We start from the raw sequence: 67,702 nt of genomic DNA, 5'->3' as shown, positions 1-67,702 counted from the left end.
AGAGGAAGGAAAAGACCATCTCTGGTGTCAAGGAGCTCACAGAAAAATGGGGGAGACAAGATGCAAACAATTCTATAGAAAATTCTATGTACTGGATAAATTATACAGGAGATAACACAGATAGGAGATAATCAGCAGCAGGAATGTAGGAACCTCCACAGGTAGGGCTGAGGCCTAGAACTGAGCAGTCACTCACCCCACCACCATAACCCCTGTCACATCTCATTCTATATCTATATATCTCACTTTTCTTGCTTTCCTCTCTCCCATAGGCCATCACACTCTTCCATTTTCTCCAGTTCCCCGGTTATCCAAGTACTAGGTGGGCTCATTGTGACCAAAAGCCTAGTCTTCACGGCTCTGATGGTTCATTTGGGCAGGTACAGGAGTGGAGGTGAGTAGGGACCCTCAATCTGACTTCATTTTGACTCCACCAGGAAGCACGGCTTTTTCAATTCCCAGATAAAAGCAGCTCCCTGAGCCCTAAGCTCTGAAGGAAAGATGCCCAGGCATTTCTAAAAGTCTCATTCTTAGGCTCAGACCCTGAGGTAGTGTAGTTAAGAATTCCTTGACAATGCAGGAGTGATGAACAAACAGGAGGAAATGTCATCCTGAATATAAGTAGGTGTTTTTGGCAATGGTCTGAAGGCTGTGAGCTAGAGGCCATGGGAGGGCTTGTCTGAGCTTGTGTCCCCAAAGGAGAGAAAGGATGTGGAGTAATGAGAAAGTGAAAATGGAGGCTTGTTCCTTTTTTGGTTTATTTGTTTGTTTTCCTTTCTGCCGTTGATTCTGCCTGCAGGGCTGGGGTCTCCACCTCCACCTCAGCCCTGGGTGGATTTGGGTGAGAATTGAAAACAAGAGGTGTCAGGCTTGGGGAAAAAAAGGGAATACTTTCAGTCCACAGGACAATGGGGAAGGATTTATTATCTGAACTTTCTCTTCTTTCCTCAGGGAAAGCAAGGAGTCACTCTGAGCTTTCTCAGGACCAAAATGACCTGAACTGACATGAATTCTTTTCAATGTACATCCCAACCTGAAGCATGTTCCCACCATCCTGAGTTTGGCCCAGGCCACAGGCAATATGCAGACATCCCTTCCAGGACAGGGAATGCAGCCACCATACCCATGCTGATTCCCTGCCCAGATCCTTGAAGCCCTTTGCCTGCCCTTTCAGCTTTGAGTGGACCTCAGATCTCACCTCTTTTTTTCTCTTATGATGAGAAGCCCCCCATGTCTATTCCTGTCATTCTCATTACTCTGTAGATGGGTCAATCTGTTTCTTTTAGGCCTTAGAATGGCTCCTCATTGCATTTGAAATGAAGTTCAAAATCCAAGTACTCAAGACCTTTCATGGTGTTGGCCCTCAAATATTGATCCAATCTTCTTTCTCACTATTTCCCTGCAGACACTCTCCCTTATGGCCAGGTCAGGCTCTTCATGTTTTCTAGAACATCATATAAAATTCAATATCAACGGGGGCCACTCATCTGTACATAACGATCCCTCTGTGCTATGTCTGACTTATAAAAGCCAGTTATTAATATCATCTGCATTATATTGTATTTTTATTTATATTGTTACCTATTTCCCAATTACATCTTAATCTGGGTCAGGGTGCACTTGGGAGCATTGTGGGCGGTGTGCAGCCCCCATGCTATGTTTGGACACATGTGCTCTAGAACAGGGTTATGTTCACCTGCCTATCCTGCTCCTTCCTATTCTGCCTATTTCTAAGGTCCTTCTGGGCCCCTATGCAGGACCTATTTATCCGTTAAAACACTTTAGCAATCCTAAATCCTTTAAGAAGATGTGTGTGATCCCACAACCAAATTTGAGGTTCCCCTCCTCTTAAAATCCATTGACATTCTATTTTTCCTTTCATAATATTTATCACTCCCCAACCTGTACTGTCCCAAAGTGGGATCTTACAGACCAAGGGATCCCAGCCTGGCATATGTGACCTTTTTCTATAAATATTTTGAAAAGAAGTTTTTCAGGCAGCTACGTGGCACAATGGATAAAGCACTGGGCTTGGAGCCAGGAAGATTCATCTTCCTTAGTTCAAGTCTGTCCTCAGACACTTAGTAGCTGTGGGACACTGGGCACTCATCCTTGTTTGCCTCAGTTCCTCATCTGTAACACAAACAAGTGAAGGAAATGGAAACTCACTCCTGTGTCCTGAACCCAAATGGGGTAACAGAGAGTCAGACATGATGGAAAAATGATTGAATAATATTTGTTCCAGGGGTATTATTTTTCTTCTTATCAAGAGGGTGAATTCAGGCATATGGAGAGAATGGAAAGTAGGCAGGAAGAAAAAGGCATAGATTTTGGTTACTTTAAAAAAAATCTTTTTTTGAATAAAAGAAAGAGAATAAGGACTTCTAAGAAAGAGAGATCTGACCGGGGAATGGGTGTCCCTCATGTACCTCGAGAGGGGCACTGAGAATTTATGGATCTCAACATGACTTAGTTACCTCCTGTTTGGTCAAGATATTATTCCCTGAATTGGGTAATGTTCTGAAATGTCTTTTGATAAAAAGAGGGGAAGACTCAGGACAAATAAAAAATAAACACAGAATTGTGGATCTCATACAACTGTTGACTAAGCAGAATCTATTAACTCGGAAAACTCCAGTAGTCCTAGTACCCAAACACACACACACACACACATACACACACACACACACACACACACACACAAACACAAACACACATGAACTTATGGATTTATTCATTTCCATAGTCCACTGCTACCTTACAGGAGAAATGCTCCCTCTGGGTACTCAGACTGGTATCCCCATAAAAAAAAACAAAAAACAAAAAAAACAAAAAAAATCAAAGCAATTCCTGAGCACTGGACTCTCTGGCACAAGGGCATTCACAAGACATTTTCCATTGAAGCCTTTTTGAGAAACTTCCCCATCTTTGGGGTGTTTCACCAAGGCTTTTTCCCCCCTTTCTCTAAAAGGAGGAGTGTCTCTATTATACATATTATTGGAGGGAATTTGGGTGTTAACATTACAGATGATAAAGAAGAGACTATCCCACTGAAGGGTAAAGGAGATAAAAATAAAAAAAAAATAGGAAAGGGAAAGATGGGTTTGGTTCCTTAGAGGGATCAATAAGTCTAGAGTATCAGTTTGCATTGGAGCATCCCTTACCAAGCAAGAGTAGGGATAGCTACATCCTAGCTCATGAAGGATGGGCTGAGCTCTCCTGGCAACTTCTGGGGAAACAGGCTGACAAAATAGAAGGGATAAACCTTTGGGGATGATACAGTCTCTGGGAGAGTCCTTTTCTCCCCTGCCCACCATCCCAAACATCACAGCTACAGCAGAATGGGGGGATATATCAAAGTTCTACCTGTCTGAGGGGCAATCTCACCACAGACTGCTGCCATTTCAGGCAGTAGGCAGATCTGAGACACTGAACAAGTAACCCTGGGCACAATCGGTTAGTTTGGGTGATGGACATTCAATCTACAGGACAGCAGGCTGTATTGAGTCAATGATATCACTGGGGAGTTAAGCCAGAAGAGGCATGCATTGCCTGTCAGTGTCTTTCACTGTTCGGCTGCCTGGTCTCTCTTGTCCCATAGAGATGAACATGATCAGGGCCCAGAGACATTGGGTTTCCATTTTGTGGGGCTTAATCAGGCTGAAGATCCTAACATATCGTCCCAGCCTAAGTTTTTATCACCATTAAAGGCAATGGAGCATGTGACTAGTCCCTAAATTCAGTTTCATACTTGCATATGTCTGTGTGCTGACAGGTTTCGAAGGTCAGGAGTCTGCATGTGCAGAGGCTTAGTTCTCATCACGGTCCCAAGACCTGATCTAGAAACAACTTAAAAATAGTTGGATTGCTAAATCACACAAGGGGTTCAAGCTTAGAGCATTCCCCTAGCTGAACTCCTATGCCAGAAGTTCTCAAACTTTTTGGTCATAAGACACATTTACAGTAATCAAAATCATTGAGCATGCCAAAGAACTTTTTTTTTTATGGGGGCTCTATTTATCATTATTTGTTATATTTATATTATTATAAATTATAACAAAGAAGTTATAAATATTATCATTATAAATAAATATATTTATTCCTATATTATATATATATATATAATTATTTATTTATTATTTGTTTACTGTATTATAAATAAGATCCAGTAAAATTTTAAAAATATTTATTAAATCATTTCAAATAAGAACAGCCCTATTACACGTTGACAACTTATTAAAAAATGAATAATAAATGTTTTCTTAAACAAAAGAAAATTAGTGAGAAGAGTGGCATTATTTTATATATTCCTGCAAAGCTCTTTAACATCCGAATGAATAAGAGACAGTTGGATTCTCCTATCTGATTGTGCATTCAGTCTGTTGTTTGTGTTGGAATATATGGAAAAAATTTGGCCTCATCCAAGGAAGGGAATGAGGATTTTAAGAGACAGAGTCTTGGCATTATGATGAAAATCATTTTAGCCTAGCAGATATTCTAGTTTTTTGAAGGCAATTGGGGTTAAGTGACTTGCCTAGGGTCACACAGCTCATAAGTGTCAAGTGTTTGGTCTGAGTCCGGATTTGAACTCAATTCTTCCTGACTTCAGGGCCAGTGCTTTATCCATTGTACCACCTAGCTGCCCCTCTAGCAGATATTCTGAAAGAGTCTCAGGGATCCTAAAGGGTTCTTCAACCATACTTTAAGAACCTCTGAATTAGATGGTCTCTGAGCTTTCCTTCAGCCCCTGGGTCTGTGACCTGAAGAAGTAGTTGATATGTCTGGCAATTGTTCTCTGAACCCCAGGGGACCGATGAGGGAAATAATTTCTGGTTAGATTGCAGGACTGTATGTTCAACATTCAACCTTCCCCTTGTTCCTAACCCTCCTTAGTCAAATCCCTTCTTAGAGATGGAAAAAGGACTGATAAGGCTGGGTGGGGAGAATCTAGTGTGAGCAGAAAGAAGAGAAGGGGCAGTCTCTCGTTTGCCAGCCATAAGGAGAAGTTAATGGAAGAGTTAGTGAGGAGATCCAGGAAACACAATCTGCTTCTGCCATAGTTGTCCTTCCTGAGTATATACCCCCATATCCCTAGCAGCTGCTGTCCACCTGAAGTGCTCCCTCTCAGACCAGACAACTCCATTTCCATTTGTCCAAGTCCTGATTGAATTCCAGCCTCAATTCAACATCTTTGTCCCCTCACTCTCTTCCCAAACCCCACACTCTTTGTGGTCCTAAACATAGGGTTCATGTGTGAGAACAGAAAACTGGTGCAAGAAGACAAGCTCCACTTGTAGTTCTGTCCTTCCACAGGCCCAGCCAGGAGCTCTAGGGCAGCCTCAGAGCTTAGGGAGGTACAGCCAAGAGGGCAGATTATCAGGAAGACAAGCTCACCACAAAACTCCTCCAAAAAGACCTAGAAAAGGCACCAGACTGAATCTTGATGGGGAAATACAGAACAAGTGCCATTGAGCCATTTGTCCAGTCCAAGCTAGCACAGAGAGACAGACAGAGAGGCCTGTGGACACTGGGAATGAGATTGAATCAGAACACTCCAGAGCCCAGGAAGAGAATGAGCCAGGTCAAGAGGATGTCTCATTCACACCAAAGCATGTGAGATCAGGACCAGGGCACTGTAGAGGAGACAGGTGCCAACTGTCCATTTACCCAGTTCTGGGTCATAGATCCAGGGCAGAGTGAGAAGGGCCCTGCCCATGAGGTTGGTGTCCCAGGGTAGGGAGGCCCTAGGTGATGTCCTGGCCTACTTAGAAAGAAGAAGTTCCAAAGCAAGGATCAGTATTGTGGCACAGACTCCAGGAACAGAGCGGGGTCTCAGTTCTAGCATCTAGCCCAGCCCACAGAGGAGCAAGCAGGGCATGGATACCAGACCAAAGGGCAGCCTACAGTGTTGTCCCTAGGAACCGACAATGCCTTCCAGATGACTGACTGTGGCAGAATCCAGCAGCGCTCCACTGTTGATCAGGCTGAAACTCAGATCAGGAACTTAGATTAGGGGGGCAGCAAGTACACTTGCCCTAGATCAGACTACATGGGGGGACCTGTCCCTGACTCTGAGATCCTAGAGTTACAGAGCACTCAATACTCAAGAAAGCAGCAATAGGATCAGCCCAGACTTTCTCTCCAGAAATGCCACAGAGTCCAGACCTAACAACAACACTAAAGACAAGAAGCGTGAGCAAAGAAAAAAATACTCCAACATCAAGAGTTATTTTGTTATCAGGGAAGCTCAAAACACAATTGGAGAAGACAAGAATGATCCCAAAACATGTATAATCAGTACCTCAGAGAAAAACACAGTTTGGGTACAAACTCAAATAGAAATCCTGGAAGAGATGAAATAAGAGTTAAAAACTGTTTTAAGAAACGAAATGAGTGTACTTGTGGAAAATAATTGGAAAAGAAATGAGAGTTATGCAAGAAAAAATCTAGAAAGGGGATTAACAGCTTTGAATAAGAAATAGAAAACCTTACCCAAGAAACAAATCCTCTGAATATTAGAAAGGACTAAGCAGAAGAGAATGACTCCATTGGACAATAAGAAATATTAAAATCAAGGCAAAAGATGAAAAAAAGAAGAAAATGTAAAATATCTCATGTTACAAATGGAGCTAGAAAAGATTGAGAAGATATAATTTATTAAATATTGGGATACCTGACAGCTATGTCACCTTGACATACCTAGGAATAATGAAAAATATTGCCCAGATCTCTTAGAACCAGAGCACAAAATGAAAACAGAAAGAATCTACCAAACACTTCCTAAAAGAATCCTCAAACTACAAACTTTCAGGAACTTGATAACACAAATCCAGCCCAAGTCAAAACAATAACAACCCCCCCCAAAAAATCCCCCAAAACTTGTAAGTACCCAAACAGAAAGATTTCAGATACCAAGGAAGCTACTACACTCAGGATCCCACAACCATCCTCTCAGTCACTCAGGTTGATAAGCTTGGTGGTATCTGGACTCCTCATTCTCACTCACCACTACCACCACCCCCATGTTCTTGTACCTAATCTGCTGCCATGGTCTGTTGCTTTTAAGCCCCTAATATCTCTCTCATTCACCCCTTCCTGCTGCAGACGCTCATCTCCTCATTCCTGTACTACTGTAATAGCCTTCTGGGTGCCTCAGGTCTCTGCCTCTTCTACCTTCCTCTGAGCTGTCAAAAGGGATCTTCCTAAAGCATAGGTCCCACCATGCCTAACCTCTAATCAGTATACTCTGGTAGCTGCCCATCACCTCCAGGAGCAAATACATAATACTCTGGCATTCAAAGGCAGAGAAAGAAGAAGCAAGAAATAAGAAGCAAGTTTCTCTAATAAAGACCTCATTTCTTTAAAACAAAAAAAAAAAGAACACATGCCCTTGTTTTATGTCTTGTCTCAGAGCATCATTGAATAGGGATATTTTGTGTTTGTGTGTGTGTGTGTGTGTGTGTGATCAAGGAATCCTGAATAATTTTGATTTATGGATGGGAGATACTTCTCATAAAAAAGCCCGTCTGAGGTCATTTTACTCTACTGAGTCAAATGCAATTCTATAATCAACAATCATTGCAGATGATATAAATCAAAGGACACCAACAAATAAATTGAGAAATGACAAAAAGAATCTGAATTTCCTAAAACACAGATCTGACCCATGTTGTCCTTCAGTTAACAAATTCTAGGAGCTCCCTCTCACCTTCAAGATCCAATACATAATCCTTTATTTGGCATTCAAAAACCTTCATAACCAACCTCCCTCACTCCATGTTTCTAGTCTTCTTACTCATTAAATCCTCCCAGTCCCCACCATGTCCTCTGGGTTCCAGTGACAATGGCATTTTCGTCAAACAAAGCATTGAACCTCCTGATGGTGCATTTTCACTCGCTCTCCCCCACACCTTGAACAATATCTCTCTTCATCTCAGCCTCCTGGCTCCCCTTCAGGTTTCACCTAACATACCACTTTCTACTGGAAGCCTTTCCCATTCTCAATTCTAGTTTATTCCCTTTGTTGATTATTTTAATTTCTCCTGTATGTAGCATGGTTGTTTAATTCTTTATGACTATGAGATTTAACTCTTTAGACTATGACCTCCTTGAGAGCAGAGACAGATTTCATCTTTCTCTGTAACTTAAGTGCCTTATATAGTGCCTTAATAATAACTTAACAACTTCCTTTTCCATCAGCAACTCTGTTCGACTTTGACTGCAGAGAATATCATGCCTTCCTCCCAGGAAAAGTTGATCACCTGAGATCTCAGGAAGATCACCATGAAGAAAGTTTCAGGTTTTGATAGTCTTCACCTTCACAACTCACCTTCAATTGCCTCTTCCCTATAATTGGTGGACTGGAGGGCTGTGCACTAAACTCCTCTCAATGACTTCTTTATAGAGACCTCCCAGTATTCCTACTAACTCTTTTCTGGTTTCTTTTCTGTGTGTTGTCTTCCCCCCCCCACCCCAAGATTGTAGGCTCCTTGAACATGAGCTTGCATCAGATGAACTGAGACCTGGGAAAGATCTAAGGATAAAAAGGGCCAAAGTGTCCCACTGCATCCTGAACCGTGGTCATCATCTTGACTTATGTCTTGCCACTGGATTCCTATGACTCTGGAGGAGACAGGGAGGCTGATAACTTTGAGCAGCTCTGCTTCACTTAAATCCAATCCACTCACAAGTTCAAGACATCATGGTCTAGATGTCACTGGTCCTCTTTGAAGACAAAGGATGAACAACAAAAAACAATTTCCTTGTTGACAAGAATTGTCTGTTTTTCTTATTTGTAGCTCCAGCACTTAGCATATTGCCCGGCATACAATAGGTATTTTATAAATGTTTATTGTGTTGAGTTGAAATTGAATAAGCACTTGACATAGCATGCACTTAATAAATGCTTACTGACTGACACAACATTCCTCATCTATTTCCTCACAAGGAGTCCCTCCTCCATTCTACAGGATCTACGCAGGCCTGGCTCTGCCCTTTATTCTGGAATAGAAACAACTACAGCTGATGTCTTCTATTAAAGGGATTCAACCCCATCCATGAATCACCAAAGGCCCCATTTATAAGGGACAAAAAAGTTACCCCTGTCTTTTCTTGAAGACCATAATCCTGACATGAGGAATGTGCCAGGAGCAGCCTCCTGTTGCATTGTCTTTGAATCCGGGAACTATGGTGTGTTAGAATGAGTATTGTCCTGGGAGCTGGGAGACCTCAGGTCTAAGCCCAGATCTGCTTCTAATTGGTTTGGCAATCTTATTTGTCTTCTCTGAACCACTATTTCTTCATATTTCAAAGGAAGAAGGTAAACTAGGTCAGTCATTTTCCACTTGTAGGATTGTATGGAACCAAGCAATTAGTGCAAGAGGTCCATCTCAATAAAGAATTCAGCAGGAAAAAATAAAAATACAAAAACCTCACATATTTTCTGTAGATCAAATCAGTAATATGTCTCCAACATACATATAGCTCTTGTATCAAACATGAACTGCTAACAGGAGGGAGTTCAAAGGTCTTCTGTATGATTTTCCCTTTTGTGCCTAATTGCACTCCCTCCCCTCCTCCACTAATGAATGGTAATCCCTGGGAATATCAGTATCGGGAATTCTGTCAAGGGTAACTATTAACTCCTCTTATAAGAATGTATGTTAGGTTAGCTCAAAACTTTGAAAAGAAAGCCAATAGACTCCTTCCTCACTCTTCCCAGAAGGCAATATCACCTTAGATTTCTCCCATTTCTGTTAGTGGGCATATCTGATATACTGAATAAGTCACCCTCGACACAATCCATTAGTTTATGTTACAATACATTAATCCATAGGACTGCAAGATGTATTAATTCAATGATAACACTAACAAGTTAGGCTAGCAGAGGCATTTGTGGAGCCTCATGGTGTCTGCTGCTATGCAAACCTCTGGTCTCTCTTGTCTCATGGAGATGAACTTGGCCAGGGCCCAGATTTCATTCTTCTACCACATGGGACTTGATATGACTGAGGTTCATGCTAGCTGGCCTGACTTCAGGTTTTTATTATCTTTAAGAGCAGTCAATGTTCTCACTGCTCTCTGAGCTCACTCTTAAACCTAGAGACCTCTGTGAGCTTCTCAGATTCCAAAGGTCAGGAGACTGCATATGCTGAGAGGTAGCTCTTACCACCTTGTCAGGAATTTTTCAGGAAAAGTTTTAAAAATATACAGGCTACCAAAAGAGTTTATATTCAGAACATTCTTCTACCTGAAATCTTAAATCAGAGATTATTGACATCGTTAGTTTCAGAATTCAAATGCATTCTGAAATATTAGTGAGAATCCCAATATTTCTCTGTATTATGGGATACTGGGATTCTCATGATATGTACTATATTAGAAATTAAAAGTCATAAATTTGAATCAAATATTCACTAATTGATTCAATGAAAATAATTACAATGAACCTGTTACCTGTTTATAAAATGTTTATAGTTAAAAACAACTATTTTTTTAAGTATCAGTGAGCAGTGTCATTGTTTTACATAACTATGGAAATCTCTTCACTCTGTGCCTTAATAGGACAAAGCTGGATCCTTATGACTGCTCTCCATTCAATACCTCCATTTTCCAACTATCTATCAGTGTGAGTCCAGTCACTTACCGTCTTTTTGCCTCAGTTTCCTCAACTGTAAAATGAGGGACCACAATAGTACCTACTTCCCTGAGTTATTGTGAGTACCAATGAGATAATATTTGCCAAAAGCACCTAGCATAGTGCCTGGCACATAGTAGGCACCATATAATGCTTATTCCCTCCCTCTCTTCTTCAAGAGATCCTTGGACCATTGAGAAATGCTTGATGACATGTTCCTGTGGTTTCTCTTGGCTGTGGATTTCTCCTCTATGGTCCCATGACAATAGCTTACCTGGATGGCAATCCTAGATATCTATCTCTCTCTCCCCGAGGAGAATAATGAACAATAATTTCTGATTAGTCCACAGGACTCTGTGTCCAGCAGTCACCCCTCCCCATTCTCCCAACTCCCTTTAGCCAAATAACTTCCTGAGGAAGGAGAAAGGACATTGAATTCTGGGTGGGAAGGACTTAGTGTGACCAGGAAAAAGAGGAAGAGTCTCTCCATGTACCACTGTTTCCTCCTGGCCACAGGGAGAAGACAAGGGAGGAGGCAGCGAGGAGATGGCATCTTCCTCTCCTGGAGGTTCTTCCTAAACAGACCCCCATGTCCCAAGCAGCTGCCATCCACCTGAAGTTGTCCTCTCAGACCAGACAGCTCCATTTCCATTTGCCTGGATGTTGATGAAGTGCTAGGCCCAGTTCTCCTTACCTTCACCCTCTCCCCCATGCCCAGGCTCATTGGATACCTAGACATAGGATAGATGCATGTGGGAACAGGAAGCCTATGGTGTAACACAAGCTCTCGTGGTAGTTCTAAGGGCCAAGGCTCTTCTTGAGGAGGGTCCCTAGGTCATCCTGGGGGTCAGAGACCTGGCCAGGGGAATCTCCCCCAAAATAAGTGCTCTCACCCTCTCCTCTGAAGTCAGCATTTCTGCTCCTTCCACTCCTCCCACTTCCCCAACCTTAACTTCTCCCACTCTCTCTTACTTCTTCTTTCCTCTCAGAGGCTCAGAATCAGGCAGGGGAGAATCAGGACCAACACCTTCTTGCCATCCATCAGCCCAAGGACAGCATGAAGAGATCACCTCCCATGTCCCCTGCCTCTGGACCCACAGAGGCATGATGGCCCAGGCAGCCCCACTGCTACTGCTGCTGCCTTTGCTGTTAATAGGTATCTGGGGGTAGGGGAGGTTAGGGAAGGGTAGAGGTGATGACTGACAGGGAGCAGAGAAGAGAGAGGAGAGTGGCAGGAGGGAGGGAGTATAATGTTGCGTTGGGATGAGGGACTGGGGAGGGATGGGATCAGTCATGTGGTGGAGCCAGCTCACACTGGCTTGGAAGAGCTGATTGTTAAATTTCCAGAGGGAGCATTTACAATTTAAAAATTGACAAACTGCATACAAATGACAAATTGATTTATTGTTTTATTGATTGGCTTGACTTTAAAAAAAGGGACAGTGAGAATGTTAATAATGCAAATTAAATTAAAATGTGTCAAGAGTATGTACACGGGTCTGTGGGAGAAGAAAAAAGGAAAGACAGAGGAAAGGGAAAGAAGAAGAGGACGAGGGGCAGAAGGAAGGAAAGAGAAAGATTGAGACAACTGGTGTTAATTGTTTACTAGCACACCACTGATTAGGAGGCTCCCTTGGGTGAGGGACTGTCTCTGAGGCATGGTTTCTTAGAAGAGGATGTTATTTAGGGAGACCAGCCCCCTTACCTTGTTCTTGTTCTTTGATTTTATGTATTTTTTTTCTTTTTAGGCAATTGGGGTTAAGTGACTTGCCCAGAGTCACACAGCTAGCAAGTGTCAAGTGTTTGGTCTGAGGCTGGATTTGAACTCAGGTCCTCCTGACTTCGAGCCAGTGCTCTATCCACTGTGCCACCTAGCTGCCCCTACCTTGTTCCTGTTCTTCAGTCAAGGGGGAGGGGACTGAAGGGAGGCCCAGCTGGGCTCCCCCTGACCTGATGATCTGCTTTTCAGGTTCACAGGGACAAGTGTTCCCAGTGAAGTACCAGGAGGGGCAGACACTCAGAGTGAACTGCAGCTACAATCTCCAGAGAGATGAAAAGAGCTGGAAATCCTGGTGTAAAGTGAAGGAAGATGGAACAGTGTGTAATACACTAATCATCAGGAAGTCAGGCTTCCCTGGGCTACTTTGGGACACCCGAGCCTCCCTGGCAGATGACACCTACACTGGTAGAATCACCATCACCATGTCTAACCTCAGGGTGAAGGACTCAGGCATCTATTGGTGTGGAATCCATGACTCTGTCAGGAACACTATTGATATTCTCAGGACAATCAGGCTGGAGGTTTCTCCAGGTAAGTCCCTGCCAACTCAATCCCCTTCAGTTCCAGCAGAGCTTAGGAAATACCTGGTGTGAACATGACCCTGAGCTAGGATGTGAGCTTGGGTCTCCTTGGGGTCTCCAGGGAGAAGCTGCTCCACCCCTGTCCAGTCCTTCAGCTTCCTGCCCCTCCCCATTCCTGTACTCTCCTCACTTCCTTCCAGACCACGGTTTTAATGGTAGCTCCTCTTCTGGTCCCTGGGGAAGGTGAGGCATTTTCTTCTCTGATCTCATTCCCATGTAGGGCCAACATTTGTCCTGGGGCTTCTAAGTCTTGGGTGTCCTGTGTCACACACTCACACTCGTCCATACAAATGTACCTGTGACTTAAACAGACACAGACACACATAGGGTCTTCCTAACACATACAATGACATGCAGAATTGTGCTTCACTGATTTAGGATAACTGCAGCTCTGGCCCCAGGAGACAAGGGAGAGTGGTGTGCTTCCACTAGAGGTATTGTTGGAGTAGATCCTGGCAGATTCCAATGGAAGAGCATAGACATAGGGTACAGTTTTAGTTGTGAAAATGATTATATTGTGACTCTGAGGGGTCATTCTATGTTTCTTAGAATTAGTTCCTCATTTGTAAAAGGGTGGTAGGGAGAGGGAGACGGGTGTGATTGTAACAATGAATGTAGGAAATACTCTTTGTGAATTATAAATGCTCTGTAACTGTGAATTTTTAGTATTCCCTTCATTCTGGACACCAACCACACCCTAGTCCTGGGGAAATAGAAAGTATCCCATGGAGATATCTTTGATCAGGACATCAGAGCCTCTGGGAGTGGCAAAGGAGTCTGACGATGACTTCAGTGGTAGGAACAACAGGCTGGAGTAATTGATAATACATATGACATGACATAGGATATACTATAATAGATTTGCTCACAGCATGCATGCATATGATGCCTAAAGGTTTTTCAAGGCCCAATACCTCATTGGGGCCAGCAGTCCAGTGTTCTGGACCCTCCAGGGAAGAGGAGCCATGTGAGGGTGTGGGGTCCAGAGCCAAGTTTTTCATTCCTCTCTTCTTCTTTCAGCCACAACATCGAAGATCACCAAACATTCTCAAACTACCACTGAGACATCTCTCACCACCTCTGCCATCTTCTTGGCCACCAGCAGGTACAACTCATTTTTGGAAATCCATTGTGTCTCAGGAGCTCTCAGCCTCAGCAGTTTATGTGGGGCTCACTTGTGCTGCCCCAAACTATTAGTCTAAAGTGACCTCTTTCAAGCTTTTTATTCTGGATGGGAGAACAAAAGGGCAAAAAGAGGGAGCTAAGGGTTCCCTTGGGCCTAGTGAAACTGTACTTACTAGTGTCCCCCCTTTCCCTTATTTCCAAGTTTAAAATGGCTTGAAATCCGATTTCTTTTGGCCTTGGCCTGGTATTTTTCAGTCCTGAACTCACACTGCCTTGGGTCCTTTGCTAAGCCCTGCCCCTCCTGCACCACTGCATTTTTCACAGTGGGTATTGTTTATCAGACTTCCTCATCTCCAGATACAGCAGACAAATCCTCAAATTCCTCTCTGTTAAATAACTGTCTCTTCTTGTTAAGCTGAGCAGCATTCCCTCATGACTGATTGCCCTTCCCTTTCTCTCCTCTTAGAGGTTAAAGAACCAGGCAAAATTGTGAAACAAGGAAAATTTACCTTCCAAAAAGACTGCTTAGAACATGCCTGCCCAGAAAAAATATTCTTGTTGCTGCCACTTCCCCTTTCCCTTATTTCTCAACCCCTTACTTCTGACTTCATCACTCAACTGAAACTGTTCTCTCCAAGGTTACCAAGGACAGCCTTAGTTGTTCTTTTCTTAATACTCATCCTTCTGGATATCTCTGTAGTATCTGACTCTGCTGATGACCCCTGCCCCAGCCCCACCTCCCTTTCTCTCGGAAACTCTTTCTTGGCTTTTCATGAAACTTCTTTCTCAGCTCTCTCAGCTCCTCTCAGCTCCTTCTCAGATTCTTCTGCTGGGTTCTCATTCATGTCTTTCCCTTCTGTGTGGATGTTCTTGATCTAGCCTGACCCTGCTTTTCCTCTCTATATACAGTCTCTAGGTCAAAGTTTCTAAACTTGGGGTCCGTGAACTTGTTATAAAATTTTTTTATTAGCTATATTGCTATATACATGGTTTTCTTTGTAATCTTAAGTATTTTATTTTATGCATTTAAAAACACTCTTTTGAGAAGGGGTCCATGGACTTTACCAGAGTCACTAAGGACTCCAGGATACAAAAAGTATTGAGATCCCTTTATCTAGAAGATGCATCAGATAATTAATCCTAGTGATTGAATTATCTTGTCTATTCAGATGACATATATACACACACATATGTGTATATACACATATATACATACACATATGCACATCTACATATATATGTATACACACATGTGTGTGTGTATATATATATATATATATATATATTCTTCCCTAGTCTCCCCTGAGCCCTAGTCACACATCACCAAATAGCTATTGTATATTTAAAACTGTATTTCATGTAGGCAATTCCAACCCAACAAGCCTAAAATGGAACTCACTATCTTCCCCACCCCCTCCTATCCCTCTGTTCCTAAACCAACCCCTCCTCCCAACTTAAGGGTCTCCATTCCTTCTACTCACCCAAATTGGCAGCCTCAGAGTCTCCCATGATTCTTCACTCTCCTTCACCCTCCTGATGTAGTCAGATTCCCAATTTATTCATTCTACCTGCACAGTCTTTCTTTCACCCATCTTCCCTTTTCCACCCTAATAGCCACCACTCTGATTTAGCTAATTATTCAATAAACATGTATGAAGCACTGCCTGTGGGTAGGGCAGTGTGCTAAACCCTGGGTGTACAAAAAAAAAAAGCAAAAACACTGGTCTCAGCCCTCAAGAGGCTCATATTCTAATAGGGAGAGACAACATACAAAAAAATATATAAAATATATTAATATAAAATAGAAATAGAAAGTAGTCCCAGAGTGAAGGTATTAACAGTGTGTGTGTGTGTGTGTGTGTGTGTGTGTGTGTGTGTGTGTAAGAAGATCAGAAAAGGTTTCCTGCAGATGAGTTTGAAGTTCAACCCCTTGGCAACTCTTGTTGGACTGTTGCAAAAGCATCCTAATTGTTCTGCCTAATTCCAGTCTCTCTCTTTTCGAATCCATCTTCTATACAGCTAAGTATACAAAGCATCTCAAAAGTCCTAGTGAAATTTTAAACTTCAATGCATTCAGAAGTATAAATGTTGCAAACTTATTTTTAAAATCTGATAAGTTAACTATTTAAATTTTAAGTATTGCATGTTTAGTAAATTTTAGAACTTTTAATAAATTTTCATCAGCTGCTTGGATTTAGCAGAAGCCAGGTGCTGAATCAGGGTGCCAAGCAGCTAGAAGGAACTTGAGGTTTCCTGTGGGCACCTGTGGAGAAGGGTGGGAAGAAGCCCTAAAGACAAACGTCAGCTCTTCTCTTAGCTCAGGCACAGGGCAAACTGCCTTCCCCAGCATGATCTTGTTATTTGATGTTGTCTCACCTGACTGGTCTTCCTTCCCTTTAGCCCAAGAGACAACCAGAAATTCATCATTTGGGGCTCAGTGCTGGTGTCTTTGCTCCTAGTTGGGCTCCTCAGTCTGGGCATCATATATATCATGAAAGTCTCCCAAAAACCAGGGACAGGTAAGACACATATGGTTGCTTGGCCTCTTCCCAAGGAAACTTCAGCTCCCTCCTACCCACTCTCCTTTATTGCTCTCTCATGTCCCTCTAGCATTGCTGACTCAAGGGCTGAGGGAAGATGGCCCCTGAGTTCCACATAGCCTGTGCACACTACTCTGCTGATCCTCTTTTCTTTTTCTCCTCTATGACAATTACTTCATTCTAATTTTTTTCATAGTTAGTGTCTACTTTTCTTATCTGCCCCCTGACACACTGGGAGCTTCCCAGGACCAGATACTGTCTTGTCTTCTTTTTCATCTTTCTTTCATTCAGACACCTTTCTCACAGGTTTGTTGTAAGGATAAAATGAGGTAATATTTGTAAAACTCTTAGCACAAAGCCTGGCACATAGTAGGTACTATGTCAGTGCTTATTCCTTCCCCCTTTCCTCCTTCTCCCTCCTTCTCAGAGCCTAGCAAAGTGCTTTGCACACAAAAGGTAATCAATCACTGTATGTAAATTTAATGAATGAATTGCTAGAAATTTCAAGTAAGTAAAGGTTTCCTATAAAAAGAAATTTTCTCTTTCCCTCTTTTTTTCTATCCTATCCCTCACAAATCAAGTTAAAGCCACAAACATTTATTAAGGACTTCCAGTTTACAAGGCACTATGGCAGGTTTCAAAAGAAAGACATGACCCAAAGCCTACCCTCCAGGAGCTTACATTAGAATTCTCCTTGTAATAGAGGGAAAGACTTATATATGAATAGGATCAAATAAGAGAAAGTAAAAGACAGTCATGGCTGAGGTCCAGCAAAAATGGAAGTTTGAAAAGGAAGAGGTCACTTTGAGCCAAATTAGTGGCCCAAGTGTGAGGGGACCAAGGAAGACTTCATAGGGTAGGTGTCAACTGGCCTAACCCAGGGAGCAATAGAAGGACTTCAATAGAGGAAGATGGACTTAAGGAATGAGAAATCTGATTCCAGGTCCAGGAGGCATCACGAGCACAGGCAAGGAGACAGCAATAGTCAGGATGAGAAAGGTGGGGTAGAGTCAGTAATGAGTAACACAAAATACGGATGGAAAAGGTACTTGATAATAAGATAGTAGAATGCCTTGATGCCAAGCTAGAAATTTATACCTTTTTCAGGGAGCCACTGAAGACTTTTGAATTGAGAAGAAACTTGATTTATCTTTGTCTCTCTGATTTTCTCTTTTTTCTACCTCTGTCTCTGTTTTTGTCTCTGTCAGCCTCTGCCCACACCCCCCCCTTTCAGTCTGTCTTTCTGTTTTTCTTTTTCTTTCTTTTTTTTCAGCCAAAAACAAGGTTTATTAGAATATCCATCATATTAGGCAGACTCTTAAGGAGTCTGAACATGAGTAAGCAGTGGCTAGATTATAAGAATACCAGCAGTTGCTAGGTTTTAAGAATCTAAGCATCTTAATGGAGACAAGATGGACCTTATATACAGAAAGCCTGTGGGAGGGAACTAGGAGTGGCCAGTTAGCTGGGGTGAACAGAACTCTTGGGACCTGGACCTCGTGGCCAAGGGAGAATGGAGCCTAGCTAGGATTAAGGGTGGAAAATGGCCAGGGGCCATTGGGAGGTAAGACAATTGGGGGGGGGGGAGAGATTGGATGTAGCCACAATGAAAGGCCAGTTGATGGGATTATAGCCTCAGGCTAATGCCAGAGATTTGGTCATGTGGGAAAGTCCAAGGTTTTTCCTTTCTGAGGCCCAGAACCCAAACATTCCCTCCTCAAACAAATGGGACCCAAATTCTTTTGGTGTAAGGGACGAAGGTCTCAGCTTTTGAAACTGCTTCCTGCTGGCAAGGGGCTTAGAGCTGTCCCTGCCTAGAGGGGGTCTTAAAGAGGAGGTAGACTGGAACTGAGCACAGGCTGCATCCAGGGAACAATGTGGGGATAATTGGCTGGTACTTGCTGTTTGCTACCAATTGTAGATGAATGGCCCATAGTCTGGAAGACATAAATCTGAACAAAAAAACTGCAGAGCACAGATATAAAGCAGGGACTAGATTCAGGGCCCAACTTTGAGAGGATAAAACATCCTTAGCTCTGTTTGGATTCAGATAATTCAGTCTTCCAACCATGCAGTATCAAATCCACCTCATAGCCAGACTCAGGGATAACCAGGTGGGTAACATTCCCTTTCAAAGGAACATAATGGGGAAACTAAGCCAGGAGGTTCCCATCTTAGACTGAGGCTAAAATTGTCCTCTCAGCTTTTCCCAATGCTGTTGGGAATTGTTGGGGTTGGGATCTGGACCCCAGAAAGGAAATATCCTGGACTTTCCCACATGGCCAAATCTCTGGTGTTAGCCTGAGGCTATAATCCCATCAACTGGCCTTTCATTGTGGTTACAGCCAATCTCCCAATTCTGTTAACCTAGCCTGACCTTCCTTTGTCTTGCCTCCCTAGGTATGGTCCCCAGCCATTTCCCACCCTTAACCCTGGATAGGCTCCATTCTCCCTTGGCTGGCTGCTAGGTCCAGATCCCAAGAGTTCTGTTCATCCCAGTTTACTGGCCACTCCTAGGTCCTTCCCACAGGCTTTCTGTATATAAGGTCTACCTTGTCTCCATTAATATGCTTAGATTCTTAAGATCTAGCCACTTCTCAGATTCTTATAATCTAGCCACAGTTTACTCATGTTTAGACTCCTTAAGAGTCTGCCCAATATGATGGATGTTCTAATAAACCTTGTTTTGGGCCGAAAGAAGACTTAGGTCAAATTCTTTCTGGCAGGACCCGTGTGTTGTGATTTTGGGGTCCCAGGACCCCTGAACCCCTAAACCGCATCAGTATTATCTTCTCTGAATAGCTCATGGCATTTCTTTCAGATGGTAGACTATCGATTATCGATGGATTATGACCCATCAGACAACTCAAAATAAAATCCTATGAGCTTTTACCTCAAACAGCAAATTTTACTAATCACAGCTTAGGAAAAACCTTTCCAGGATTTACATCTCAAACTTAAAATTTGTCCTGGTGTAAAAAGCCAACCATTAGAGATTTCTACACACTTGCAAATTCTCAGCAAGCCATACATAACTCGAACTTTTTGGCTAGTTTACACATTAAAACAATAACCAACAATAGCTAAATTATTTTAGCGGTAACCAAATTATGAAAAGTTTCTTGACATAACTGATACAGAAAGTTCACCAGTTTGAAACTTAAAACAAACCCATTACCAATCAGGTGACACAATTTTGTTAAATGCACTTCCAAATTACTTTACACAGAGAATCAACATCTCATTGTTAACAGTTAAAACTACAGATTTAAAAGAGCATGCTTACCCAAGTTCAGAGGCCAGCTTCTTTACCTTGAGCAGGATGTGCTGAACCTAGGGGATGCTTCCAGGCAAAGGATGCCCCAGAGCCCAAGGCCATTGCCAGTGGGGCCCATGCTGTAGCTGCTGCCCCTCCCCCCTCCTTCCTTTTCCCCAGGTGGGGGAGGGTGAAATCAAAAGTGAGGGGTAAAGGGTGAAACTCTCTTCTTCTATGAGAGGGGTTAACAGATACCCTCTTGACTCAAGTGAAGGGAATAGGAGAAAAGAGTGACCAGGTTTGTAAGGAGGAGTTCTAAACTCCTTAATGATCAATCACAAAACCTCCAGAATCTGCCAAGATATTTTTAGCTGTTCTAACTTTCCCCTGTAATTTCCATGAAGGAGAATTCATGGGTGTAGAGGGAAGGGAGTAAGTAAGCCTCAGGGAACCAAAAAGCAGCTGCAGTTTTTCCTCAGTTCTCTAGTGTCAAGACAACTGACAGAATTGGGCATACACTTCCAGATAGGGAGTTCATCCTTGTCCTCTATGCTTCAGAAGGTGTACCTGGGTCCATGGCCTCGAACCCACCCAGTGGACAGAGAGCCTGAGAGTGTCAGGCCAAGTGTGAGATAGCCTTGTAACTGTCTGCCCAAAAAGCACCTCCAAGCCTTGGTGCTTGGAAAGCAACCCCAACTGCAGAGCAAGAAAGGAGGGAGGGAAGGCTTACATACCTTCCAGTCTTGACTGGAGAAGAACTTGGGGTTAGGCAGTTTCCCCATACGGGCCACCAAAATGATGTGGTTCAGGGGCTTAGGGGTGCTGGGACCCCAAAATCACAACACGTGGATCCTGCCCAAAAGAATTCGACCCAAGTCTTCTTTCAGCCAAAGACAAGGTTTATTAGAACATCCATCATATTAGGCAGACTCTTAAGGAGTCTGAACATGAGTAAGCAGTGGCTAGATTATAAGAATCTAAGCAGTGGCTAGATTATAAGAATCTAAGCCTGGTTCCTTTTTCTCTCTCTTTTTGTCTGTCTGTCTGTCTGTCTGTCTCTCTTTCTCTCTCTCTGTCTTTGTCTGACTGTCTGTCTGTCTGTCTGTCTCTCCCTATCTTTCTTTCTTTCTTTCTGTCTCTGTTTCTATCTCATTTTCTTTCTACTTCTGTCTTTTTCTGTTATCTCTGCCTCTCTCTGTCTTTGTCTCTGTCTGTCTCTCTCTTTCACACACAAGCATACACACACACACACACACACACACACACACTTCTTGAGCCACTAAGTATAAGTGGAACACAAAACAGGTAAGTTTTGATTGGGGAAATGATGAAAAGTGTCATGAAACACACCAAACACTTCTTTCAGTGGGTAGGTCCCAATTTTGGGGCTGGGAGGGAGGGGAGTAGATGTCAGCTCTCTCCTAAAGGATAGATCCTCTAAAGGCATGTGTTTGACAGGTGATGATGATTGCCATCATGTCTATGATGACCTTGAGGAGCAAAAGCAAAAGACCAGGGTAAGTAGTATTAATCATCCTTTTTCAGTGTCCACAGAGCATTGTACCTTTCAATGCAACTTCACATACCTTATCTCATTTGCCTCTGACAACAGTCCTATGACCTGGAGTGAGAGGGTGTTCTCTCCATGGCACAGAACAGTATGACCCAGTGGATAGAGAACTGGCAAACTAGTAGGAAAGACCTAGTTTCAGGTCCTGCCTCTGACACACACTGGGTGGGTGACCTTGGAAAAAACACTTAGCCTCTTGGGAGCTGAAGCAACTAATGCTCTTAAGAAAGTAAGTTACAAAACAGAGGTTGATCTCCACTAGTAAAGGGAGTTTCCTCCTTTGGAGTTCCCCAGTGAAATCATCATTCTGGAGCAAAAAGGAAAACAAACAAACAAACAAAAAAAAAAAAACAACCCACCTCCACGCAGATCACAGGATCAGAGGGTCTAGAAAGAGAAAAGAATTTAGGGATTATCTGGTCCAACCCTCTCATATTAGAAATAAGGAACCAGAGATCTACAGAGGTCAATTGACTTTTCCAGTCACATAGTATGTTAGTATGATGACTAGTAGATGACTGTAGTTAGAGTGAGAAAGATGTAAGTTTCAACCTCACCACACATATGTCTTGGCTGTGTGGTCTTGGGTAAGTCCCTAAGGTAACTCCCTTGGCCAGTTTCTTCATCTGTAAAATGGGAGTGGGGAGGGTTGGACTTAGTGACATCCACAGTTCCTTCTGGCTCTAAATCTAGACAGGATAAGTTATAGAAGGTTAGTGACTTCCCTCTGTTGATTATTTCCAATTTAACCTCTTTGTAGATTGCTTTTATGAAGTTGTTTGTATTTTGTTTCCTCCATTACACTGTGAATTCCTTGAGAGGAAGGACAGTCAGTCTTTTGTGTTCCTTTGTATCCTCCATGCCTAGCACATAGTAGGTGCTTAATAAGTGCTTCTTGACTGTCTCCCTAGAGATAATCAACAAAGCGAAGGCACTAGCATGAAGGGGTATTGGGAGAGACCTTGTAAAAATGTGATTTTTGCTCAGACTTGAAGGAAGACAGGAAAGCCAGAAGGTGGGGATGAGGAGGGAGAGAATTCCAAGCATGGGGAATGGCCAGCAAAAATGCACCAAATCAAGAGATAGACGGTCTTCTGCAAGGACTTTTGCATTGGATCACAGAGCATTTCAGATTTGGAGGGAGTAATGAGTAAGAAGACTAAAAATGTAGAGGGTACCAGATTGTGAAGGGCTTTGTGTGGCAAAGGATGGTAATATGTTGTTCTGAAGAACAAAACCAAACACTGGAGTTGATTGAATTTGGAAGAGGGTGGGGTGGGGTGACCTAATCAGACTTGAGATCACTTTAACAGCTGAGTGAAGGATGAATTGTAATGAAGAAACTCTTGAGGCTAGAAAACCAACCAGCAGGTCATTGTAACAGCCCAGGAGTTTGGACGGCTAGGTGGCATAGTGTATAGAGCACCAGGCTTAGAATCAGGACGACTTGTCTTCATGAGTTCAAATCTGGCCTCAGATATTTTCTAGCTGTGAGACACTGGGCAAGTCACTTAATCCTGTTTGTCTCAGTTTCCTCATCTGTCAAATGAGCTGAAGAAGGAAATAACAAACCACAGTATCTCTGCCATGAAAACCCCAAATGGGGTCATGAAGAGTAGGACATGAATAAAAAATAATTGAAGAACAACAACTAGTTGATGAAGGACTACATTAATGTGGTGGCGGTATCAAAAGAGAGAAAGAGAGAAAAGAGAGAGATGTTATGAAGGTAAAATTAATAGGGCCTTGGTAATAGATTAGGTATGGAAGATGTGTGTGTGTGTGTGTGTGTGTGTGTGTGTGTGTGTGTGAGAGAGAGAGAGAGAGAGAGAGAGAGGAGTTGAAGAGTTGTTGAGGATGATACCTAGGTTATGAGCTTCTGTTACTGGAGGGATGGTGGTGCCCTATATAGTAATGGGGAAGTTTGGAGAAGGGAGGGGTTTGGGGAGAAAGACAATGAATTCAGTTTTAAACATTTTGAGTTTGAAATATATATGAATATTCAGTTCAAGATATCCAATAGACATTTGGAGATTTGAGTCTGGAGGCTGGGAGGGAAGTAAGTGTTGGATAAGTAGATCTCAGAATCATTAGCATAAAGATGACAAATCCATGGGAGCTGATGAGATCACCAAGTGAAACAGTAGAAAAAAAAGAGAAAAGAGTCTGGGATAGAGCCCTAGGGGATGCTCACTATTAGTGGATGTAACCTGGATGAAGATCCAGCAAAGGTGAGTCAGAAGGAATGGTTTGATAGGAAGGAAGAGAAGAAGGATAAGGTAGTGTCATAACAACCTAGAGCAAACAGAATATCAGGAAATGGGGTGATTGATGGTGTCAAAGGTTCATGGGAGGTCTAGGACTGAAGTAGAGGTCCAAATGCCCATTGTAAACACTGTGCTGCATGATCTAACCTAATAAGCTACTTCTACTGTGTTGGGCAGCTACAGAATTGACTGTGGCTTCCTTAGTTTAGACTTGATCTGAATTCCCCAGTATGATTCCTATTGCATCATAAGGTATGTCATATAATTCCCCAACATCTAATTAAGACAACTGCCCCTAGCACAGTACCTAGGATGTGATAGCCACTTGATAAATGTTTTTTTCTTTTTTTTCTTTTATTAATATTATTATTAATTTATTTATTTTTAGTTTTCAACATTCACTTCCACAAGATTTTGAGTTCCAAATTTTCTCCCCATTTCGTTCCTCCCCCTATCCCAAGATGGCATGCATTCTGAATACCCCTTCCCCTAATCTGCCCTCCCTTCTATTTCTCCCACCCCTTCTCTTATCCCCTTCCCCTTCAATTTTCCTATAGGGCAGGATAGATTTCTATATTGGTAAATATTTTTTGACTTACTAAGGAAACAACCAGCAAGCCAGGCACATAGTAGTCACTTAATAAATGTTTGTTGAATGAATAAATGTGACTGGGACATTTTGGATCTAGTTCTGGCTATATCATTAACTCCATGTGCCACCTCAGAAAAGTCGTTCCCCACTCTTGGCCTCAGTATTCTCTTCTATAAAATGAGGGAAATATACTAGATAGTGCCAATATTTTACATGTGAATATAGGACATTCCCAGGTACATCTCTGAGGCATGTTCCCCTCCCCCATTGTAGTATCTAACTTCCCTCTCCTCTCCTTCACTCTCCACAACCCCCACCACGAGGACACCAATGCTGGCACTGGCAGCTTCCCCCACCCTGATCTCTACTTTCTGGCTAATGGTCTACCTCTCTCTCTGGCTCCTAGAACATCACAATAGAAATGCAAGACGAGGGTTCTGAAGTTATCCGATATGCCTCGGTAGTCCATGGAACCCAGCTCAGCCTTGGGGATTCAATCTATGCCAACACACAGATGGGGCACAACCCTGATTTGACTCCTATCCGCAGTGAGCCTGTGGTATATGCCAGCATTGCAAGAACTGGACGCCAGCTTCCCAAATAAGTTTCCCCTCAGGAGGCAGTGGTGAAGGACTGGGTAGTCATTGAAGGACCTACTTAGTATAGAACCTTAAGTTTTGGAGTGATAGGAGACATGGAGGGCATGGGAGAGAAAGCATGAGGAGACCCAGCCCCTGCTATTGAGGTGGCAATAGTTTCACTGGGGACACCAAGGCAGGAAATGATTTGAGGATAATTGAAAGATCAACATATTAATATATTAATGGACTGATTATCTCATACATTATGGGCTGATTTCCTCATATTAACATATTAATAGGCTAATTTACCCACCACAAATTGATGGTGTATAACCATAGCTGAGCCCCTTCTGCTGCTCATCAATTCTTCCTTCCTCAATCTATCTCTCCCTATATGAGGGATTCTTACTCATCAGGCCCAGTAGCCCCTTCCCTACCCTCACCACTCCCAAGGATTAATCAGTAACGTGTAAAAAATTTGAACCCCTGGAAGTGAGAACAAGGACCCTCTGTGAAGCAGAGTTACTGTATATGGGGGAGAGAAGGATGAGGGTTTTGGTACAGAGGAAGGGACAAGGCACCAAGAAGATTACAGTAGTTTTCCAATATCTGAGAGCCTTAGAGCAGAGGGGAGGACAATAGCAGAGACAAGTAACAAGAGGGGTTCTTCCCAGCTCTTAGTGAAATGAAAGAAGAGTCAGAAGAAGGGAATAAGTTGAATGGGAGGATATGAGTTCAAATAAGGAAGGTTCCAGATTCTAGACCTAGAAAGTAGCCTGTGGCATCAAACCAGACAACTCCACCCCAAGAATCTACCTGAAACACATCTTTTGGCAAGCACTAAGTCAACATAGTTCAGAAAGCAATTTATACCAAAGTGTTCTTGAGCTAATCTGGAGGAGAGACGTATTATAAAAGAGAATTTTCTGTAATCCTTGTGTCAGAGGTGTTTGTTATTATACCAGAACAAGTAAAGTTCTGGGGTAATGTTATTCTTCCTTCTGTGTGAATCTGTACCCACAACCCCAGGGAAATCTCTTCCCTAGAGAAGACAAAATGGCGGTATGAATACCTCATGGGCAAACACACTGGCTAATAACTATCCATGATTGAGTTCATTAAATTAAAAAGGGAACATTAAGCATCATGTAATATCTGCAATAAGTAAAAATAACCTCCAACCCAAACATTTCACAGTGAGCATTTCCCTGTGGCACCAAAAGTTTGAATAACCATTCTCTTCACATCCCCATGGTAGGTGTCCTCTCATTATCATACCTGAGGTCTCTAGGACCATAGGAAGCATGGTTTAAAATCACTTGCAAGCACACTGGTTAAGAAACATCAGGACTTTATTATTTGTTTAAAGAATCATAGAGTCTACAGCAAAAACTTATAATAACTCAAAATCTCAAAGATTTCCCAATGAGCATTTCCATTGCCACTTATAGTTCTAGCACCCACTCTCTTCACCTCCCCCCGGGTTTGCTCCTAGTGGATGCCTATCAGGGTCACCAGAAGAAGAATGTGATGTCTGCCTCTAAGATCTTTTTCCACATTCTCACAACTCATCCTGGAATGAGTCTTTTGTGCCATGCTCACAGAATGACACCCCTTCCTCTCCTTAGATTTCCATCTCTAGAGCATTTTCTTTTCTAATCTTGCCTCCACTTATCATATCACAAACTCTAACCATTTATTTAGTAAGGATGACCTGGGCCTCATACTAGCCTTGAGCCCATCCTTCCAATCCTGCTGTGAGGAAGATGAAAAATTGTTCAAGAGACTAGACCCTATTTCTCCAGTGTCTTCTAGTCAGTCAATAAATATTCATTAAGCACCTCCTATATGCCAGGGCACTGGGACAAACACAATTCCAGACACCTTATTCGCTCTTCAGTTCATTCTCTTGAGGTTCTAGTAACAATTATGAAAATTAAAAACAAAATACTCCTCACAACTGCCTAATGCTATATTCCCATAAAATGTCACAGCTGCATGGAACTTCAGAAACCATAGTCCAGACAGAAACCACTTGCCCTTCCCTATTTTAATGAGAGAGCAACTAAGGTCCAGGAGGTAATGAATAAACAGTTCATGTCAGAGACCTTGCCAAAGGGAAAAATGGACAGAAAAACTAAAGTCAACTAGCATTTATTAAGCACCTACTATGTGCCAGGTATTATGCTAAGCACTGGGGATATAAAGAAACGCAAAAGACAGCCCCTGTACTGAAGGAGCTTGCAATCTAATGGGGGAGAAAATATACAAAGAACTATGTAGAAAGAAGGCAGTTCTAGAAGACATAGGGGTTGAGAAAGGTATTTTGCCTTCAAACTGGGACCTGAAAGAGATCAGGGAAACCTCAGGACAGAGAGAACTCCACACATTGGGGACAGCTAGTGAAACACACAGAGCCAACGGTTTCCTGTGTGAGAAAAAGTAAAGAGGACTAGGGACCCCAAATAAAAAATTTCCAGTTTCCCTTTTTTGCTTGGAATTGGTACTGTTTTCTCTCCCTTCCACATAGAGATATTGGAAGGTGTCTGCCCAGTGTAGGAAACACAAGGGTGGTGATTCCTGTGTTTCAATTCCAATCCAAGTCAAGATAGGATAAGAGAATACAACCTGTCCTCAATGAGTTCAATTCACCAAGTCTGGATGAATCGGATATCCTGACATCTGAAGAGCTAACAGATTTGATTATTGAGCCATTGCATCAGGCATGTTTGAGAGCTCATAGAGAACACATGAGCTCTTGTAAAACTGGAGAAGAAGAAATGTTACCCAATTTTCAGAAAAGGAAACAGGGTAGATTCTGCAAATTATTATTCAAGAGGTTATTACTCAGTATCTGGAATGGGAAGTGGCCATCACTAAGAACTAGCATGGATTTCTCAAAAACAGGTCAGAGGGTCAATTAAACATGGCCACAAGTAGTCTGCCATGTCAGGTCACTATCACAGTTGGTTACAAAAACTACCATAGAAGATCTCACTTCAAGAAAGTATGAAGGACTGGAGGAATTTTTCACCTAACTACAGTGAACTATTCATCTGTAAAATGAGCTGGAGAAGGAAATGGCAAACCATTCCAGTATCTTTGCCAAGAAAACCCCAAATGGGGTCATGAAGAGTTGGACATGACTGAGAATGACTGAACAGCAACAACAGTGAGGAGAACATGTTAGTTGTGTTTGCCAGGGGCAAGAAAATGTTAGGGATAACTAAATGTAGATTGAATTCCCTTCTATAGGAGAATGTGTAAGTGCTAGAATACTTATCCATTCTCCTGATCACTGGGGAGGTTGAAATATTTCCTGAAAGAATGGAATAATTCTTTCCATGTAAAATCAGAGAGAGTAGAAGAACAATCTGAAGAGGAAGAAGGACATCTTAACTTGTATCAAGAGGTTAAAGGATGGATTAATGATGCAGAAAAGAAATGAAAGAAGAACTACTTAATTCCTGGAGCTAATAATAAGTATGCAGATCCTAACAGAGAGGGGAGCTAGAAACTCAGTGGAAGAATCAGGCTTAGAATTAGGGTTAGGGTGTATATGCATGTGTGTATGTATTTCCTTCTGAACATGGACAGTGATTTGTTTTGCTTGACCATATACACATGTTTGTAACAGGGATTTTGTTTTTCTTTCATCATCATTTGGGGATAAGGAGAGAGGGCTGCTTAAAAAATAAAATTTAATTAATTTTATTTAAAAATTTTTAATTTATGGAATAAAACAAGCATTTCTATAATAGAGTATATTAAAAATTGATTGCACATGAAACTGCAAATCTGTTATGTACAACTTGCCATTCTTTTAAAAAAATAAAGGAAAATATTTGTTTATGTTCTTTGACCACTCAAGTATCTAAAGCTTCTTTTTCTCATAAATCTAGTGGATGAGTTCAAGTTTGCTTGTCAGTCAAATCAGGCTCCCTGACAGTTCTAAGGTCAAGGCAAAACTCTCAGGGAATCAGGGAAGAGAATCTGAGACCTGCCCAAAACTAGCAGGCATCTACTTCTAGCATCCTGATCTCTTTGGCAATGCCTATGGTAGGCATGGCCAAGACAATATTCCACTTTTAAAACTGGAATAACAAGGGGTTGGATGGTAAATAGGAGGTTCGTAAGTTGTCTTGGAAAGACAAATCAAGTTGATAAAGATCATGGAGATGGCTTTATCATGTACCCCAAGGCAATAGTAACATTTTTTTCAAAGGACATTTTTTCTCCTTTCCTTGTAGTGTTCGTGATGAAAAAAATGCATGTATGTGTGCATGCATGCATGTATAAATGAATGAATGAGAAAGCAATTATTAAGCACCTGCTATGTGCCAGGCACTGTACTAAGGTCTAGGGATACATATACAAAAAGAGAGACAGTTTGTATTCTAATTAGTGTGGAGTACACATATAGGAAAGTGGTAGCAAAGAAAGGAGATTTGGTCTAAGGAGTTACCAGGATGTTGAGCTGATCCATACAGTAGTCAATTGACAGAAGCTTTCCAAAATTAATGGTACCATTTATTTAAATTATTGTGCCCAGAACATGGAGTAGAAAATTGTTATTGTCTTTTTTTTTGGTTGGGGGGGTGTTATTCTCATGGAATGATACTAAGATGGCAACATACCAAAAATTGCCAGGATGGACAGCTGGATAGGATGTGAAAGTGAAGTATAATTATATTATTCCTCTTCAGTCACGTCAGACTCTTTGTGACCCCATTTGGGGTTTTTGTTTTGCAAAGATACTGGAGTGGCTTGCCATTTCCTTCCCCAGATCATATTACAGATAAGGCAACTGAGGCAAACAGGGTTAAGTAACTTGCCCAAGGTCACACAGCCGGTAGGTGTCTGAGAATGAATTTGAACTCATAAATTAATTATGAGTTAATTAACTCATTAATCTTCCTGTTTTCAAACCCAATCTTCTATCCACTGTATCACATCATTTTCCCATATAATTATGAATGTTTGTTAAAGAAAAAACCAAAAACCACCATGAAGATCATTGAAGTTTATGTGCCAATATCTGTTTCAGAGATTGAAGATGTGTAGAAATTTTTCTGTAGAATTCAAAAGATATTCTAAACTTAAGTCAACATGTATGTAATTCAATATGAAACAACATTGGGGGGAAAAGTGGATTTAATCTTAACAGACAAAAAACAAGAGGTTACTGATATGAGTCATTTCTTATGTATGCAATCTGACCAAAGGTAAAAACCAACATTGATCTAGAAAGGTAAATATGAGAAGATTTGACATGCTAGAAGTTATGGAAGCTGGGTAGTGCCATGGATAGTGTGCTGGGCCTAGAGTTTGGAAAACCTGAGTTCAATATAACCTCAGACACTGTCTAGCTGTTTGACACTGGGCAAACTAATTAACCTCTGTCTTCCTCAGTTTCCTTAACTGTAAAATGTGAATAATAATAGCACATACCTCCCAAGATTGTTGTGAGGATCAAATGAGATACCACTGGTAAAGCACTTAACATAGTGCCTGGCACATAGTAGGTGCTTAATAAGTGCTTGGTCTTTTTCCCTTTCCAATTGAAATAACTCCAACTTGGCTCTTCAAATAAGTCAATGACACTGAAAAGTGGGAAATGGAACAAAGAAATTCATTGATATGAACTAACACCATTTGTTATAGAAGTTCAAAAAAGTCCACAAACTACGCCAGCCAGCAAGCATTTGAGCTTTTTGCCAGGCAGAGAGCCATGGAAACCAAAGGTGGTGTTCCTTTTCAAAATCTTACAGAGGAGGATAATGGAATGAAAATATATATTATGTACTTTGCAAACCTTAAGGAGCTGTATGTTATTATTATTAATAGAGAGAGAACTGATTCATAAAAAATGAGCAGTAGAAAAAAACTGAATTTACAGAAAGCATAGTGAAAGAATCAGGATATGAAAAGATGAAAAGTTAATATTACCTCTAATTTCTTCTGTATTGATTTTACAATATAATTGATTCTTATAATTGTTGGTGTCTTCCTGAACTTACCTTGCTCAGAAATATGGTATTTCCTAGTCGGAATTATTTGAAAGGCGTGGTTGAAAGGGAATGTTGTTATAACTCATGCAGTTAGTCCTTGGGACACGCGCTTGTTTTCTATAAGCCCCTTCTATAAGCCATCTTAACCTGGTGCCATCTCCTCAAAAGATAAGTTGTCTATCCTTGTACAATTAGGGAAGGTTTGAGCTCTCCCAAAGGGTCAACTAACCTAGTAGTGCTGGCCTCCTAACCAGATTGTAAGAGGCAGATGAGTCCCCTAAAACTAGTAACATTCCTTAATTGTCAGAGAAGAGCATGATTAGCAATACCTGAATGCCAACCCACTTTCCCCAGTGTAGCCAATTGTAATGTTCCCCAAGTACCCAGACACCCTCATTTCCTACATATCAATAAAGAAGATCTACCACTTCTTATCAGTGTCACTGGCCTTGCTGAGGTGAGCAGTCTGACCACTTTGTTAACAATTACATGTATGTGGGACAGTGACTCTAACACAATAAAACTCAGAGACTTCTCAAGGAAGCAACAACTACTCTTTATTACAATCTCGCGAGAAGGGGCATCTACTCCTCTAGTACACTACCAGCGGGAGAGAGCAAGGCACAAAGGACAAAGTGAAATTATATACCCTATCGCAAATAATAAGTCCCCCTACCCACCACTGCCCCTTAGTTCCCATTGGCTAGGAGGCAGGGCTCACATTCTAAGCACGAAAATCTTCCCCGGAGACAAAAAACAAGGAAACAGGGTATAGCCAGTCAAAATGTATATGTCCTTATTTGGCAAACTTAATACTGATATGGCAGTAAGGGGGCCCGGATTCCACAGGTTTGAGTAATTTTCAGGAAAACAAAACTTAGGCCTGTTGATCTCTTTCTTTGTTCTCTGGAGCCCGCCTCCAGTTTCGAGACAGTCTCCCTTTCACCATCCTGAGAAGTCTTCACAAAGTCTATACCCCACTCACATGTGTCACAGCTAATAAACTAATTATGCTTAGAGCCTGTACCTCAGTTTACCTTTATTGCATTTACTCACCACAGGGGAAGCCAGATCATTCCAAGGACATTCAAAGATGAAACTAGGAGAGATGAGAGACAAGGGAACAGATATGGCAACATTTCCATGATATAATATTTTCTTAAGTGACCGTGGAAACACAAATTTTAGGCTCTAACCCTTTTATTCCCATTGTGCCAAGAGGGAAAGTGGAAATGGCACTATCACAGGTCAAACACAACAACAGCTGTTGTGTAGCTGACACAATTGTGAGGGTACTGGGGAACTGAATTACAAGGTACCTGAAAGAGAGGGGAAGGTACTGGATGATTGCAAAAAGATCAAAAGTTCAGATAGTATCGACAAAGTGTCCATCAGTAACTAACAACTCTTATGCCTACTTTCTCACTCTATAGAATCTCTATGGAGTGATTTAAACTTGTATCAACTCGATCTATACTTATATGAAATTGATACCAAATTATTGTATCAACAAGGCTAGGTAAGCTTCTCCAAAGGATATTCTATAGCAGTCCACATCTTTGGAGTATAAACTCAGTACTGAGCTCACTGGGTCAAAGGGTATGAAGAGTTTGGTAATTTTCTTACATAATACCATTTCCCCTCAGAATCCCTCCAATAATGCCCATCTCATCTTTTTTGTCTTTTCCTATAACCTACAGCTCAGGCACTGCTAAGGACTCTAGGCTTATGTAGACCAGGTACATCTCTGGGGACCTGAGCTAACCAAGAATGTTTTTTTTTTCCTTTTGAATTATTGCCACCACCTGAGGTCCTCCAGGAAAATCTGTAAATGTATTAATTGTATAGCTCATACCTAGGTTTCCCCAATTGTGGATAACAGGATCTTTGTATCAGTTGCAGGCATTCAATGTAAAATGTGGTTTTGGGATATGGAACAGTCTTTATTTCATTCCCAAAGAAAACCAACATAATGCAAAAAACTCACAGGAGCCTATGAAAAGATGCAGGCAAATAACTCAATGCTCATTAGACTTGAAAGTAAAGAAAATCTAGGGGCTGCTGCACTCTCTTTATTCAGATCTATACTATCTGAACAAACTATGTCAATAACATGGAGGGTTGGCAAGGTCCAGACTTCTTTCCACCCCTCCCACGAAATGACTCTAGGTCTTCAGCTTCCTGGCATTTGTCTGTTGGTGATTTCTTCTCTTAGAAGCATGTCATCCATTCTCTCTCTAGGAAGTCAGTACCTGAACCTTTGAACATAGGAACTCTCAAACCTGGAGCTATCCATGAGGCAATTCCCAAAACAGACACCTTACAGGAAACCTCTCTTCTCTGGCTATAAGGATAGAGTCAAGATCATATTAACTAGGAAATCCAAAATTCCCCCTCCCCTACATAAAGAGGTTGAAATTTAGGAAGTGTCCTTCAACTGCTCTCTTAGTCTTCATGAAGCACATGATCATCCCTGCCATATGCTTCTAAAAGAAGAGATTCAATGTTCCAATGGCTTCCTTATCATACTAGTCTCTGACCTGTGGTGAGAAAAAGAAACAGAAAGGTAAAAAAGAAGGAAACCAGGAACCAAAGGTCCAAGAACTCTCTTATCAGGTCACCATGACTCACAGACTCTTTGCTTCCCTCTCAAGCTTCATTAACCGTTTGTGATGGGAACAGAAGGGAATCCTGGCCAGAAATGACAGTCCCTATGTTATGCTGCGGTCTGGAAATGAGAGAGAGAGAAACAGAAAGACAGAGACAGAGATAGAAAGAGAGACAGAGAAAGAAGGGTAGGAAAAGAGATAGACAGAGACAGGGAGACAGAGGCAGAGATAGACAGACAGAAGCATTGGAAATAGTGACAGAGACAAAGAGAGAGGGAATTTGACCAGCTCCTTTTTCTAGGGGATGGTCAGCTTTTCTGAGATGTATTTAGTCTCCATGATTCTGAGTCTCCAAGAATCTTGAAGATAGTCCTAGTTACTGTCAATCAGCTTTTAAAGTTGTTTTGCTTGTCTGTGCTTCTTTTGGACTTTGCTTCTATTCTCTTCTCTGTATTTATTTAATAAAAGATGTCTGTTTTCCTTCCCTTTTTTTCTTTTCTCCTTTCTTTCCTTCTTTCTTATCTCTCTCTCTCTCTCTCTCTCTCACTTTCTGTGTGTGTGTGTGTGTGTGTGTGTGTTACTCTACCCTTATCCCTGTCATGATCTCACTACCACACTCTACTATTAGATGAGGTAAAGGCCCTGCAGAAGATATGAACAGTTAAGCAAAAAAAAAAAAAAAAATCCCATATTATCTGTAACTGAAAAATGTTTGTCTTATTCTGCTTTTTTTTTTTAGTTCATCACCTCTCTGCAACAGGTGAGCAGTATACCTCATTATCAGTTCTCTGGAATCATAGCTTATAATTGCATTGATTGGAGTTCTTAAGTCTTTCAGAGTTTCTTTTTTTGTATTGTTGTTGTTACTATATAAATTTTTCTCCTGGTTCTGCTCACTTCACTCTGTATTGGTTTATGCAAGTCTTCACAGGTTTCTCTGAAACCATCCATTTCAGCCTCTTTTATGGTACAGCAATATTCTATTACATTTATATTCCATAATTTGTTTAATTATTCTCCGATAAATGGTTATCTCTTTAGTTTCCAGTTTTTGCTATTACAAAAAGAGGACTAACTGTTTTTGCATATATGGGTCCTTTTCCTCTTCCTTTGATCTCCTTGGGCTATAATAAGCCTAGTAGTAGTTTTGATGTCAAAGAGTATGGACAGTTCAGTGGCTTTGGTAGGGGGAGGCATTGCATAGTTTGAAACTGCTATCCAAAATGGCTGGACCAATTCATAGCTTTGCCATCAATATATTTGTGCCTGTCCTCCCACATACTTTCCAACAATTATCATTTTTTACTTTTGTCATCTTTGCTGATCTGCTAAGTGAGAAATGTAACCTCAGAGTTGCTTTCATTTGTATTTCTCTATTAGTGATTTGGAGAGGTTTTTTAATATGATCATTGATAGCATGAATTTCTTCCTTTGAAAATTGTTCATATCTTTTGACCATTTATCTATTGGGAAATGATTTTTGTTCTTATAATTTGAATCAGTTCCATATACATCTTAGGAGTAAGGTTTTATCGCAGAAACTTGTACCACGTTTTTTTCTAATTTTCTCTTCTGTTTCTAATTTTAATGGCATTGATTTTGCAAATGAAAAGACTTTAAAATTATGAAATAAAAATTGTCCAAATTTTTCTTCTGTTATCCTCTCTATCACTTGTTTGGTCACAAACTATTCACCTATCAATGTATTCTAGAGGTAATATCTTCCTTGCTCCTCTAATTTGTTTTGGATGTCACATTTAACATCTCTTTCTAGCTCTTTTTTCTGTGTTTTGTTGGCAATAGAAATGCTGATAAAAAACAAAGGCATATTTTATATCCTGCAAAATGGCTGAATTTATTGTTTCAGTTAATTTTTAGTCAATTCCCTAGGGTTCTTTAGGTAAACCATGACATCAGTAAACTTGATAATTTTCTTCTTTTCAATGCTTATTCCCTCAATTTCTCTCTCTCTCTCTCTCTCTCTCTCTCTCTCTCTCTCTCTCTCTCTCTCTCTCTCTCGTTTTATGACTATAGCTAGCATTTCTAGAACTATGTTAAAAAGTAGTCAAGATAATGGGCATCTTTGTTTTCCCCCTGATTTTTTTTTGAAAGACTTAGAATTAGAGTTAAGGTTATCTTTTCTTCCTAACATATAATGCTTACTTTGATTTTAGGTAAATATTATTTATCTGTTAATGAAATGTCCATTTACTCCTATACTTAGTGTTTTAAGCAAGCGTTGTATTTTGTCAAAAGCCTTTCCAGCATTGGGTCTTGGCAGCTAGGTGCTGTAGTAGATAGAGATCAGGACTTGGAATCAGGGTGAAGTGTCCTCTGACTCTAAAAGATCTGTGCAATTTTCTTATTTCTTGAAATGTAGTATCTAAGTTTTTTCATAAAATGTTTTGGTTATGGTTTTCAGGTAGTCTGTTGATATTTCTTTTCATCTCTTTGTTCTGATTGCTCATCTCTCCAGGCTCATTTTCTGGGCTTAGAACTTGTGCTAGAGTCAAAATGTATTTCTTTGCTTCTGGATGGTGTCAAAAGGTCCTTCTTGATCTTCAGTTCAGTGGGCACCACATTCTGTAGGAATTGTCTTACTTTGTCTCCTGCTGTAGTCCAGGTCCAGGTTGCATAATGTTGGTGTAGGCAGAGTATACCTGAATCTTAAGCTGGGTATGGGTTACCAGGATGCTGGATTGGGTGCAGGCTGTCTAATGTTGGTCTAGCAGACAGGGGCTCAGATGATCCTGTGCTGGGTGATGCTCTGGCTCTGGCTCGGCTCTGGCTCTGGCTCTTGCCCAGAAGAGTGGGTCCCCTAGGTCACTTTACTCTGAATGCAGCTATGGTCTTATTTCCTGATGGGTTATTTCACACTTCACCTTCCACCTACCCTATCCTGTCTCTGCTCTGTGCTTATGCAGAATTCCAGCAATCTTTCTGCAATAATGGATTGAGTGGAAGTTTTCTTTAGTTTTCTATTTCCTTATTCCTTTTTAGAGGAATACTGGAGTGTTAGCAGTGGATCTGGACTCATCTAGGTCCTAATATATGATCATCTTCCCAGAAGTCCCCTTCCACTGCTTTTTGACATTCTATAAGGTTTTGTTTTATTTTGTTTTGTCCAGATTTCCAATATAATTGGTGAAGAGTACCAATATAATTGGCTCTTATATAGATCCATAACTTCTTTGCAATTTGGCCTTAAAGAAACTTAACTGAGACACTGAGAGTTTAAGTAATTTGCCCAGCAATAATGTATAAGTCAGGGGACAGCTAAATGGCACAGTGGGGTAGAACACTGGCCCTGATGTCAGGAGGACCTGAGCTCAAATCCAGCCTCAGACACTTACTAGTTGTATGACCCTGGGCAAGTCACTTAACCCCAATTACCTCCAAAACAAAAAAGTATAAGTCAGGACTTAAACTCAAACCTTTTTAATTTTGACACCAGTTCTCTATGCATTATTCCATGCTGCCTCTCTGTGTCTTAGGCACTATTGTGACACTATTCACAATTTTCTACTATCTTCTGTAAGTTGTTAAAATGAATTTATACCATAAATGGGTTTTTCACATGGCTTCCAGATCTCTCTACTTAGCAAGAAGATCAAATGTTTTCAGTAAGTTGATTTCTCTATCATCTCCACTCTTTCAGTACTCTTTAATCTCTCCCTATTTACATACTGATTCCCTCCTGTTTACAAATTTATGCCCCATCCCTTCATCTGATCTGACCATCCTTCTTGCTATCAGCCCATATATCTTCTTCTATCCCATAAACTTCTTGAGAAAGCCAGATCTAGACCTGCTGCCTCCACTTCATTTCCCCTCAATCTCTTTCAGACCTCAAGATTGGTTTCCGACTACATCATTTAATGGAAATTACCTTCACCAAAGTTACCAATCAGCTCTGTCTTTTTTTAAAAATTTATTTACTTTTAAAATTCTTTTCTTTTTAAATTTTAAGTTCCAAATTCTCTCACTCTCCCACATCCACTGAGAAGGCAAGCAATATGATATCAACATTACAAATGGTATAATGCAAAACATATTTCCATATTAGCCACTTTTTTTAAGAAGCAAGAAAAATAAAGTGAGAAAATTATACTTCAAATTGCACTCAGAGTTCATCAGTTCTGACTCTAGTGGTGTGTAGGTTTTTTCATTATGAATCCTTTGGAATTGTTTTGGATCATTGTATTGATCAGAGAAGCCAAGCGTTTCACAATCAATCATCATTATAACATTGCTGTTACTGTAGATCTCCTGTTTCTTCTCACTTCACTTTGCATCAGTTCATATAGTTCTTGTTATGTTCCCTCTTCATTTCTTATAGCACAGTAATATTCCATCACAATCATATACCACAATTTGTTCAGCCATTCCCCGATTAATAAGTATCCCCTTCACTTCCAATTCTTTGCCACCACAAAAAGAGCTGTTAAAAATATTTTTGTACATATAGGTTTCTTTCCTTTTTTTTAAAAAACAAAAAATCTCTTTGGGATACAGACCTAGTAGTGAGATTTCTGGGTCATAGGATATGCATAGTTTTATAGCTCTTTGGGCAGTTTCAAATTGTTCTCCAGAATGGTTGGACTAGTTCACTATTCATTCCACTAGCAGTTTGTTGGTGTACCTATTTTTCCCTCATCCCCTCCAGCATTTGTAATTTCTTATAGTTATGAGGTAGTACCTCAGAGTTTTTTAAATTCACATTTCTCTAATCAATAGTGATTATGAGCATTTAAAAAGTATGATCATAGATAGCTTTGATTTCTTTTTCTGAAAACTGCCTGTTTATATCCTCTGACCATTTATCAATTAGGGCATGGCTCACTTTTTTTGGGTAACTTTTGTCATAATATAGTTTCCCTGATTATCTCTTAATTAGTTCTATTTTTGCTTTTTCTTTGTCCGAGATCATGACTGCTATCCCTGCCTTTTCTACATCAGCTGAAACATATTAGATTCTCTTTCTAGTCCTTTATTTTAACTCTGTGTGTGTCTTTCTCTTTCAAATATGCCTCTTGTAAACAACATATTGTTGGATTCTGGTTTCTAATTCATTCTATTATTGCTTCTGTTTAAGGGTGAGCTCATCCCATTCACATTCATAGTTATGATTTCTAACTGTGTATTTCCCTCCATCCCTCCTCCTCCTCCTCCTCCTTCTTCTTCTGCCTTCTTACCACTGCCTTCCTTAATCTCCCCTTTTATCATCCCCCACCTTTCTCTTATTCCCTTACTCTTCTATATCCCTATCAATTAAGTTGCATTTCTATACACACCTGAGTATGTATATATATTCTTTACTCTTTGAACCATTTTTTTAATGAGTGATGTTCAAGTATTGCCTACCCTTCCACATCTATTTTCCCTTCCATTTAAAAGTGCTTCCTTGTGTGCCACTTTTTTTGTGAGAAAGATTTTCCCCTTCTCTCCAGAATGGTTCCAAAGCAAAGGAGAGTGGTAGCACTTGTGGCTGCATGAGACACCTTGGCCCCAGCTCTTCCTGGGTAAAGAGCAGAATGGTTGAACCAGTTCATTACTCCATCAGCAGTTCACTAGTGTACTTATTTTTCCCTCATCCCCTCCAGCATTTGCCATTTTTATTAAGTATGACATAGTACCTCAGAGTTGCTTTAATTGGCATTTCTCTAATCTGTAGTGATTTAGAGCATTTTTTCATATTATTATAGTAAACTTTGAGATCTCTCTTTCTCATCCTCCATATAGGAATGTAAACAGTTTAATTTTATCAAGTCTCTTATGATTACTCTTTCATGTTTACTTTTTGATGCTTCTCTTGACTCTTGTGTTTGAATGTCAAAATTTCTATTTAGCTCTGGTCTTTTCATCAGGGATCTTTGAAAATCCTTTATTTCACTAAATATCTATTCTTTTCCCTGAAGAATTGCACTCAGTTTTGGTGGGTAGTAGATTTTTGATTGAAATCCTAGCTCCTGGAGTTTGGGGGGAGAGGTGTTGAACAGGAAGAGCCAAGATGGCAGAGAAAAAGCTATCTTAGCCTACAGGAAAGTAGGAGTAGAAGGGGACAAAAGAAGAGAGGAGGTCTGATAGAAAGGAGGGTAGATTGGGGCAATGGGTAGTCAGAAGCAAAATACTTTTGAGGAGGGACAGCAAGAAAAGAGAGAGAGAATGTAATAAACAGGAGGGAAATAGGGTGGAGGGAAATACAGTTAGCAATCATAACTATGAAAAAAAATTTGAAGCAAGTTTCTCTGATAAAGGCCTCATTTCTCAAAAATATAGACAACTGAGTCAAATTTATAAAAATAAAAGTCATTCCCCAACTGATAAATGGTCAAAAATATGAACAGTCAGTTTTCAGATGAAGTAATCAAAGCTATCTATAGCCATATGAAAAAATGCTCTAAATTATTATTGATTAGAGAAATGCAAATTAAAACAATTCTGAGGTTCTACCTCACACCTATTAGATAGGCTAAAAGGACAGAAAAGGAAAATGACAAATGCTGAAGGGGATGTGGGAAAATTGAGACACTAAAGCACTGTTGGTGGAGGTGTGACTGATTCAACCATTCTGGAGAGCAATTAAGAACTATACCCAAAGGACTATAAAACCAAGCATACCCATTGACCTGGCAATACCACTACTGGGAGGGGGGGAGCAGAGCCAAGACGATGGAGGAAAAGCAGTGACTTGCTTGAGCTCTCCCCCAAACTCCTCCTAATACCTGTAAAAAATGGCTCTGAACAAATTCTAGAGCAGCAGAACCCACAAAAAGACAGAGTGAAACAAATTTCCAGCCCAAGACAACCTGGATGGTGATCGGAAAGGTCTATTGCACCAGACTGGGAGAGGAACACAGTTCAGCATGGGTGCTCAGGCAAAGACCAGGCCTCACTCTCTGCTCTACCATGATTGAGAACTAATGAAAAACAAAACCCCTGTTGCAAACATGTCAAATAGTCAAGTAAAACAAGTTTCCACATTTGCCATGTCCAAAAAAAAAATCCTCTTTCTGCACCCAGCAAAACTGAGTATAAACCTTCAGAGGAAAAAAAAAATGGATATTCAGTGAAATAGAGGACTTTCCAGCATTCTTTTTTTTATTTTTAGGCACTTGAGGTTAAGTGACTTGCCTAGGGTCACACAGCTAGTAAGTGTCAAGTGTTTGGTCTGAGGCCAGATTTGAACTCAGGTCCTCCTGACTTCAGGGCTGGTGCTCTATCCATTCCACCACCTAGCTGCCTTGCCTCAAACATTCTTGATGAAAAGACCAGAGCTGAATAGAAAATTTGACTTTCAAATGCAAGACTCAAGAGAAGCATGAAGAAGGAAACAGGGAAGAGAAATAGAAGGGACTTATTAAAGTTGAACTGTTTACATTCCTACATGGAAAGATGATATTTGTAACTCATGAGATCTTTGTCAGTATTAGGGTAGTTGGAGGGGAAAAAATTACATGGATGCATAGATAGATAGATAGATACATAGAAGGCACAGAGTGAGTTGAAGATGAAGGGGTGCTATCTGGAGAATAAAATTAAGATATGACAGAAGGAGAAAGGGAGAGGTAGAATGGGGTAAAACAAAAAACAGACAAGAAAAGGCTTTTACAATAGAGGGTAAGTGGGGGAAGGTGAGAAGGAATGACTGAATCTTATTCTCATTGGATTTGGCTTAAGGAGGGAATAACATACACAATGGGGTATGGAAATCTATCTTATCCTACAGGAAAATAGGGAGGAAGGGGATAAGAGAGCAGGGGGATGATAGAGGGAAGGGCACATGGGGGAAGGGGTAATCAGAAGCAAACACTTCTGAGGAGGGACAGGGTCAAAAGAGAGAATAGAATAAAGCAGGATGGGATGAAGGGAAATATAGTTAGTTTTTTACAACATGACTACTGCAGAAGTGTTTTGCATAACTACACATGTATAACCTGTATCAAGTTGCTTGCCTTTTTAATGAGGGTGAGTGGGGAGGGAGGAAGGGAGAAAATTTGAAACCCAAAGTTTTAAAAACAAATGTTAAAAATTGTTTTCATATGCAACTAGGATATAAGATGTAAAGACAATGGAGTATAGAAATCTATCCTGTCCTACAGGAAAATAGAAGGGGAAGAGAATAAGAGACGAGGGGGAGATAGAAGGGAGGGCACATTAGGGGAAGAGGTATTCGGAATGCAGGCCATCTTGGGGTGGGGGGAGGGATGGGATGGGGAGAAAATTTAGAACTGAAGGTTTTGTGGAGTTGGGTGTTGAAAACTAAAAGTAAATAAATTAATTTTTAAAAAAGTAAAAATAAAATTAAAAATTTTAAAAATATCACTATTAGGTCTGTATCCCAAAAGAAATGAAAAAAAACAAAAATGAAAAGGACCTATGTGTACAAAAATATTTATAACAGCTTTTTTTGGTGGCAAAGAATTGCAAATTTAGGGGATGCTCATCAAATGGGGAATGGCTAAACAAGCTGTGGTATATGATTGTGATGGAATTCTATTGTGCTGTAAGAAGTGATGAAAGGGATGGTTTCAGAGAAATTTGGGAAGACTTGTATGAACTCTGTGTGTTTGTGTGTGTGTGTGTTCTTCCCTCTTTTTACCAGTTCAGAGGAGAATAAGGTTCAAGTGTCAACTGGTTCCCACATACCCTCAGTCTTATTTGCATAATATCTTCTTATGCACAATGATTATGTGAGATAATTTTCTCTAATCTTCCTTTCCTTCACTGGCTAGTATATTCCTTTTCTCTAGTCTTTCCATCCTTCTCTTAAGATCTCCAAGACATAACAACCACATCCAGGCATTGTCTAATTAGACTCCTTCTTCCAGGTCTGATGATAATAGAATTCAGAGGTGTCACATGAATCATCTCCTCACATTAGAATATGTTTGTCTTTGTTTAGTCCCTTTTTATTGTTCATTTGTGTTTACTTTTTTATTTGTTTTTCTTAACTCTTGTCTTTGAACTTCAAAACTTCTAATCAACTGTAGTCTCTTTATTAGGAATGCTTAGAAGTCCCCCATTCCATTAAAAATCCAATTTTTCCTTGTAGGATTATATAAGGGAGTAAAGAAGTAAAGAAGGCTGAGCAGGAGGACAAAAATAGCACCAGGTCAAGCATTTTCTGGTTATCATTAATGGCACTAGAGAAATTGTATTACTATCAAAAGAAAAATGAGAATAATTTGTCCCAATAGCAACTAGAAACAGATCTTGAATTTTAAGGACTTCACCATGACAGTAACAGAGGGGACTTGGTAACAGCATGAATGAAAGAGGCAAGGCTAATGGGAATGGGGATGCCCAGGTCATGGGCAAGAAATTACAGGCCAAAGGTGGGAAGTATGGTCTCCAACCCAGAAGTTTTGTCAAATTTGTGCTAAATCTCAATGAGATCATGACTATAAGGAAAGAGAATGAAATTGGGATGAAGGATGAGAAGTAGGAAATATGGTGTCACAAGAAAGCCTTTCACTTGACTGATTACTACCCTCTAAAGCATAATTTCCTCCTCAGAAGGGTGAGAAGAGGATAAGATCTCACCACTGAGGAATGGAGGAGATTGTAGGAAAAGATTAAATAGCAATTTGTTGAGTCACTATGACAATCCCCGATTAGGGTGTGGTCTAACGTAGCTGGTTTGGAAGGTCCTCTTTATGATACAGTTTCATCAGCTTGGGGAGCTTTAATAAGATTTGCTTTTGCAAAGTCACTTATATCAGTTAGAGGCTCCAGTTGGGAACCATTTTTTTTGTTCCATTATAGGTGTCTAGGATAAGGAATTGCACATCCTGGCCCCATAAAGATGAATCCCTATTGCAGCCAGTTCTTCACTGGAAGTCTGCAAAGGAGGTTAAGTTCCTAAAAGAGACAAGTTTAGTAAAATGGATTATATATCCCACCCTATTACCAGTTTATGGGGAGGATAATTAAATCCCACTTTCTGGATGAAGCCCCACCCTAATGGCTTCAGGCTTTGGGTATAGGCTTAACCTCACCATTCTACCATATGTGTGAGGGCAGATCAGCTGGTGAAATTAAGGCAAGAGATCAGACCAGCAGGAGCAGTCCAAACAAATGTGGTTGTTGAGGCAAATAAGCTCTCTGGGCCTGGAGGGAGGAAGCACAGTGCCTGTTGCCCTCCTAGTTGGGCGGAGGTTAATAAAATCCTTTCCTAAAGGGAACTTTGGGTATGGCTTCTCAAACATGGGTTTCATAAGGAAGCAATTGATCATGAAGCTATGAGAGTGTAAATAAAACTGAAACATGATATCTGGGATTGAGTTGGTAAGGGTCTTTGTGCCCCAATCAAGTTTATGACATCTCTTAAAATTCCTATCCCTTGTAGTAATCCTGTGCTACTCAGTCTTAGGCCAGACTTGGGGGTTTCAGACAAGTCTCCCTAGGCCCAAAGCTGAGTTGTTGCCCTGGGGACTCAAAGCATAATAGCTGTAGAACCACGAGGGGATCAGAGGTCATATGCCTAATCTCAATGGCCTGGAGAAAGGACTGGCATCAAATATGTATTTGGCTGCTGGATACTGACAGCTAAGTAACTATCATTCTAATAGGCTCCTAATGGGTGCATTATTTTTGTTTGGGGTTTCAGGAGACAGACCACCAAAGGGAAAGACATTCTTGCTCAGGTAGAAGAAATGAATGTAAGACCCCCCTGTATGGGTGACAGTTGTGGTGACTAATCAGATTTTTGTTCACTGAAAAAAATTAAATTCCAACAAACAAAAAGGAACTACCAATTATGACTTTCTAGAAAACTGACAATGAATCATCTTCCTACTTGCTGTCATAGAGACAATGAACTAGAAATGCAGAGTAAGACATATAGTTTCAGGCATAGGCAGTGTATGGATTTGTTTTACATGTTGTTGTTGTTCAGTTGTTTTTTTTTTCAGTCATGTCCAGCTCTTTGTGACCTTATTTGGTATTTTCTTGACAAGGATGCTGGAATGGTTTGCCATTTCCTTCTCGGGCTCACCATTCTCCAGCTTACAAATCATAGTTAACATGGTAGTTACAACATTGCCTTTTTTGGTTTTGTCACCTTCTGAACTTCCTTCTAGGGCTGCTAGGTGGTATGGTGGATACAGTGCCAGGCCTGAAGTCAGGAAAACCTGAGTTCAAATCCAACCTCAGTCACCTCCTAGCTGTGTGACCTTGGGCTAGTCACTTAACCTCTGTTTGCTTTAATCTTCTGGAGGAGAAAATGGCAAACCACTTCAGTATCTTTGCCAAGAAAATCTCATGGACATTACTGGCATGCTATAGTCCATGGAGTCACAAGAAAGTTGGATACAACTGAACAAAAACAACACCTAACAGCCAATTTGCTTCTTGTTCACCTATATAAAAAAATACTATGCAAATCCACTGTTTGGAAATTAATTTTTCTATCCCTTCACCAATTAAATTTTTCTTCCCTGGTTTATATTTTGTTTATAGAATGGGAGTGTCATGGCTTGCCAATTTGTTCATTTTTACATCTAGGACTATGAATTGGCCCTGACCTGTGTTAGATTTTCAGAATGAAATTATCTTCCTCATTATTCTTGTTTTGAGGGGGAAGGTGAAATGACCAGTTAAAAAATAAATTAAATATGGGTTATTTTTTCTTTCCTTCTGAACTTCAAGGCTGCCTTAAGCCCCAAGTCTTTATATGTGAGTTTGTGTGTGTGTGTGTGTGTGTGTGTGTGTGTATGTTTATGTGTTGATGATTGTGTATAGATGTGAAAAACTCTGGAACTTCGACTTTGTGTGTGATAGTAGTGCTCAACTCCTACTTTCTTTTTGCCAAACTAAACATCAGTAATCCTTTAATAGTAATAGCTGGCATTAATATAATACTTTAAGGCTGGCAAAGCACTTTTCAAATATTATCTCATTTGATGCTCACAACAACCGCGAGAGAGGGGTACAGATAAGGAAACTGAGGCAGACAGAATTTAAATAACTTATCCAGGCTCAAATAGCTAGGAAGTTGTCTGAGGCCAGATTTGAACACAGATCTTCCTGACTCGAGTCCAGCACCATCCATTGGACCACCTCTTATAACTTGTGGGAAGAATTAGAAGTCAAGGAAGAAGAAGGTTCTAAATATAGGCCCTACTTGGAAGGAAAAGGCAGTTCCCCTTAAAGTCCTAGTAATTAGACAAATGACTTCATCATCTCCATTTCTGGGAAAAGCTCATCAGTCCTTTCTTCTGTGGATTATTATTTATCATTTATTATATTATTCAGAAAACTATTAATTATTATACTATTTAAGTCTAACTTTTTGTGATTAGAGATTGTTTGAGCCCAGAATGCCACTCTCTAGGAATGCTGAAGATGAATACAAGGAATTTTGGGTTCTCCCAGGTGTTAGATCCACCCAAAACATTCTTGGTTTTGGTCTCCACACCTGTCTTATTTTGAATTTCTCCAAGCTTGTGTTTTGGGTTCTTTTTGTGTTTTGGCTTTGCCCAAATTTCATCGAATGTTTATATTTACTCACAGTCATTTCAATCTACCTTGCTTTCAAGTTGTCCTCTCTAACAAATTGATTATGTATGTGTGATTCACGGGTGGATATTCTTGTCTAAATTCTAGGTAATGTAAACCTTCTAGAGCCTAGAAAAGGAAACCACACCTTCTTTGTGGTTTGCTGTCCCCTATCAAATGCCCTAATAAATTTCTTTCTGAAACTATTTCAGATTTTGGAGTTTGTTCTTGAGAACAACACTTGTGAGTCATTTGTATTCCCACGTGACAGACGATGAAAGACAGGGAACTGGACAGGTTGTGGAAAGAATTCTTGGTATCCTGGAAGCCGGATTAGATGGCCTTGGGATATATCCTGGGATTATGGATTTAGAACTGGAATGAGCCTTGGAGGTCATCTCATCCAATGTCTTCATTTTACTACTATTGTTCTCCTACTGTTTGTCCTTCAAAGAGGACCAGTGACATCATAAGGTGATGTCATGACTTGTATGGGAATTTGATGAGTAGGACAATGCTGCTGTGCAAAGTTGCCAGTCCCACTTTGCCCTTAAAGTCATCAAATTCCATTGGCAAGATGAACGTCAAAGACAACTGGTAGAGCATGATATTTGTACCTCCTCAGGGGACTAATGAGCATTAGCCTTTGCCTGGTGTTGGGTTCATTCCACAATGCCACTTCAGTTTACTAATGGTGGCCCATTAGGCATACACATTCCATACCATGATTCCAAGCTATTGAGTTGGGTTTCTTATCCATTTAATGTATGGGAATAAATAAAACCATTTCAATCCAAGACCACTAATTAATCAGTTGATTGGATAAGAACTTCATGGCAGTGGTGCCAAGGGTCCAGACCACCTGCCTGACTGGTGGGCCACTGTGAGATAGTCAGCTATCCAGAGGGAAACATTGGGGGAAACCAGCTACTTTATAGATGAGGAAAATGAGGCCTAAAGAGATTAATTGACTTACCAAATTCACATAGGTAGGAAAGAGCAAAGCTAGGGTTTGAAGTTAGGTATGCTGAGTCCAAGTCTAGCCTTTTTAACAACATTTTAGATTCTATGAACACATAGAATCCTTAGGAGGAAGTCCTAGCTTTATCCACCACCCACTTAAATAACCTGGGGGACCAGGGGAGCATCTTTAACCATTTCCTAAGACTATCCATCCTATGCTGATCTGTTCCTTCTTCCCTGCCTCCTTCAGGCAAATCTGTCCCTTGAGACTAGACAAACTATGCTGGGTGTGAACCTAGAAATATCAGAAGCAAGGTTCTGATTTATATTATTGTGGATAGGTAACTTTTCCTTGCTGGGCCTTGCTTTCCTCAGATATAAAATGAAGCAGTCCAACTGATGACTTTCAAAGTTTCTGCTGTCTATGTCCTAGAAAAGAAAGTGGGAGATATCAATGTATCTTTGGTGCTTCTTAGCCATAGGAAAAGACTCAGAGAAAAGGGCAGGTGGTGGTAAGAAGGTGCTCCTTGGTGCTTCTCTCATCCCCCACCCTCCCAGACTGTGCTAAGGGTCTGAGGTCATGCATCTCACAGGAAGCACTTCAGTCCGAGGAACCCAAGAACTGCCGGAACTTCAACCCCAAGCTATAGACCTTGTATCCCCTCCCCTGCCACCCTGGGTGTCCACATATTAGAGATATTGTGGTATGAGAAGAGAAGGTGGATGAGCTAAGACATATAACAGCCACATCCTCCTAGGGTTTTAGTTGTTCAGTGGGAGGGACTCTGAAACCACATTAAGGCTTAGAGATCTGACAAGTGACATTTTCATTTCCAAAATTCGGAGGGAGGAGCAAAATCTACTAGCAGTTCCTATAGTGTGGGTATGTGAAAAAGTCATATTTGTTTAGCATCAATCTGAGTGGGTGAGAACCGTTGTGGAAAGGCTCTCCTGCCCTTCTGCTCTGAGCTCTGTGTTTCCTTCTGCTGCCCTTTACTTGCCCTCTCAGGGCCCTTCCCCCTGTCCCCCACATTAGTTCTTCTTCCTTCATAGAAGCTCAGAAGGAGGAAGAACAGTACCAGGGCCCTGCCCCTCCTACCATCTCCCTGGGGGCCAGGTGGAGGGTTGACAGCTCCCTGTGTCGTCTCATTTTGAGTAACAAGAGAGGACCAGCATGGCCCCAGAAATCCTATTGCTGCTGCTGCTGTCACTAGGAAACTCAGGTGGGGTGAGGATGGGGTGGGGGAGAGGAGAGAGCTGAGCATGAGGAGGAAAGGGCTGAGGGAGGGTGAATGGTAATGAGAAATAGGGAAGGGACGGGAGAGAAGGCTCAGGAGGGGGAAAGGGCTGGACACCATGGGGTGTCCAGGGGCAGAGAAGGAAGAGAGACTCTCTAAGCTGCCTCTTTAGGGCATATTCTGTCTATGGGAGGGCAGAGGAGGCTGCTCTCTGAGGAGATCACTCATCTTCTTGTTCCCTAGGCAAGCCAGGGAGGACTTGGGCTGAGCTCCAGTACCAGGAGTTGAGACCGAGGTCTCCAGACTACAGGAGACCAGAACAGGCTGAGGAAGAGTACAGACGACTGGAAGGGGAGACGTTCAGTGTGAACTGCTCCTACGAGTCCCAGGAGCATGAACATAGATGGATGTCTTGGTGTAAAAAGCAAGAGAATGGAGACGAGTGTGGCATACCACGCTTAGAAACAAGCTCCAACTTTTCCGTGGCAGGCAATGAATATTTGTCCGCTTATGATAATAATAGTGGCATTATCACCATCACTATCACAAAGTTCAGTCTCAGAGTAAAGGATTCAGGTGACTATGAGTGTGTGATGCCTGAAGAACCTGATAAGAGGAAAGAAGTCTTCAGGAGATTCCACCTAGTGGTGTCCCCAGGTAAGTCCCTTCCAAGTAGAGCCTGTTCAATTAAACACGTTTGTTAATCACATATTTAAGTGAAGGCCCTTCCGAGGGGACAGTGGGCCTCCTCAGCATCTCCAGATAGACCTTCATCCTTTCTAGTTCCCCCTTTTTCTCCCCTCCCTCATTCCCCTCAGCTCTTCCCCACTCCCCACACTCATTCTTTAGTCAGGGGTTCTTGACTTTCTCTGTGTCATTGACCTTTTGGCAGTCTAGTGAAGCCTATAGATCCCACCTCAGAATAATGTTTTTAAATAATTGAAGGGAATGTTGAATTTCAGTATGAGGTTAGTGAAAATAAATGTTTTTTCTCTGCATCCAAATTCACTTGAGATCTATCCATGGACCCCTTGGGAGTCATTGGACCCCAGGTTAAGAACCCTTGCTCTAAGCTGAGTTAAGAATAAAGAACAAGCATTTATTAAGCACCTACTATATGCCAGGCATTGTGCTGAGCACTTTATAGATATTATCTCATTTTATTCTCCAAACAACCTTGGGAGGTAAGTGTTATTATTATCCCTATTTTACAGGTGAGGAAACTCAGGCACAAAGTCAGTCAATAAACATTTCTTAAGCTCCTACTATGTGCCAGGCCCCTAACACTAAGTGCTATAGATACAAAAAGAAGCAAAAGATTCTACCTATCCTTAAGGATCTCACAATCTGATGGGGAAGACAAAAAGCAAACAAATATGTACAAACAAGTTATATACAGGATAAATAGGAAATAATTAACAGAGGGAAGGCAATGGGGTTGGGAAAGGTTTCCTGTAGAAGGTGGAATTTTGGTTGGGACTTGAAGGAAGCCAGGGAGCAGAGATAACAAGGGAGAGAGAGCATTCCAGGCATGGGAGACAGCCAGAGAAAATGCCTGGAGCCAAGAGATAGAGTATCTTGTTTGAAGAAAAGAAAGGAGTCCAGTTTCACTGAATCCAAGAGCATCTGTTGGGGTGTAAGGTGTGAAAAGACTGGAAAGGTGGTACAGGGACTAGGCCACCAAACTAAGAATTTTGTATTTACTCCTGAAGGCAATAGGGAGCGACTGGAGTTTACTGAGTAGAGCAGTGATATAGTTGGATCTGTGTTCAGCCACTCTGGTAGCTGAATGGAGGATGGATTGGAGTGGCAAAGAGAAGGAGTAGACAGATCCACCAGAAGGCTATTACAGTAGCCAAAGAGTGAGGGAATAAGGATCTGCACCAAGATGGTGGCAGGATCAGAGGAGAGAAGGGATCACATTTGAGAAATGTTGCAAAGGTGAAATCAACAAGCCTTAGCAACAAAGACACAGTGAGGATTCAAAGATGACTGATCCTGGAAGACTGGAAGGATTATGTTGCTTTAGTCAGTAATGGGAAAATTTGGATGTGGGAAGAGTTTAAGAGGAAAGATAATGAGTTAAGTTTTTGACATGCTGAGTTTAAGATGTTCACTGGACAACCAATTTGAGATGTTTGAAAGGCAGTAGACGTGAGACTGGAGGTCAGCAGAGAGGTTAAGGTAGGAAAGATAAATTTGAGAATCAATAGCATAAATAAAATGATCCAATCCATGACAGCTGATGAGATCACCAAGTGAAGTAGTAGAGAAGAAGAGAAGAGGGCCTCTGAAAGACACCTAGGGTAAAAAGGCATGACCTAGATGAGGAGCATCTAGGTCATCTCCAGCAAAGGCGATTGAGATGGGATGGTCAGATAGGTAAGGAGAGAGCAGGGTCATGAAAACCTAGAGAAGAGAGAGTACCAAGGAAAAGAGAGTGACTAGTAGTGTCAAAGGCTACAGAGAGGTCAAGGAGAATGAGGGTTGAGAAAAAGTCACTGGATTTTATAATACAAAGTAATTCAACATAGAGGTTAAGTGACTTGCTATGGCTAGTAAGTGTCTAAGGCCAGATTTGAACTTGGGTCTCTAAGCCCCATACTCTACCCACTGCACCATGTAGCTGCCTGTGTTAGATCTCCTGTCCCCGGGGAAGGTAAATGACCTTTTCCCAAGCCTGGTAAGAAGTTACTCCTGGAAATCATGGAGACCCAGGGTGTCACATACATACACACAGACATGCGCTGAATCACACATATACACACATGTACATACATTCTCCCACAAATAACTGTAAACAAACACAAATTTGCTTTGCTCCTTTTATTCCTGCAGTCTCTGCATCCCTTCTATATAGGAGGCTTCAGTGGCACACCTGGAGCTAGAACAGGAGAAGACGCAGCTTTATTTTGTCTTCATGTTACGATAGCTCTAGCCATCTCCTGAGGAAAGAATAGCCTATATGACATTCTGTACCATGTTGTTAATGACCTGGCAGAGGAGGGACCCCTGAGGTGCCTCACACATGACTACAGCAGGAACTATAGGATAGAATCCTGTAGATTGTATGAGGAATGGTATCTGACACAGCACCATAAGATATATCATAAATTATATTCACACTAGGCATTGTACTTTTTAACGTGCCATTCCCTTACAAGGCCAGCATTCCTGTGCTGGCAGCAACTGGGGAGTATCAGCAGGTGCCAAGTTCACACGTTTCTCTCTATTTCTTTTCTCAGTTCAAACACAGAGCTCCACAAAAGGGATACAAACTACCGCAGGGGTCACTTCCAACAATCAGGCCGCCAACAACAGGTACCTCTACTTTCCAAAAACTTCCTTTTCTGTCCCAGAAGTCTATGCATTGCACCTAAACTTCTCCAAAACTTAGTATGCACTGGATTGTTCCAAGATTCACTGACCTTTTCCATGGGGAGCCCAGGGCTGCAGCAGGCCTAGCATAAATTCACTTAATGTTTTTTCTCTCAAATTTAAGCTTACCATGGCCCAAGATCTGATATCCTTTAGCCCTAGCCCATTGTCCAATGTGGTTGGTTTGAAGCAGAAAGTTCCTCTCCCTATTTCTCCTTCAACTATCTGCATATCATGCTTCCTAATCTTGAGAGATATTACAGACAGACCAGAGTCAGGTGAGCTGAGGAGCTGGTCACTAGTTAACCACCTGGGACAAAAGAGCTTCACTCTTGGCCAAGCTGGGGAGCCCCTACACTACCTGCTTGTCACAAGGAGGCTTGATATTTCCCCAACTTCAATATGCCAAATCTTGGCAAAAGATGAGCTGATGGAAAGTACAAGACAGTGTACAAGGAGAAGGAGAGTAGGGTTACCAAAGGCAAATTTTCTGTACTTAACAATTTTGCCTTCAGAAACTATACTCTATCTTGTGCCTACCTGGCTTTCAGTGTCCTCATACCACTCTTTATCTCTCTACCTCAGTGGTTCCCACCTTTTTTTTTGTTCTGTGAACCCCTTTCAACAACATCAACAACAAAAATGTGTTGTGAAATCCTAGAGTAATTTAACATAGTACTCATAATCTGCAATTGTTTACTGCTAGAGGGACCATTTAAAAAATTTTAGCACTAACTTCTTGGACTATCATCTTGAATTCCCAAGGAGTTCTCAAACCACTAAATGAGAAACACATCAACATGGCCCCATGGAATGGACAAACCCTAGAACCTATCAAGACCATGGCATTCAAGAGATGGTCTGAATTTTAATTTCTGCATTGCTTCATCTTTGCCTGTGTGAACATGGGTAAATCATTTCTGTCTTTCAGCCTCAGTTTCCCATCTATAAAATAAAATTGTTGGATTTAATGACATATGAGGCCTTATCTAGCTCTAAATCCTGGGATCCAGGAAAGCAGATCCAAAGCCTTCTTCGCTCCTGGGGACACTGTTCCAGGTTCCCTTTATTCTATATTCTCTCAGCATTTGCCTCCCTCTGGGGCTCAGTTTCCTTATCCATGAAATGAGGGAGCTGGGCTGTATCATGCCTAAGATCTCTAAAATTCATGATCCTTTCATAGAATTGTGTTCCTATTAAACCTTGGCTAAACAAACTTCATTGAAATCCAAGAGCTTGACATTTCTTGAGCAATCACTATGAAGGAAAAGTGTCTAGAGGGGACAGTAAACAATAATAATAGCTATTATCAGTATTATCTCATTTGATCCTCACAACAACCCTGGCAAATAAGTGCAATTATTGTCTCTGTTGTACAGACTGGGAAACTAAGGCAGACAAAGTTTAAGTGACTTGCCCAAGTCATATAGCTAGGAAGCGTCTAAGGCTGTATTTGAACTCAGGTCTTTCTAATTCCAGGTTCTGCACTATATCCACTCTACCACCTAGAGAGAAGTGTTATAGATTTCATTGTTAGAATTTTCTAGATGCACAAAGGTAAAAACAAGATTAAATCCAAGACCTTATACCTTATAGAGGAGCCAGCCTAGACTTAACACTTCAAAAATTTGCTGTGACCTCAGTTTCCTCATATGTAAAATGGAGGTATTAGACAAGATGATCTCCAAAGTATTTTTCAGGTATCCTATGTGCTTATGAAGGTGACAATTGTTATAGAGAATCAGAGAGTATACAAGTGAACCTTAGTGCAGTCTGCTCCTCTTAGCACATCCTCAAATGACTTGCCCAGGGTCACACAGCTAGTAAGTGTCTGAGGCTGGATTTGTACTCAGGTCGTCTCATTTTAGGCCTGGCACTTTATCCATTCTACCACCTGGTGAGAGCTAAGTGTTATATATGGATTTCATTTTTATCACTTTCTAGATGGGCAAAGGTTAAAAACAAGATTAAATCCAAGGTCTTACACCTTACCAAGGAGCTAACCTAGTCTCTAGGAGTTAGTAGAAAAAACAATTTCAGAGACCAGATCGCTTGCCTGTCAGGCCAGTGCTTTTGGTATCACATCACATGGTGTATTATTATAACAACAATAATAATAATAGCTAACATTTGTATAGTATTTGCTATGTCCCAGGTACTATGCTAAGACCTTTATAATTATCATCTCATTTGATCCCCACAAAACTCCTGGGAGGTAGATGCTATTATGATCCCCATTTTATAGATGAGGAAACTGAGGCAAACAGAGTTTAAGTGACTTGCCCAGGCTCACCCAGCTAGTGTCTGAGGCTGGATTTGAATTCAGGTCTTCTCATTTCAGGCTTAGCACTTTATCCACTGCACTACCTGGTGAGAGGTATTATATATAGATTTCATTGTTATTTTCTAGATGGGCAAAAATAAAAACAAGATTAAATCCAAGGTTTACTATATGCTAGGCACTATGCTAAGCCTTTTACATTTATCATTTCATTTGATCCCCACAAATCCCCTGGGAGGTAGATTCTATTATGATCTCCATTTTATAGATGAGAAAACTGAGGCAAACAGAATTTAAGTGACTTGCCCAGGGTCACACAGCTAGTAAGTGTCTGAGACTGGATTTGAACTCAAGTCTTCTCATTTCAGGCACAGGGCTTTATCCACTGCACCACCTGGTCAAAGGTAGGTGTTATAGATTTCATTGTTATCATTTTCTAGATGGGCAGAGATATAAACAAGATTAAGTCCAATCCTCCTTAAAGAGGAGCTAACCTTGTCCCAACACTTTAAATAATTTCCTGTGTGACCTCAGTTACTCATATGAAAACTGGAGGTATTAGACAAGATGGTCACTAAGGTGGATTCCAGTATCCTATGAACATGTGAAAATTGCTACAGAGAATTAGCATACAAATTTACCTCTTAGTCCAAGTGATAGGTACAACATTAATTCTACCCCTTATCTTACCATATCCTCAAATGTGGAGGAAAAGTTGGTGATTACATATGATTTGACAGCCTAATATTTGGCTGAAAGTGCAGCTGCTAAATTACCCTCTTGCTGAGTCCTAAGCATCAAAAACCTCTGAGGTGGTAGGATACCCTTACTGCCAAAATGCCCTCTATTTTATTATATTATGCACAGAGCAAATCAGGTGTCCAGGGTGGTTTACTTCTTCCCCACCCCACCAACTTTCTCTCATATCTGGTGTATCTCTCTTCCTCTAAGTTCCTCAGAGAAGAAATTCATCATTTTGGGTGTGGTCCTTTCTTGTCTGCTCCTATTGGTGCTTCTTGTTGTAGGCATCATTTGTACCAGGAGGATCTACCAGAAAGCCGGGAAAGGTGAGAAATGGGGTATCTTAACCCTTTTATACATTCCATCTCTGCCCCCAATCTCCCTGATCTCATACCTCTCTAATATTGTGATCTCAGGTCAGCTAATGAGAGTTCAGGATACTATATAGCCTTTGAACACTATGGTACCAGTCTGCCGACTGATCTCCTTCTATTTCTCTCTTCTATTACACATCTCATTCGACTATACGTGTTCCAGTTCCCCTAGTTGAGCTTCTTGGGGGCAGGTACTTTGTTTTATTCATCTTTGTAACTCCCTCCCCATCCTCTCAGCAAAAGGGGTCTTGCACATAGTAGGTGTTCAACAAATGTACCTTGAATGAATACTTGGAGATGAATATTTCTCCTCCTTTTCTCCATGTCACTGACCATAATTCAACTGAATTCTCCATTCAATTCAATTTTTTTCAACAAAAAGTTGTTAAATGCATACTGTGAGCAAGACAGCGTAAGGTGCTGGGGAACACAAAAACAGATGTGACACAGACATTGCTCCCGAGGAGCTTACAAAATAAAGGAGAAGGAGCAGGGGAACTTGTACATGACTAAGTGTTTTATGAGAGAGTGAGATGAGTACAAAATTGGCCAGGTCATAGTGCTATGAGAAGTGTGAGGAAGGAGAGATCGCTTTCAGCTGGGTTCATGAGGTGTGAGTAGGGGTGAGGAAACTGATGAGGACATGACACATGACTTGGGGCTTGAGACCCTACAAATGGAGATGGGGCTGGGGCCGGTGAATGCTATTCCAAGAGTAGAGTACAGCATGAGAGAAGACATGGAGAGAGGAGAGAGTACAGTTTGGCTGGAATATAGAATAAATGAAGGGAAACAGTAGCAGATGAGTCTGGAAAGATTGAATGGAATCTGTTTCTGTAAAGCTTTGAATGCCAGGCTAAGAAGTTTATACACATGCATGCACAAATACATATACCAGGAATCTTCCCCAATTGGTTCCTCTTAAATCCTTCAGTAACAACCTTCAGTAACTTGCCATTTCAAGTCCCAGAATGGGAATGGAACTCATGATAGCTACATTTTGAATTGTGTTGGGGAAGCAGGAAAGAGGATAAGGCATGGAGAAATGGAACCCTGTCCATGGTGATAAACCTTAAGCTTAAGAGCAGAGCTGGGCAGCTGGGACAGTAATCCCTTATTAACTTCCATGTAGGGGGTTCACTCCCCTAAAGGTATCTCTTTTGACAGGTGATGACTCTGAGACCCAGGGAGAGAAGTCAAAGGTGAGTAAGACTGCTTATCCTTTACGTGCATGCATCTACAGAGGACTTCATACCTTTCACCTGTGTAATCTCTTCTGACCCACACCACAGCCCTGTGCTGGGGGCAGGATGGAGTTTTTATTACTCTTCACATGAGCAGATTCTAAATCCTATCATTTAGAGCTGGAAAGGAACAGATTGCCTAGTTCAACCAACTCATTTTGCAAGGGAAGAACCTGAGGTCCAGAGAGGTCAAGAGAGTTGACCAACATCACACTATGAGTTAATGACAAAGTGTCAACTCCAGTCCAGCCTTCCTAATCCCCTGCCTTATGCACTTTATACCATAATACACAATGCCCAAAGGCAAAAAATAATTCAGACCATCTACCAGGAAGTCTCTAGACATGAAATTTCCTCTCTTTTCCTACTCCTAAGTGCACAGATGGGCAGATCTATCTGTCCTAGTCTAAAAGATCTCTCAAAATAGAAAGGGCAGGATTTGTGTCATAGATTATAATGATTGTGTTTGAAATGAGAAACTAGATTTTCAGTTTTATAAAGTTATAGTCTTATATGCAGAGCTATAACTAGGAATTCTGGTGCCTGGGGCAATGTTGTCAGGGTCGGAGAAGTCAAAGAGTTTTGGCCCAGCCAATACCCTGGGAAGGTGCAATGTGAAGTGTAGTCTCACAGACAAATTTTAGTGTGGGCATGAGAGGAGGAAGAAAGGATGTGAAGACAATTTGGCCCAGCTGGGTGAAGTCTGACTGGGCATGGTAATCCTCTTCCCCACTCCCCCCAGAAAGAGGGGATATAGTAGGTTCTGGTGCCATGGTCATTTGGAAGAAGTGGGTATATTCATGGAGAAGGTGGACCACAGGAGGCTGGCTGGACCCTTGTGGTACAATTAGGGGTTTGGGGCATAAAAGAAATTTCAAACTATTGGGTACAATGTTGCAGACAATTCACAAAGAAGAGGACAGAGAGAAATCATGGAAGAATCAGGATTAGGGTGTCTTGTCTATAAGGTAAGAAAGGTGATGTCTTTTGCAATAAGACCCACAGAGGTCCAGGCACTGTGAGGATGGAGCCAGTTCCCTGGCAGTATGCCCCCCTGCCTCTTGAAAGATTGTCAAGCAGATATAAAGTCCCAGTCACTTCAACCTAGTTATAACTCCATTTATATCTTTAATTAAATTTTGATTGATAACTTTTGTTTTTACATCATCTACATATCCTATCATAGCCCTTTCCTTAAACTCTTCCAGAGATCTGTTCTATATAATGAAGAAGGAAAAAGAAGTAAAAAACATGGAGGCCCATAGGAGAAGATTAGAAATTCTTAGAAGATGGGCCTTAGGAAATAGATTGGAACTTTGCGCAGCAGTTGAGAAGGTATAGGAAACAGTTTACCCCATTGAGTATAGCCTTGAAGACAACCTCTAGGGAGAGGAAAAGAGGAAGAAAATACAGTGAGGGCAGAAAGAAGGTTAGAGTGCCTTAGCTATGAGGCAAAATATGGCATGTCTCAATGTAGGGCCAACAGAGTTAAGTAGAAAATGCTAGAATGAGCTCAGAGTAGAAGCATGCTCCCATACCTCTTAGACAGTGACTGCTAAGGCATGACGCCCTGGTCATACCATCCTAGTTACAACTGTATGTGTTCATTTTATCTTTGTTTCATGGGATGCCACAGCCAAAGAATTCACTACCTGGTGGACAATCTTTTGGTCATCAACTTCTCTGTACTTAGTTGAGCTATTCCTTGAACAGTAGACACCATTTGTTTTCAGGCTCATACTCCTTTTTAATCTTTCCAGATCAACAGGAACCATCAGAGCCTGTCTTTTCTTAATATAGTCTGAGAGATCCCAGGGTCAGTCACCTGCTGTCCCTCAATGAGACATCACCAGAGGCAGACTTGGTAGAGGCCCAAAATATTCAGAGATCATTATATTGTGAATTGCCAATGCACTGAATAATTGAGGCAGGGGGAACAGCTACTTTACAGGCTCCTTTATTCAGAGAGGGTCAGAAGAAGCCACAAGTCAGAAAATTTTATTAAATGCAGGAAGTGGAACACTAGATTGTTAGCTTCTTGAGGGCAGGAACTATATTTTGTCTCCTTTTGTACTCCTATTATTTAGCAAAGTGTCTGATACATAGTAGGTACTTAATAAATGTTTGTTGATTAATTGATTGTTTGAGATAGGACAAATACAGAACACTGGGACGAATTATCAATGCATTAAAAAAACCCTCTTATTTTCAAAAATATGCTATTCACTAGAGATTGGTTAGTATAATGGAAAAAGCAATGGACCCATAACCATGAGGCCTGGTTCTAGTTCCATCTCTGTCATATCCTAGATGAATAATCCACTAGGGTTATAAAACCTCATGGAGCTTCAGTTTTCTCATCTGTAACATTAGGATAATACTTGTACTATCTACCTTACAGATTTCCTGTGAGGGATGTGCTTTGTAAACCCCCAAATGCTCTTGAAATTTGTTGTTATTGGGAGTGGGGTAGAGTGGGGTGTTGATCCAAGGAATACCCTAATCCCTGTGATGATCTCCTCAATCAATGTAATGAGCCCACAGTACAAGCAAGAGAGCCTTTGGGGCAGGTGATGAGTGCCTTCCTACAAAGAATGTAGGCATGGCCATTGGTGCCAAATTGAGAGGACTGGAGCTGACTCCTAATTGGGTTTTTAGGAACTGAAGCTATCTAGAAAGTGATTTCCTGGTTGGGACTGTGGAGAAGACAGATTTGTCAGAGGAGGCAGCCCTCTCTGCTGGCTTATAAAAATGAACTGGCAGAGCTGCAGGGCACTTCAAGGGCCCCCTTTTTCTTTTCTGTGATCATGGGACAGACAAACATACTCTGTCACAAACTGGTCTGTCCTCCAAATGAAAAACAGGTTGTATAGGACAACTACAGTAACTCATTTTGGATTCCCTAATATAGGTTTGATCTGTGTTCCCTAGTTCTGAGGCATATGCTGGAAATTTTAACAATGAACTTTACTGCACCCATCCTCCTCTCCACCTACTAGGTCCCAGGCCCTGTGCCAAGTGCTGGGGATACAACAAAGGCAAAAGACAGTCCCTTTCCTCAAGGAGCTTACAATGATCACTGGGAGTCAGGGCATCTGAAGTCTAGTTCCTATTCTGCCACTAACTTTGTGTGTGAACTTAACAAGTCACTTCCCTTGTCTGAGCCTCAGTTGACTCACATATAAAATGGAGAGATAGACTAGGTAATTCCAAAGGTCTCTTCTAGCTTAGACATTCTATACTTGAGTCTGTGACATCCGCACAGATGCTTACTAGGCATTTTCCACCCTCCCCCTACCATGTCAATGTTTCTTCCTTCCCAGTGTAGCTTAATACTATCTCTCTTCCTCTGGCTTCTAGGGCTCTGCAATGAAGATGGAGAGTGATGAGGATGCTGAAGACATCCATTATGCCATAGTGTCCAACAGAAGCCCCAGAGAGCTGATCAATACCAAAACTCATACTCCTATTGAGTCTGTGGAATACGCTACCATAACAAGGAATTGATGTCAGCTGCCCAAATCAAATGCTCCTCAGAATCCAATGTGGAGGGACTAGGAGAGTTCACTATCAGCAATGTTGGTGAATCATGTCTCCTTCAGCAAAGAAGTGGTAGAACAAAAATGTATGGAAATGAGAAATATGTTATTAGACAAGGACCATATATAGATTTGTTTTGCTTAGCTATATTTCTTTGTTGGGAGGGAGGGTTCTATAGGATTTTTTTGAGGGGGGTAGTAAGAAATGGTAGCATTGTAAAAAAGCCCAGCATGAATAAAACACCTTTTTTATGTATTAAACATTTACCTTGCACAAAACTCTATGCTATGCCTAGTATGTGTTTCTGATGGGCAAGAAATTTGCACTGGGGAGAAGGAAGAAGTTGTATCTACGAATTTAGAATCTCATTGATATGACTGTTCTCTCCATTGTTGCAGATAGCAACTCATCCGTGACCTTTCATCCTATGTGAATCATATCCTTCTTGTCCAGAAAGTTCTCTATGGGGAGTCAACCCAACTGATGAGGTTTAGAGTTGGGAGAGCTGGTTCAGGTGTGAAAGAATTCACTTAGAACTTCTCTGTAACCATTGGGAGCTTTATTTCATGAAAGTTTCATGGGTCTGAGGTTAGCAAGGAACTAAACAAAGGCCCTGATATAGGGAGAGAAAGAAAAACCAGGCTTATATAGACAGAAAGCTATACAGTCTGTAGGATGGTGCTGCAATTTTAGGGTTTCTTCTGGGGAGGTGAAGATTAGGGCTTACAAGATAAGGAAAAATTGTCATGACACAGGATGGGGAAGATAAATGACAGGATAGGGAACACAAGATAAGGGAGACAACAGTAATTCTTTTGGTCCAAGTTGTATGGTATTTGAAGATAAGGGGAAAAGGACTTGAGAAGCTCTCAAGGTACAGAGTGGGCTACAGAATGAGCCTCAAACCCCCTCAGGGGGCCTGGGAAAGTAACTCAATATTCTTTTAGCTTTTAGGGCACCATCTGTATCCACATCATTTCCTCAACCACTAGGCAGGAGAAATCTTTTGGAAAAAAGGGGTGAAGGTCACTGTCTTCAGTAGCTTCTTCCTGCTTAACAGAGGCAGAGTCCATTTCAAGGGCTGAGAAAAGGTTGAGGAGGGGTGGTCAGCATGAGGGTGCAGATTTGGTGCCAGCTGAGTCAAGGGTAAAAAGAAGTAAACCACTCAGGTACACCAAGGGTAGGGGCTGGTATCCTTAGCGCTGAAGGTAGAATTTCTGTAGGTGAGAAGGCACAAAGTGAACCAGGAGGTTAAACAAGCACAGATCAAATTTAAGAATGAGTAAAATGATTAGTAAAGGAGTCAGAATGGGAGAAAGAAGGGAGAGGAACCACAACCCCCAGCAGGAAGTAGGGGAAGATATCAGGCTAGAGTGGATATCTTGCATCCAAGTGGTATCCTTTGAGTACAGAGTTCTGATGCTTAAAGGATAAATTCCATACAGGGTTTTCTGGAAATAGGGGGAGAGCTATAGGGAGTAAGCTAGTATCCAGGAATGATGGTGACACAACCAGTAATCATGTACTCTACCCTGCCCCACAGAGTTCCCTATTTAAATTAAAGCATTTGACTTTCAGTCCCAGGGAAACATGCCTAACCCTAGGCACAGAGTGAGCTAGGAACAGGAGAAGTGGTTCAAGGTGGGGCCCAGAACACAGAATAGCTAGAAAGCACACAGATAAGTCTACAGTGAGGGGCTTCAATGCATAGTCTTCTTTGATCATTCCTCTGGCTGGTCACACCCTGTATCTTATCCCATATCTCACATCCTGCATCCTTCTTGCTCCATCTGCCTCAAGCACTCCTGTCTGCCTCACCATTCACTCAAAAGCTTTTGGGAGAGGGACAAAGAAGCTGTCCCTGCCTGAGTAGGGGTGGGGAGGGGAGTAAAATGAGGCTGAAGCAATGTCCAGGGGATGAGGAAAGTGTGGAACAGGTATCCTTGTTGTGTGACCATCTGTAGGTGGACAGCCAATAGTCTAGGAGACACACATCTGACTAACAAGTTCAATATGCAGGGCCCAAATAGAATGAGCATTAAAAATGTGTCAGGAAAGAGGAAAACAAAGAAAGAAACCAAGAGCTCCATGATGCTGTTATTTGCTTTTGACATACAGGATTATCTGATCTTGTTATTTCCTTAAAAGTTTCCACTCTGATTCTAATTCTTTTAGGAGGATCAGATGCTATTGAGGATCCAGCCCTACACGTGTAAATGTAAGTCACAACACTTTTGCAGGTAGAAGCTTTCTACCCTTGAGTTCAATAGTTACACAAATGAATTTACTTATAAGAGGCTGACTATACTCCAAATTATCATAAAACACTTGGGAGGATCCATAAGGAATTAATTCCAAAACAGTATATATCAATAAGTTGTTTACAATAAAATGTTTGTACCACAGGACATACAGTATAAACAGGTATTATTTCCACAATAGTAGTAAACTTTAAATGAAATTGACTTTTCCATTAATGCAAAAATATTCCATAAGTTACCTCCCTCTAAGAAAAGTGCACTGAAATTCTTTTCCTCAAACTGAAGATGTTTCTGATTTAGTTTCAGTAATTAATAAAATAACAGCTAGGTCCCGCAATCAGTTTTTACCAATACCCAATTATTATTACATCATTTTGAAAATTTTAAGGACTTTATTCCTTACAGACATATATCTAGCAAAAGGCAGATGTCTAGGCCAAATATCCATTTACTAAGTTGCTTAAGAAATAGAAAGGAATATAATCTTAGGCTGAATAGCTCAGATCTTAAACACACACTTTATTACAGTAGCTCAGATGTATCCCAGCCTTAGTCTGTTGGATAATGATTCAACATTGTGTCTGTACCTTTGTTGCACCAACATTTTCCCCCTTTGTTTAATTATTCCCAAATCATTCAGAAAGAATGTTCTATTCCAGGGATTTAATCTTTCACATGACTATGCAGGAGTATTAATTTACCCCAACTGTTTGGGATACAAGATGGTCACACATTCAGATTGAAAACAGCAAGATTTCACATACTTACACTGTACTCAGATCTTTTACTAACCACTTACTTAGATTACAGAAATTTGCCATAAAAAGGAAAAGCAAGGACATGATTAGATAAAACATCACAGTTTTCCAACCATGTAGTATGAATTCTACCTCATAGCTGGACTCAGGAATAGTCAGGTGGGAAACATTCTTTTTCAAAGGAACACAATGGGGAAACCGAGCCAGGAGGATCCCATCCCAGGCAGAGGCTAAGATTCTCCTCTCCACTTTTCCAGATGCAGACCTCCACCTGTAACAGTCACATTCTCTCTGAGTAGCTTATGGCATTTCTCTCAGATGGTGGATTATTGACTATTGATTATTGATGGATTTTTTATGATCCATCAGACAACTCAAAACACAATTCTTTATGGTCCCATGAGCTTTTACTCCAGATGACAAGTTTCACTAATCTAAAATTTACCAGGACTCACATCTCAAATTTAAACTTGTCCTTGTGCGAAAGCCAATCACTAGAGATCATCTCTATATACTTGCAAATTTTCAGCAAGCCAAGTTCACTCTTTAGGAACTCTATAACCCAAACAAGCTCCTTAGAGCTGCTGTGGGCTGTGTTTTTTGGCTTGCCATGGGGACTGCTTTTTTAAACACATACACACACATATGCACACATGCACACACACACACACACACACACAAACAGTAATCAATTATCAACTTTAGGTTTTAGCATTAAAACAATACAATTCTCATAAGTGATAACCAAATTGTTTTAGCTGTAACACAAAACAATAAACTTCAGATGACAACAATTGCATTTCCAGATCATATAACAGTTATTGATAGAAGGACGAGCTAGCTTACCAAGTGCAGACACAGACTGGCTGGCTTCTTTACCTTGACCCATCCTCCTTCACTCTTCCCCACAGTTTCGTGCTGGAAGATCCTTCTAGGCTCTAGCTACTGCCCCTCCCCGTCCTTCCTTTAGCCAGGTGGAGGAAAGTGAATTTGCAGGTGGGGGTGAAATGGTGAAACTCTCTTTTCCTAATCGTATCTAGCATGAGAGGGCTTAACAGAAAAACCTGAGGCTGAGATATACTCTTGATGCAGGGGGAGGAAGTGGGGGAAGGAAGTGATAAGATTATAAGGAGGTTGTTTCAAAACTCCTTAATAATCAATCTCAAAACTTCCAAAATCTGCTAAGATGTTTTAGCTGTCCTTTTTCACTTCTATGTCCACCCCTTAAAAACTTAGAGTGGTGCATTGAACCTTTCAGACCTGCATTCACAAGACCAATGTCCTTTCTTATGGTATCTGAAGCATTAACCATTGACTGTTTCTCTGAAAGCATCCATTTAAGGCATATCCAAGGACACAACAAACCTAGGAATGAAATTTGGAAAAGTTACAGTAGATTTGGATATAATTGTTATCAGTACCAAATTATTGCAACAAATTAGCTTGCAAATGGAAATTTAGTAGGCCTTCTAAAAATCACACAAAAAGGTTTTGCAAAACATTTCTTTGTAAAAAGTATTTCCCTTTCTTAAAAGAAAAACATTATCCTAATGTTAAAAGTAATGATCACTAAACTTGCATGAAGTAAATTAGCTGGAAACCTTAAAGACAGGAATTTATCAAAACCAAGTTGGTATAAAATGTCTTTTAAGTATCACAAATCTCCAAGGTGCCATAAAACCAAAATTCTCAATAATCACAAATTACTAAGTACCAAAAGGTGTTTACCTGGGGAAGTTCAGTTTTTTCTAAGGCCAGAACATGCCCAATTAAATTATCTTTATCACAATAACAAAGTTTACCAGACCTTTAAAAATTTACTCAGTAGGAATTCCACTATAGAAGACTTTGCACAGGGTTGATAAGAATTTATGACTAGATGGTTCTAAAAATCCCTGTTTTAGTTAACAACCTCATAATCTGACAGTATAATTCTTTTTTTTATTAATTTATTTTTATTTATCAATAATCACTTCCATATGCTTTTGAGTTTAAAATTTTTCTCCCCCTTCCTCCCCACCAACCTCCCCAAGACGGCACACAATCTGATATAGGCTATACATTTACGTTCATATTAAACATATTTTCACATTAGTGATGTTGTAAGTAGAAATTAAAACCAATAGGAGGAACCATCAGAAACAGGAAACAAAACTCAACAGAAGAGAAAAAAAATAACAATTCGACTTCCATAGTTCTTTCTTTGGATATGGATAGCATTTTCCATCACAAGGCCTCTGGAGATGTCTTAGATCCTCATATTGCCAGGAAGGGTTAAGTTTATCAATATTAGTCATCACACAATGTGGCTGTTGCTGTGTACAACGTTCTCTTGGTTCTGCTCACTTCACTCAGCATCAGACCATACAAGTCTTTCCAGGTTTTTCTGAAGTCAGCCTGTTCAGCATTTCTTATAGCACAATAGTATTCCATTACATTCATATACCACAACTTGCTCAGCCATTCCCCAATTGATAGGCATCCTCTCAATTTCCAATGCTTTGCCACCACAAAAAGAGCTGCTATGAATATTTTTGTACACGTAGGTCCTTTTCCCATTTGTGTGATCTCTTTGGGATATAGCCCTAGAAGTGCTATTGCTGGGTCAAAGGGTATGCACATTTTTATAGCCCTTTGGGTATAGTTCCAAATTGCTCTCCAAAATGGTTGGATCATTTCACAACTCCACCACCAATGCACTAGTATTCCAATTTTCTCACATCTTCTCCAACATTTATCATTTTCCTGTTTTGTCATGTTGGCCATTCTGATAAGTGTGATGTGGTACCTCAGAGTAGTTTTGATTTGCATTTCTCAAATCAATAGTGATTTAGAGCATTTTTTCATATGACTATATATGGCTTTAATTTCTTCATCTGAGAACTGTCTGTTCATATCCTTTGACCACTTATCAATTGGGGAATGGCTTGTATTCTTATAAATTTGACTTAATTCTCTATATATTTTAGAAATGAGGCCCTTATCAGAGAGACTGGTTGTAAAAATTCTTTCCTAGTTTTCTACCTTCCTTCTAATCTTAGTTCCATTGGCTTTGTTTGTACAAAGACTTTTCAATTTAATGTAATCAAAATTATCTATTTTGCTTTTCATAATGTTCTCTATCCCCTGTTTGGTTATGCATTCTTCTGTTCTCCATAGATCTGACATGTAAACTATTCCTTGCTCTCTCAGTTTGCTTATAGTATCAGCCTTTGTATCTAAATAATGCACCCATTTTGACTTTATTTTGGTATATGGTGTGAGATTTTGGTCTATGCCTAGTTTCTGCCATACTCTTTTCCAGTTTTCCCAGCAGTTTTTTTGAAAGAGTGGGTCTGACAGTATAATTCTTAATCTAACAACATCTAGATTATAAGAGAAATTGCTTTTCTAACCACACAGGTGATACAAGTCTTAATCAAATTATACAATATAAGAAAATTTAGAAATATAACCATACCACAAGCAATTATCATGTATTTAAAGTTTGAAACAGAACCAGTTAATTATCAATCAGGTGAACTTAATTTAGTTGGATGAGCAAATCAGAGCTGGATTCATAATCACTAATGGTAAAATTTTAATTTCTAAGGCCCAATACTCTTAGCAATTTTTTTAAAATTGTATTTATTTATTGTAAGGCAATTGGGGTTAAGTGACTTGCCTAGGGTCACACAGCTAGTAAGTGTCAAGTATCTGGTCTGAGATCAGATTTGAACTCAGATCCCCCAGACTCCAGCCTCCCCAACATCCTATGGGGGCAGGGAAGGAAAACAGTGCAAACCAGAGTACAAGGGGAATAAAAGTCTGCTCAATCAGAGCAAGGTGCCTTTTCTTTAAGTTTTGGAGACCAAATTTCTTACTAAGCTTGTCTTGTTTAGAAATCTCCTTCACAAATTACTTTTCTAGATTACACTGAGGTCGGGCTGTGTTACAATGGAACACTAAGCTCTTTTCCTTAAGACCTGAATCCTAGCAGTCTCCTAGCAACCTCTCAATTGTCCAAGACACAGGAGAGGAAAAAAAAATGTGACTGACCCAGCACAAGGGAGTCCCCTTCGTTATACTAGAGTCAACAGTCCCACTGACCGCCCAGAAGTCAGTGGAGGTTCGGACACTACTGAGGGTGTCTAGGCACTTCAGGGGTTTCTCAGCCAGGAAGACAGTAGGAGCAAAAAAGATCTGGGGAAGAGAACAAAGAAAAAGTCACTTACCTATTATCCCAGTGGCCAGGAGAAGGTCAGCAGAGTCTAATTAATATTTGGAGTCCCAGGTTTTGGCACCATTTTATGTTGAGGTTTAGAGTTGGGAGAGCTGGTTCAGGTGTGAAAGAATTCCTTTAGACCTTCTCTGTAGCCATTGGGAGCTTTATTTCAAGAAAGCTTCATGGGCCTGAGGTTAGCAAGGAACTAAACAAAGGTCCTGATACAGTGGGAAAACAGGCTTATATAGACAGAAAGCTATACAGCCTGTAGGATAATGATGTAATTTTAGGGTTTCTTATGGGGAGTTTAAGATTAGGGCTTACAAGGTAAGGAAAAATTGTCATGACACAGGATGGGGAAGATAAATGACAGGACAGGGAACAGAGGATAAGGGAGATAAAAACAACTCTTTTGGTACAAGTTGTATGGTATTTCAAGATAAGGGGAAAAGAACTCGAGAAGCTCTCAATTGGCAGTATCTCCAAGTACAGAATGGGTTACAGAATGAGCCTCAAATCCCCTCGGGGTCCTACAAAAGTAGCTCTCAATATTCTTTTAGCTTTCGGGGCACCGTTTGTATCCACATCACAACATTCTGGAGGACTTTTAGGATCCCCAGTGTTTTGTCCTCATCAGCAGAGTACGTGGGTTGTCCATTTGTTATTCTTCA

The 67,702-nt window shown here is 40.9% G+C and overlaps 2 protein-coding genes across 7 annotated transcripts; both read left to right on the top strand.

Moving 5' to 3' along the window:
* Positions 1-11,616: 11,616 nt before the first annotated feature.
* On the top strand, positions 11,617-46,433 carry LOC114053516 (natural cytotoxicity triggering receptor 2-like). Of its 2 annotated transcripts, XM_027876632.1 has the most exons (8): positions 11,617-11,792; positions 12,606-12,947; positions 14,018-14,102; positions 16,523-16,641; positions 21,377-21,435; positions 43,317-43,403; positions 44,161-44,197; positions 46,321-46,433. In XM_027876632.1, the coding sequence occupies exons 1-8, from the start codon at positions 11,741-11,743 to the stop codon at positions 46,431-46,433; spliced, it is 894 nt and encodes a 297-aa protein (XP_027732433.1). In that variant the 5' UTR covers positions 11,617-11,740. The 2 variants fall into 2 exon arrangements, with proteins under 2 accessions (XP_027732433.1, XP_027732432.1); XM_027876631.1 differs by lacking the exons at positions 43,317-43,403; positions 44,161-44,197; positions 46,321-46,433 and adding an exon at positions 24,754-25,860.
* A 1,598-nt stretch (positions 46,434-48,031) lies between these two features.
* LOC114053289 (trem-like transcript 4 protein) lies at positions 48,032-60,086 on the top strand. Of its 5 annotated transcripts, none has more exons than XM_027876232.1 (7): positions 48,032-48,235; positions 48,494-48,907; positions 51,496-51,571; positions 54,278-54,313; positions 54,935-54,976; positions 56,192-56,226; positions 59,629-59,679. In XM_027876232.1, the coding sequence occupies exons 1-6, from the start codon at positions 48,187-48,189 to the stop codon at positions 56,193-56,195; spliced, it is 621 nt and encodes a 206-aa protein (XP_027732033.1). In that variant the 5' UTR covers positions 48,032-48,186; the 3' UTR covers positions 56,196-56,226; positions 59,629-59,679. The 5 variants fall into 5 exon arrangements, with proteins under 5 accessions (XP_027732033.1, XP_027732031.1, XP_027732032.1 ...); XM_027876228.1 differs by having other exon boundaries at positions 48,052-48,235; positions 54,861-54,976; positions 59,629-60,086; XM_027876230.1 differs by lacking the exon at positions 56,192-56,226 and having other exon boundaries at positions 48,033-48,235; positions 54,861-54,976; positions 59,629-59,747.
* Positions 60,087-67,702: the final 7,616 nt, after the last annotated feature.

Source organism: Vombatus ursinus, unplaced genomic scaffold, assembly GCF_900497805.2.
Source record: "Vombatus ursinus unplaced genomic scaffold, bare-nosed wombat genome assembly UNPS02014811.1, whole genome shotgun sequence".
Taxonomy (NCBI): domain Eukaryota; kingdom Metazoa; phylum Chordata; class Mammalia; order Diprotodontia; family Vombatidae; genus Vombatus; species Vombatus ursinus.
Note: the sequence above shows the minus strand (reverse complement) of the source record. Positions and strands in the feature narration are given on the sequence as shown.

Excerpts from the sequence above, each read along its gene's own strand:
- LOC114053516 (XM_027876632.1), top strand. The coding sequence starts at position 11,741 with ATGATGGCCCAGGCAGCCCCACTGCTACTGCTGCTGCCTTTGCTGTTA. Across the intron at positions 14,103-16,522 it reads ATCTTCTTGGCCACCAGCAG|CCCAAGAGACAACCAGAAAT; the intron begins GTACAACTCATT and ends CCTTCCCTTTAG. Across the intron at positions 44,198-46,320 it reads GGAAAGACATTCTTGCTCAG|ACGATGAAAGACAGGGAACT; the intron begins GTAGAAGAAATG and ends CCCACGTGACAG.
- LOC114053289 (XM_027876228.1), top strand. The coding sequence starts at position 48,187 with ATGGCCCCAGAAATCCTATTGCTGCTGCTGCTGTCACTAGGAAACTCA. Across the intron at positions 54,977-56,191 it reads CTACCAGAAAGCCGGGAAAG|GTGATGACTCTGAGACCCAG; the intron begins GTGAGAAATGGG and ends CTCTTTTGACAG. Across the intron at positions 56,227-59,628 it reads CCCAGGGAGAGAAGTCAAAG|GGCTCTGCAATGAAGATGGA; the intron begins GTGAGTAAGACT and ends TCTGGCTTCTAG.